This window comes from Syzygium oleosum, unplaced genomic scaffold (assembly GCF_021117445.2).
Source record: "Syzygium oleosum isolate NSW1041296 unplaced genomic scaffold, Sole_v2.1 Sole_v2.24, whole genome shotgun sequence".
NCBI lineage: Eukaryota > Viridiplantae > Streptophyta > Magnoliopsida > Myrtales > Myrtaceae > Syzygium > Syzygium oleosum.
Window position 1 is genome coordinate 2,532,895 of NW_026607508.1, and position 70,696 is coordinate 2,603,590.

At 39.7% G+C, this 70,696-nt stretch overlaps 4 protein-coding genes, 1 long non-coding RNA gene, 5 other non-coding genes and 1 pseudogene across 30 annotated transcripts; 3 read left to right on the forward strand and 8 right to left on the reverse strand.

Annotated features, from left to right (window-relative positions):
- Positions 1-15,195: 15,195 nt before the first annotated feature.
- On the reverse strand, positions 15,196-18,540 carry LOC115661777 (probable LRR receptor-like serine/threonine-protein kinase At3g47570). The gene is made up of 2 exons (XM_030583985.2): positions 15,855-18,540; positions 15,196-15,617 (listed from the first exon to the last, which is right to left on the reverse strand). Exons 1-2 carry the CDS (start codon positions 18,538-18,540, stop codon positions 15,196-15,198), a joined length of 3,108 nt encoding a protein of 1,035 aa, XP_030439845.2.
- Positions 18,541-22,880: 4,340 nt separating this feature from the next.
- LOC115661773 (uncharacterized) lies at positions 22,881-23,172 on the forward strand. The gene is made up of 2 exons (XR_004003141.2): positions 22,881-22,986; positions 23,028-23,172. It is a non-coding gene; the product is annotated as an uncharacterized LOC115661773 (long non-coding RNA).
- Positions 23,173-23,661: 489 nt separating this feature from the next.
- LOC115661770 (60S ribosomal protein L32-1-like) lies at positions 23,662-26,851 on the reverse strand. Its single transcript, XM_030583981.2, has 4 exons — positions 26,720-26,851; positions 26,389-26,495; positions 24,180-24,361; positions 23,662-24,084 (listed from the first exon to the last, which is right to left on the reverse strand). The coding sequence occupies exons 2-4, from the start codon at positions 26,476-26,478 to the stop codon at positions 23,955-23,957; spliced, it is 402 nt and encodes a 133-aa protein (XP_030439841.1). The 5' UTR covers positions 26,479-26,495; positions 26,720-26,851; the 3' UTR covers positions 23,662-23,954.
- On the reverse strand, positions 24,763-24,847 carry LOC115661779 (small nucleolar RNA Z196/R39/R59 family). Its single transcript, XR_004003144.1, has one exon. It is a non-coding gene; the product is annotated as a small nucleolar RNA Z196/R39/R59 family (small nucleolar RNA).
- LOC115661778 (small nucleolar RNA Z195/SNORD33/SNORD32 family) lies at positions 25,131-25,207 on the reverse strand. The gene has a single exon (XR_004003143.1). It is a non-coding gene; the product is annotated as a small nucleolar RNA Z195/SNORD33/SNORD32 family (small nucleolar RNA).
- On the reverse strand, positions 25,500-25,581 carry LOC115661782 (small nucleolar RNA U31b). Its single transcript, XR_004003147.1, has one exon. It is a non-coding gene; the product is annotated as a small nucleolar RNA U31b (small nucleolar RNA).
- LOC115661781 (small nucleolar RNA U31b) lies at positions 25,825-25,908 on the reverse strand. Its single transcript, XR_004003146.2, has one exon. It is a non-coding gene; the product is annotated as a small nucleolar RNA U31b (small nucleolar RNA).
- On the reverse strand, positions 26,054-26,135 carry LOC115661780 (small nucleolar RNA U31b). The gene has a single exon (XR_004003145.1). It is a non-coding gene; the product is annotated as a small nucleolar RNA U31b (small nucleolar RNA).
- Positions 26,852-34,669: 7,818 nt separating the features above from the next.
- LOC115661769 (uncharacterized) lies at positions 34,670-46,737 on the forward strand. Of its 18 annotated transcripts, none has more exons than XR_008814401.1 (9): positions 37,892-38,060; positions 38,470-38,720; positions 39,558-39,651; positions 40,241-40,786; positions 42,840-43,177; positions 43,706-43,822; positions 45,103-45,286; positions 45,429-45,541; positions 46,495-46,737. XR_008814401.1 is itself a non-coding variant. In XM_056302661.1 (8 exons), exons 2-8 carry the CDS (start codon positions 37,892-37,894, stop codon positions 45,181-45,183), a joined length of 1,596 nt encoding a protein of 531 aa, XP_056158636.1. In that variant the 5' UTR covers positions 34,670-34,884; positions 37,812-37,891; the 3' UTR covers positions 45,184-46,737. The 18 variants fall into 18 exon arrangements, 8 of the variants coding, with proteins under 8 accessions (XP_056158636.1, XP_056158643.1, XP_056158644.1 ...); XR_008814400.1 differs by having other exon boundaries at positions 46,501-46,737; XM_056302661.1 differs by adding an exon at positions 34,670-34,884 and having other exon boundaries at positions 37,812-38,060; positions 45,103-46,737.
- A 1,010-nt stretch (positions 46,738-47,747) lies between these two features.
- On the reverse strand, positions 47,748-55,882 carry LOC115661775 (pentatricopeptide repeat-containing protein At1g11710, mitochondrial). Of its 4 annotated transcripts, XM_056302659.1 has the most exons (6): positions 55,722-55,882; positions 52,395-54,650; positions 52,092-52,266; positions 50,416-51,585; positions 48,498-48,644; positions 47,748-48,152 (listed from the first exon to the last, which is right to left on the reverse strand). In XM_056302659.1, exon 2 carries the CDS (start codon positions 54,624-54,626, stop codon positions 52,656-52,658), a length of 1,971 nt encoding a protein of 656 aa, XP_056158634.1. In that variant the 5' UTR covers positions 54,627-54,650; positions 55,722-55,882; the 3' UTR covers positions 47,748-48,152; positions 48,498-48,644; positions 50,416-51,585; positions 52,092-52,266; positions 52,395-52,655. The 4 variants fall into 4 exon arrangements, with proteins under 4 accessions (XP_056158634.1, XP_056158635.1, XP_056158633.1 ...); XM_056302660.1 differs by lacking the exon at positions 50,416-51,585 and having other exon boundaries at positions 52,153-52,266; XM_056302658.1 differs by lacking the exon at positions 50,416-51,585.
- A 7,555-nt stretch (positions 55,883-63,437) lies between these two features.
- Positions 63,438-70,696, forward strand: part of LOC130134824 (disease resistance protein RPV1-like) — a 13,175-nt pseudogene continuing 5,916 nt past the window's right edge.

The window sequence follows — 70,696 nt, forward strand, 5'->3', positions numbered from 1 at the left end:
TACCCGCATGCAAGTGTGCTATTATTAGGTGCACTTTGCGCGTTCGCGGATCATAATTGGTACTAATGCTCATTTATTTTTTATTTATTTGTTAAATTTCGAATTTATTATCATAAAATAAATTTTTTATTCTATTAAAACAGTGTGACTATTCGTAATAGAGTTGTGGTTATTTTTTATTAATAAATTTCAAATTTTATTAATTTTGCCTAATGGTTATTAGGCACTCTTACAACCTTTGGAAGAATTGTGTCTTTTCGGACATAACTACTTGGATTAATATCATGAAAAATCTCAAACCGGTATATCTGTGACAAAGTGACCCCAAACTATTTTTTTGACCATAAAAAACTCCAAACTGGTACATCTGTGACAATTTTATCCCGAACTATTTTTTTTTTACCACCAAAGTCTCCACACTGGTGCACCTATGATAATTTTACCCACTAATTAATTTTTTGACCACCAAAAACTCCAAACTAGTACACCTGTGACAAATTTACCCTCCTTTAGTTTCCTTTAAATTTTACTGTCAAATTGCTAAGTTTAATGACACGTGATAATTGACAGGTGTACCGGTTTTGTGTTTTACCCCTCTGTTTATCACAAGTTTACCAATTTGTGATTTTTCATGATATTAATTTGATTTAACGGACACTAAGAAAGGGTAAATTTATCACAAATGTACCAATTTGAGGTTTTTAGTGGTCAAAAAATTAGTTCGGGGTAAGATTGTTTGGGTGTACTAGTTTGTGATTTTTTATGGTCAAAAAATTAGTTCGGGATAAAATTGTCATAAGTGTACTAATTTGAGGTTTTTTGTGGTCAAAAAAATAGCTTGGGGTAAAATTATCACAGGTGTACTAGTTTGGGATTTTTCGTGGTATTAACCCTAACTACTTCACCTTTGGAAGGTTATGTCTTTTCGAACATAACTCCTTCAACCTTGAAGGATTGTATTTGTTCAAAGATTATTTTTCAGAATTTATAAAATTCGGATTAAAACAATAATAATTTTTTAAAAAAATTTATTATTGTTTTAATCCGAATTTTTATTTTTTAATATGTCTTTTGAGAAGGCATCTTTTCGCAATGCAACTTCTCCCGAAAGGTTGCATCCGGTTCAAAAAGACTGAACTATATATTCATATTTTTTCAGACTCTTTTCACTTGCTTTTTTATACTTCTTTCTTAAAACCATACAACCATTTTTTCTAATTATTTCCCTTGAGAGATCCTGGAGAAGTAATAGAATTTCTATTTGGTATTCTAATTCGAGATTTTGTTGTATCCTGAAGGATTTTTGCCGATAACTATTAACAATGCCGTAGGGCAAATAATTCCTTAAATGGAGTGTTATCACGCCTCAAAGTTTGATTCCATTTTCAACCCGTTCCGATTCACGTAGATTTTTTTCCAAAAATGTTAAGAAATTATTCATTGAACAATAGAGTCAGAGTCAATCAAAGTCATGAATCAAGACATATTGGACTGGTTCGATGGGAATAACTTTGCTCGTTGGAGGGACCAAATGATGTTCCTTCTCACTGCTTTGAAGATATCCTTCACTCTAGATCCCACCTTAATGCCAATAGAGGATCCAAAAGCTACTATTGAAGGAGGACAGCCAAGTGTAAAAGCCATTGAAAGGGTCAAAAAAGAGAGAGAAACGTGAAGTGGATGAATAGCTATGTTGTGGGCATATTTTGAACACACTGTCCGATCAATTGTACAACTTAATCACTGAGATGAAGTCTGCTAGAGATATTTTGAATGCACTTGAATTCAAGTACAAAGAGAAGGAGCAAGGTACCAATAAGTATATGATAATCCAGACCCTTCTCGGAGCAAGTCCATGAATTCCAAGTACTAGCAATAAAATCCGTGCCCTCAAAATTGATATTCCAGAATCTTTTCAAGTTGGAGTAACCATTGCAAAATTGCCTCCAAGTTGGAAAGATAATGGAAAAAGGTTGATACACAACTCAAAGGACATCACCTTAGAGCAAATACAAAAACATCTTCGAATTGAGGAAGAGTCATGTGTACGTGACAATTTTGTTTTGTATGATATTAAGGTGACTATCGTGGAGGATAATGGATTTCAATCCAAAAATCTCCAGAATTTGAAACGCAAGAGAGGACAAAATTTCAAGAAGAAACAACACAAGAAGAAAAACGGTCGTTGTTTTGTTTGTGGCAAACAAGGTCATTATGCAAAGGAATGCAAGCACCACAAGAATTCATCAAGGGACAAGAACATACCAACGATGAAGGCAGGTGCAAACTTGGTTGAAGAAAACTATGTGACAATGATTTCAACTATTATTTCAAATATAAAAATTTTTGAAACGGTGGAAGAAATAATAATTTTCTATTATTGATAGTCATTGTAGGATAACAAATATATATGTGCTTAACCCTACTCAGAAATAGGTTACTATTCTACCCTTATTACTCACATTATCTTCCAACACTCCTTTTCAAGTTTGGATATAGATATCAAATAATCCCAACTTGTTACATAAAAAGTTCACTCTATTCCCCCATAGAGATTTAGTAAAGATATCTGTGTGCGATTTCCTCTTGACTCCATCCATTTGTTAGAATGGAGAGGGGAAGAGGAGACTATTACCTTCTTTTGGATTTCGAATGATTTCTAAAAAAAGTCGCCCTATTGCTTTCTCAAATGTTCACTAATTTACATGAGTAAGTTCAAGTTTTATTTTTCCATGTAATTTCTGCTTTAAGTGCAACAATTTTATTTTGATATGATGCTATCAATAGTCGTACTTATCAGTAATTCGTTTATATAGTATTGCCCCGTGTATATAGACTTTAACCCTTTTTGTCATTTTATAAGAATTGGCTTAGGCTAATGATGTTGTGTGGTTGTTTTGAGTTAATATATATTTGTTTTCTTCCTCTTATTATATAATTATAACACAATGCAAAACACATTTTTTTAAGTGGGTTTGATTCTCCTTCTAGGTGCCTCTGTTGGTGAGCTACTCTAGCCCATTGATGAGGTAGGAGAAATAAGTAAAGAATATTGAGATGCTTAGTTCTCTAAATTTGAACTAAAAATGTGGTAATGTTCTTGTTATTTCAAGCCATTTGATCTTTGTGTTGGGACTAACTTTGCAACCTAAAGGGAGGTGAATAAGTTGCTTTAAAGGTTTTAAAAACTTTCATGGAAAACAGCTTGTAATAAGTAAATATCGAGTTCCACTAGATGTATGAGAAGTAATGATTCACTTGCATACTAGAAATGATATACAGAAGAATAAGCAGCTGCACACAAGAATATATAGTGGTTCGGCTTTGATTCTAAGTCGACATCCACTCTCCCCACTAACAGCCACAAGTTGGGCTGGATTGCACTAGTTAATTGCTAAACAAGTTACGCTCAGCATACATCATTCTTATCAATTGATAAATCATATTATCAGGAGTTGGGTACAACTATTGCTTGGTACACCTGATCTTTCAACACAATTACAATACAGCAAGTGCTATGGACAGACGGTAGCTTTTTGCTAAGAGTACAACAAGTAGCAGATTTCTAAAATTTTTTTAGCACTACTTCTATTGGCTTCAAAGACCTTCTTTTTTATAGGCATCTTCAATATGGTCGTTGATGATGTCCTGGAAAGGTGAGATAGCCATTAGAGTCCGTTGGTGTTGCTATCCTAAGAACTGACTGCCCATAGAGCCTTTTTCAAAACTTTTGTAGGCTTTCCTGAAATAGCTTCTACTACTGTTCTGTAGCTGCGGCTCTAACATACTGTCAGACGACCTGTTCTTCTGTCTTCTGAATCTTCTGCTATGCAAGTTCAGTCAACAACGGTTACAATAGTGAGATAATGGTCATATTAATGATCCGTTACTTAAACATTACCATTTACTTGATCTCTTCAACTTTAATGGAATATCGTCATTTAGCTGATCTTTGTGATCGATGGTGTTGTTTATATAAACTTCCAAGGACAGTCTTGTGATCTTTTCTTCAACGAATTACACCATGAGTATCATTGAGTCCTTTGGCTACATCTGCACTTAGACAATGTAGATATTATATTAAGGATAGTTTTGGTATCATCAAAATTCATTTAAAAATGTTTCTCCAACACTTTGTATTTGCTTTTACTCATTAGAGACGGACCACTTCTTACCTATCCATTGAGAAGCTTTTCTTTGGAATATTGGATATGGCTGCATCTTCTTCTCGGCCCATTCTTCATGATGGTCCTTGTGCTAACTAAACCATGTCCAAGTGGAAAAGGTTAATTGATCTCCTTTCCTTTAAATATCCTTACGTCATCTCCCACCTAGATTTTGAGGAGGAAATAAGGGTGTTGCTAGCAGACTTGGACCCTGTTGGTAACATTGAAAACCCCAAGTTTCAAGATAAATATGAAGAGTTCACATTTCTCTTCGTCTATAGTTTACGAGCCTTCAAGTCCAACATTGAGCAAATTGACTCTGTCCAATCTTTTGAAGATGAATATTGAGACAAGGAGAAACAAGCCCATCTTGCAAGGAGGGTTCTCATGGGTCGGCATAAGGACTGCAAACAGGCCGAAGAAGAACATTCCAGACTTATGCAAGAGGTAGAGGCTTGTGACCATGCTAAACATTCTCGATACTCAAATGGAGACAAAGAGTGAGACTGCCAAACCAACGGTAGAGAAGGACGGGATCTCGAAGGGATTGAACAACCTTGATCACAAGATTCAAGTTCATCATGGCCTTGTGGCGCGCCTTAGTCAACTTCTGGAAGAGCACCAATCCTTGTCTAGTGAACTCAATGAAGAATATGACTGTCAATCCCCAAGATTTAAAGACATGGCGTCATAAAGAACTGATGCACTGAGGAAAATGAATGGTTGTAAGAACGTTTGTCTGCCTTTTTTAGCACTATGAATCAACATGTTAACCCTATGTAGTCTATTGAAACTTTAATGAAGTAATCCTTTTTTTAAATCAATGCATAACATTGACTTGGAGTTCTTTAAACTACGCAAAATTCAATTGCAAGAAGAGGATTGTGTCATCAATAACCGCCCCGTTACTAGATTTTACTTTATTCTAAGTACATCATACTACAAAACTAAAAATCAATTAAACCCTACAATACTGTTGGATTTATTTTTGGTTTTCCTTTAACTACCTTTGCAAAACAGGTCAATAAAAGGAATCCAAGTTTGTTTCAGTTTGGTTTAGTTCAATTCAATGGCTTGAATTGGTTTTTTTATTTGTTAGTATTTCCGTGTAAATACTGGCCCTTCATCTCCAAATGTGGCAATTAATGACATCGCAATGACTCTCTGTTAAGGATTTGTTGGGGCATAGAACAAATTCACTGTCTATCTAGTTCTTCCCCTATGCCTTTCATTACGAGTCCCGATCACTTGGATCTTCTTATCGCATCCCCACTTTCTTTCTAGGTCTTCCTCTATATTGTCTCTGCTCTCGCTCAGCCAAGCTTTCGTCTTTTCCTTTCCCTCTTCCCTTTGTTACGCCTTATATAGTTCTTTTTTAGAATTCTTGATAATGCAAGTGAGAAGGGGAAAAAAGAAAAGAAAAAAAACGAAACCGACCCAACCCAGAGATGTCATGCCCCGAACTCTCACGGGCACGTGACATCCCTCGATGGTCGATCATTGAATGCGACGTCCCAAGCATGTCGCCGACCCAACCCAAACATCAGAGATTAGGCACACGCGGAAACAAAATGAAACAACCCAGACAATTAATAATGACGAAGGGGTAGCAATAGCACAAATCAATACTTGCAATTCATACACTTGGCAGATACACACAACGTTCACAAAAGACAACTGCCAGCTAGGCCACAAACGACAGAACCACTTTCATCAAAAGAGACCGTGGTTCGTAAACTTAACTACTCTACAAAAAGGGGCACTCAAAATACACGGTACTTGACCCGTCCTCGATCCCCGAGATTATCCTTGCAACGTCTCCAATCAATCACGGTCGCGGATCTAAAATGGTTTGGTTAAACAACCATGAGAACACTTCTCAATAAGCAAACACCCTAAACCCCACATAGGCCAATGCGTACCCAGACAAGTCTAAACATGCAATCTAACCATTGACGTACTAGAAATCACATAAACATACTTACCTCGCTTCTAATTATGCACCAACTCTGCATATTAGTCAAATCATGGTAATTAACTAATATCCCGAGAATATAACACAATCACTCGAGCACCATACACACGTGCGTTCACCCAATTCAATCAAGCACATTCCACATGCATGTCCATCCAACTATCCACGACCCGCGTAAACACGCCTCAGGTCCTTTCCCACAGCCCGCGTCAACACGCCTCAGGCCCATTCTCACAGCCCGCGTAAACATGCCTCAGGCTCATTCTCACAGCCCGCGTCAACACGCCTCAGGCTCATTCTCACAGCCCACGTAAATACGCCTCAGGCCCTTTCTCATAGCCCGTGTCAACACGCCTCAGACCCATTCTCACTGCCCGCGTAAACACGCCTCAGGCCCAACTTTCTTTCCAATGACCCGCGTAAACACGCCTCAGGTCCAACTTTCCTTCCACAGCCTACATAAACACACCTCAGGCTCAACATCCTCCAATGACCCGCGTAAACACGCCTCAGGTCTAACTTTTCTTCCACAGCCCACGTAAACACGTCTCAGGCCATTCAGACAAGCGCATACGCCACATTTCATTGAGCACATACAATCACCACTAGGCAAATCACAATCATCCGCCAACTCAACTCATATAATACTCAATCGCACGCCAAAGCCAATCCACGAAATTCACATTCAAGCAGTAAGTCACATATGGACCATCACAAGTTAACCCGCCATTCAAACACTCTCGGCTCCTCATTCAATCACACCAAGCCGGTCCTCAGACTGCCACAACTCAGACTACATTTTCTCATTAGCTCGGCCCAAACAAACCAACACGAACAATCGCCAATCGAACATTGAATCACAAGCGAACAACTAATACTCATAACATAATTTCTCGCCTCAGACAAACCACAAATTCAGCCACGTGATCAGCCACCTAGCACACGATTCCGACATAACATAACCCACATGTCACTCCATAGGTTACCTAGTACCGGCCCATCAATTCGACCACTAATCAAGCATGAATCAAGCAAGAATCTCTCAACGACCAGCCACTAAATAGCCACAATTCAGCCCGCACGTCACTCCACTCGACTCACGAAGCAACACACCATGATTGCCACTCGAAGGTTACCGAACCAGCCATCAACCTCCCCAAATCAGCCACAATTTCTCCACGATTCCACACCAAACAACCCATAATCAAGTCTAGCAATACCCAATGTCCTAAGAGAGGTTTAGGGAGTCGCTTACCTCGACTTGAGCAAGAAACGGGCAAGGGCAGCGGGGACTCGCCGGAACAGTAGCGACAACGGCGATCGACGAGGCTCTCGGCCACGGCCGGGCGATAGGGGCGGCAAGGGAGCTCCGGCTGAGGCGGCAGCAGCTCGACGGCAGCAGGGGCGAGCAGGGGCCTCGCCGGAACAACTGCAGCTCCGGCGGCGGCTGGGCAGTGACGGCGACGCCGCGACGGTGAGCGGCTGGGGGGAAAAACAGAAGCAGCCGCGTCGGAGGCGGGACGGGCAACGAGCGGCGATTTGGACAGAACGAAAGCAGCCACGTCGCCGGGACAGCAGCAGCTCCGGCGTTCGAGCGACGGCTCACGGCAGCGATGGTTGGAGCAGGGACAGAGAGAGAGAACAGAGGAAGGGAAGGGCGGAACAGCGGATGGGGGGAAGAGGGAGGTCTCGCCGGAACAGCAGCGGCTTTGGTGACTGAGGGGGAAGCTAGGGCGGCGGCGGCAAGCTGGCGAGGGCGGTGGTGGCCAGCAGCGACGGCGGCGACCGGTCGGTCGAGCGCAGCGGTGGCTGGCGGGCGAAACAGGGGAAGGGATGGCAGAACAGGGGAAGGGAGGTGGTGGCGGCCAAGGGGGGGCAGCAGGGTGGCGGAGGTGGCTGAGGGGAGAGGCTGAGTGGCGGAGGTGGAGCGGCAGCGGCCGGAACGGCGGCACGAAGCGGCGGCGAAGTTGGGGGCCCGAAACAGGGGAAGGCACCGGGGAAAGAAAAACAGGGGGAAAGGGGAGGTCGCGCGGCGGCCGGAGGCGACACGGCTGCATCGCGGGTGGCTGGGCGACGGAGGATGGCCGGCGGGCGGCTGGGCAGCGCCGGGCCGCGGCGAACGCAGCGGCGAGCTGCTGCTCGCGTGCAGCGCGAGCAGGCCAGCGACAGGTGGTCGCGGGCGACGAGCGGCGGCGCGGCTCGGTCGGGCGACGGCAGCGTAAGGCGGACGGCGAGCGGTGGCTGGGCTAGTCCCGACGAGCGGCGGTCGGCGTCGGGCAGCAAGGAGGAGGAAGCAGAAGCCGCGGCCAAAGAAGAAGAAGGAGAGAGGAAAGAGGAGAGAGAGAGAGAGAGAGAGAGGAAAGGGAACAGATCTGCATGCAGAGAGAGAAGGGACATGACCGGGGGGAAGCGTGTGGCAGAGAGGAGAGAGAGAAGAAAAAGTCAAACGTATTCGATCGCGATCCAACGGTCACGATTCGAATCCAAAAATCAATCTAACGATCCACGAAAAATTCCTAATTAATAATTAGGAAAAAGGGCCAAAAGAAAATAACTAAAACACACTACGAGAAATGTCTACTAGTCCAAATCTGCACCCGATCAAAATTTCACTTTTCGCATATCCCGGGCAATATCGAGGCTGGCCATAATAATATCGACAACGTCCAATTAAATTCGTCTCGGAACTCCGAGAAATTCGACACCAAAGTTTGGGTTTTAAATAACGGTCAAATTCGATCGAGTGGAATTCTAGCGAAATCTCTAATTTAAAAATAATAACCCAAGAGTGATCAGTTCCGGGCGAGATTTTATTATAAGCGCACTGATGAAATACCCATTTTATAAATCCCAAAAATGGATCGAAATTCGGAATGTCACAGGAGAACTACCCGAAGTTCTTTACTTAATACCCGAACCAAATGAGACCGGAACTGAAAATACTTGAAAATTTCGATTCGGGTTGGTTCGAGCCAGGTCAAAAAGTGGCTTGATGTAATAAAGCCAAACTTGTGTCCATGGTCTAGACCGGTAAAGTCCGATTTTAGTCCATGGCTTGATGTAATATTCGGATCGGACCCGAGTCTCCATTTTCTAGAAATTAAAAATTAAAAATTAAAAAATCGAAAAATTGGTTAGTGAAATAGCCCTTGATTAGGTTATTAGATTTTGGGATAAGAACGCCGCAAGTATCATAACTTTCGTATGATGTTCACTTGAGGGTCATAACTTTTTTTTCAATCACCTGAGTGCCATAACTAATATACGACGCTCATTTAAGTGTCATAACTATTTATCCAATCACTTGATTACCATTTAACTTTTCAATCGATCACTTGAGTGACATAACTTTTTAAAACATTCATCACAAGTGCCATGCCACGTCGGATTACTAGTACTTGGGTGAACAGTGATCGATTGAAAGTTATGTCACTCAAGTGAACGTTTTTTAAAAGGTTATAGCACTTAAAAGGTTGAAAAAAAATTTATGGCGCTCAAGTAAGTACCGTACGAAAGTTGTAGCATTTGTAGGCTCTATTCGGTAACTGGCCAAATAGTGCCTGATTCTATCCTTCATTCTCGGGAACAAAAAAAGGAATAGAAATCCGTTTGGTAAATTTTTTATTCCCAGGAACATATTTGTTCTCGGGAATAGATTTAGAATAGAATTAAGAAGTAGAAAAAAGTTGCCTCTTGTTCTAGGAACAAAAAAAAAAGAATTAAAACAGAAACAATTTTTTTTCGTCTTCTCCTTCCTTGGCTTGTGGCTGGTCTCCAGCCATAGGCGAGGGCTGGACCCTCGCGACCCGGGTGAGGGCCCCCTCGCCAATTCAGCCCTCACCAACAAAGGCCGCGAGACCCTTGCTCGCCCTGGCCTGTGGCCGATCGCCGGCCATGGCCGAAGACCAGCCAAATGTCAAGGAAGGAGAAAAAGAAAAAGGAAAAAAATTTGGGCAATTACCAAACGCATTTCTATTCTTTTTCTATTTTAGGAATAGAAATTTTGGGCAATTACCAAATGCCTTCAAATGCTCATAAATTATTCTCAGAAACAGAATAAAAAACAATCATTTCTGAGTAGAAATTATTTTCAAGAACAAAATGGTTACCAAACACACCCGTAGTGTCCTTGTCCCTTAGATTTTAGTATTAGAATTAGTTTAGGATGTGTTTGTTTTGCGGAAAATTAACCATTTCAGGAAAATACTTTCCATGAAATCATTTTCCAGGAAAATGAGTTCATTTTTCGGTGTTTGGCTAAAACTTAAAAAGGACTTGGAAAATATTTTCAGTTGTTTGGTGAGGAAAATCTGACTGTGAAAATTATCAAAAAAAATTGTATTTTTTAAATTATTTCAAATTATTTGCTATTTTTAAATTACTTTTATTAAGAAAAGAAAATACATGAATGTTTTCCTTCTTAGAAAGAAAAGAAAAAGAAAAGAAAAAATATTAATAAATTCAAGATGAGCAATTCCAAAAAGTATTTTTACCTTTTTAGATTAGGAAATTCACTTTCATAAAATTAAACATGATATTTATGTTGACCGGAAAGAATTTTCCGTTGACCAAATCATTTTTAGAATATCAAATGGATGAAAGTCCAGAAACACTTTCCGAGAAAACACTTTCACCAAAACAAACACATTCTAAGCTCATAGGGGTTGCCGTCATAGGAATTAATGACAAGGCCATGTAATATTCTTTGCCCAAATCATAACGGGTTACTTATTGCACTATATCTTTTGCTCATTCTTCATTACTTTCTTAGATCAATTGATTGTGTGATTCTTTTATATTGTTTTCCTATGATGTGATATGCTTTCTTTAGCTTAATGGTTAGGTTACCTTTTTGGATTAAAATAAACACCAATAAAAACATCGCATGGACACCTAGCGGGCAGGAACTTTAGGACTCATAATTGGCAAAAAGATTGCATGAATTCTACAAATAATCAAGTTTAGGTGTTGAAATCGCACTAGTTAGAATTATCGTAGATAAGTCACCGAACCTAAATCTCTATTTGCATAGGAAGTGAGGTATACTTCCATACATCATTTGATTTTTAGCTGCCCTCAATAGACTAGTGACGACTCCTCGTATTGAATTTTCACAAGGTTAATTGAAACTAAAATTGAATATTTCACCGTCGTGCTAGGTAAGGGGTTTGGGAAAACCCGCACCGAACAGGGACTGTTGGTTCACCTCTAGCATTACATCTAAACGTCGTAAGGGAAAAGAGGGCCACGATAGCTTGGTGACTTCACTAGAACACAAACGAGGTTAGAGGTAATGTCAAGTTGGGTACCAACGATCCTAAATAAGCACGAGTTCTCCCAAACCCTTACCTCGCTCGATGTTGGAAATGAATTTCGATTAACTCTATCAAAATTTTAAATGAGGAGTTGTCACTAGCCTACTGGAGTTGGCTAGAAGCCAAGTAAGGTATGGGAGTATACTTCACTTCCTATGAAACCAGAGATCTAGGGTTGGAGACTTAATTACACTATTTTTTTTTGGTCAACAATTATACTAATTATATAAATAGTGCCTTTTTTGTACATAAAATTGAATGTTTGTTAACTAAAGTGTCAATGAAGTCATCTTATCTAATTATGAGTCCTAAAGGTCATTCAAGCCGCTAAGTGTCCATGCAATGGTTTTGTATTTCTTATGGTCATAGGATGTAACCTAACCATTCAACTAAGAAAATGAATCAAAGCACACAAACGATATAAAAACAATCACAACAAACAAATCAAGAATAGTAATGAAAGTGAATAAAATGGTGAAGTTAGTAAATAACTCAATACGAGTTGGGCAAAGAATATAACATTGCCATATTATTAAGCCCTTAGACCGCAATACCATGAGCTACAATCGAATCGAATCCAATTCCTTGTTTAAAAGATCAATCTACCAAGACTAAATTATAGCAAAGGTTACTAAAATCTCTAAACTGTATGAATATCAAATAAATGAAATTATGCTAATACTAATACTAAAATCTAACAACCTAAACAAGGTCTATTTATCTAACCAATTTTCTAATTTTTTTATTCATTCTTTTTTTATTAATTTTTTATTCTCAGTCCATCTTCTCCCATGAATACGCAAGCTTCTCCTTTTCCTGTCTCTACCCAGGACACTAATTCAAATTTTCCACCTCAAATCCTCGGCCAAATATTTATCCACCTCTATTCAAGTAACAAACATACAAAGTTACTTATCCAGAATCTATCAAACCATTCAAATCAGAATTCTCTCGACTACAAAACATCGTCCTTGAAAACTCACTATAGCTGAACATTTCAAGATAGGACAAACAGCATATAAACTCGATACACAGAATCACCCACCCAAATCTTAAGCAGAGAACAATGTACATACGCTTGACCCCGCCATTGATCATCACTTACCATCACCAGACTTACAGCCTTTCAACATTTACTACTGTATTTTTGCCAAAAAGCACAGGGATACGGATATCGAAAATGGAACCACAACAGAGAAACTGACTCAAATATCACCAGAGATCAAAGAGCGTATCAGTGATTCCAGTTCATGTTCTCACCACAATCGCCATCAACCAACACCGAGACATACAGACAAGAAAACAGACAGAGCAAATATACAGAGTGCGGGGAGAGCCTCGACAACGGGTTCCAATAATTCCCAACAAACACCATTGCCCTTTTGCAGGTGCGCGGCATATCCAGTAAAGATAATCATTTAAGCATGACCAGAAGAGGATGACAGGTTTGATCCATTAACAAGTATGTGAACATCAGAATCTATATCATTCTATTCCAATTGAGCGAACGGCACTGATTTAGTTTAAGCTCCGGCTCGAATACACTAGCACTCGACAGATAGAACACCAGAAACGAAAAATGGAACACGATCAGAAAGGCCACATATATAATAGAAGTCCAGTGCCGCTGAAGATGGATCAAGAAGCTTTGAGTGATTCAAGCATCTTGATCGGATAACAGAGTAGAAAAGAGGAAGTACAGTCCAACGAGATCAATGACAATTCAGAAATTCTGAAGGAATCGACAAGAAAATATAGATTCCGAGCGGATAGCATCGCTAGAGTTGAATTCCTGAGCTGACATCGTCCATGGAACTAGAGCTGGCTGAGCAGACGATGGCGACACGAGCAAGATTATCGAGAAATCAATATGGAAACCAGAGAAGGAGAGAGAACTTAGCTTTAATTTCATAGCAACAGTAGTTGTGGTCGTCAGAACAGAGACCTATAGGAGTCGCAACTGAACATCTCCGGAAAAGTGGCTAAGTCGCGGTCAAGGAAGAAGAACTGCGACGATCGGAATGAGTCGGAGGCAACAGTCATTGGAGGTAACGCGATTCTAAAACGGCGGAGAAGAGCGAACAAGAGAGAGAGAGAGTATTTCTCGTGCGTCCGTGGTTTTTCAGTGTAAAATTTGTTAGAGGAAAGAGAGAAAACCTAAATATTTCTAGAGGCTCTAAAAGAAATTCTAGGAATTCATTGAGATTATTCAGGAATACACATTGAATGCTAAGATTACGCGTTGAATTTCTGGTAGTAGATCCATAATAAAAAAAGTGTTTGTGATTGTTCCAGAAGAACTTAAACAAAAGATACAGTAGAGCTAGAATAGTTATTGTACGATGCTTCAATGATCGGGCCTAAGGTATCAATATGCTAGCAAAGCCCATATTTTAATGTGAGAAGTGACTCTGTAAGAGGAAAATCAACTTTCCGTCTATTAATAGATTATCATTTCTCCACATGAAAAAAACTTCCACATGAAAATTAGGTAAGTGATTATATTAAGTGGTGAACTCAAAGTGTTGCTCTGGCAAAAACGAATTATACTAAGTCAGTTTTTTAACATTGTTAGTAACTTTTCACCATGGAAAGCAGGCATGTGCATGTCATCACTACTGATTTTGTCATGATGAAAAGTTACTCTGCTTTCAAACTGTTTAAATTTAGTAACTTGTCCACGCTAATGGTCACTTTTATTTGGAGACGTAAGTATGAGCATATCAGTGGCTAGTAATTTCTTGATGTAGTTAGTAATTCTACCTTTGAAAGTTGCTATCCATGTGATTTACGAATGCCCATAGAAAAAAAAAAGTGACTATCGATATATTTATAATCATTTCTATGCAGATTGGGTGCTTTTCCACAAAAAAAAGAAAAAAAAAAAAGAAAAGGTGATATAGTAACTGTACCAAAATGTGAAAATAAAAGAAATGATAGTAGTAAACTTCAGAAATAGCAACGCTGAAGAATTTGCACTTGCACCTCGGAAACATCAAATACACACAAGTTACATTATTCTACTGAAGCTTTCCAAAAAAAGATCAATACGCCAAGGACTAGGCTTCAATTTATTAGATTTGTTGCTAAGATATCGGTATTAAATCCGAAACTCCCGGCCGATGGCTAGTGACCCAAGGAAACAAAAGAATCGGTTACATTTTTCATACAATCTCCTCTTATAGATAAAATAAAAAAATCGAAAATTCTCGGATAAGTCCTGCTCCTCGCGTCAAGCGTCGATACGTATCCTCCAATTACCACATGCTAGAGTGTTGAATCCGAGAGCTATACATCCTTCTTCACCCACCAGAGCAACAATATTGCCTGCACCGATTGAACATAGCTTTATGAACATAGACCAATTCCTTAAATTGGATTATTTCGAAACAAAGTGGCAAGCCATTCCAAGTCAATATGTAGAAACCAAGCTCTACTTTTAATAAGATGACCAATAGCTAATTGAGTGCAATTCGTCTTAATGCGCATCATGCAAATGAAAAGAACAAAAAATGCAAAGCAATTAACTTTGTCATTTTTAAAAACTAGGGCACCAAACTAGAGTTTTGAGTAAATTGACAGTACCCAAGAATATGTGTACATTTGAATATGTGCAAATACAGATGGGGAATAATGATCAACTATTATCTTAAGGAAAAGAGAATGATTAATTCTCTCTTCAATTATAGATTTTACCTGTCCGATTCCATTTGCATAAACAACACTGAATGTATAACTGCTAAAGAGAAGCTCTTAAGACATCATCTTCTCCACGTAAACCCAGTGCAAAGAGTTTCTCCCTAATCTGAGACAACTGATTTACAACTCCGCCGATGCTCATCCGTCTTCTAGGCACATCGTATGAACAAGCAACTCCAATATTATATACCATGATCAAACATTCTTGAAATATGCCATCATTTTTGGAAGACCAATGATGAGGATTATAGATGCCTAGATGGCTCTTTCTTTCCTGAAGTAATATGTTGTCCGTAATTTCAAGCACTCGTTCAGGCAAAGCTTCTGTTACAAAATTATGAAGAGTAAAATTGTCTCTGAATGTGTTATCAATGGGACTCAACCCTGTGAACATCTCCAATAAAAGAATGCCGTAACTATGGACGTCGCCTTCTCTTGAAACCTCGCATCCCATTGCATATTCTGCCACACATTTAGATCATAGTGCAGGTCAAATTGGAGCGCGGATCATCAAATCAGAATGTAATGTGCATAAGACTATAAGAGTTATCATTAGCTACCAAACTTCGCCAGGAAGACCCGTCGATAACTTTTAGGTAAATAAAAAATATATATATATATATAGAGAGAGAGAGAGAGAGAGAGAGAGAGAGAGAGAGAGAGAGAGAGAGAGAGAGAGAGAGAGAGAGAGAGAGAGACTTGGAGGAGCATAACCAATTGTCCCTCTAAGACCCACTGAAGTCATCTGATTAGCTACAATATCAAGGGATGATCCAAGAAGGAATTTCGCCAATCCAAAATCGCCAACATGTGCGACCATCTCAGCGTCTAAGAGGATATTGCTTGGCTTTATATCACAATGAATGATGGGGATGTGGCATTGGTGATGAAGATAATCCAATGCAGAAGCAACACCAATAGCAATATTTATCCTTTGAATGAAATTCAACTTTTTTGGAAGCTCATTTCCATGAGATGGTGTTGCGTTTGGGTGTAGCCACCGTTCTAGGCTTCCATTGCACATGAATTGATAGACTAAGGCCTTAAAATCATTTCCTTGATAATCACTACTTGAGCAAACCGTCAGTATCTTCAAAAGATTTCGATGTTTGATGTTCTTTAATGCCTCACACTCGACTATGAAGCTCTTTAGAGCACCGTGACGAACTAAATGAAGCACCTTCACAGCAACAGCGATTCCATCATCCTCGAGTATCCCCCTATAAACAGAACCAAAGCTTCCAACGCCGATTAAATTCATTGAAGAAAAACCATCGGTTGCTTTTAGGAGTGTTTGATAAGATACGTTCGGACGTGAATTATCCATAGAACTTGAAACTGGTTCATTTACATTCTTCTTCGACCAACCAAGACATATAAAAACTAGAATAAGAGATATTCCAAGAACTCCAAAAATAACAGAAGTAGACAATATCACTATGTTGATCTTTTTTCTCTTGCTTTTGGAGATGCAGTTAGGGAGGTGAAATTCCGGTGGTCCGCCGCAAAGCCCATTGTTTCCAATAATAGAAGTACTTGTAGCATTTTTAAAGACTCCTTCACGTGGTAGCATGCCTTCAAACTTATTGTATGATAAATTCAGAAGTTTCAAGGAACGAAATACAGCTAAGAATTCTGGAATCTGGCCTGACAAATTGTTGCATGAAAGATCTAGTTCTTCAATGCCTCCTAACGATCTAATTGATCGAGGAATCGACCCGTGGAAGAAGTTGCGACCCATCCTTAGTGATGTCAATGATGTGCAATCACCTAAACTACTTGGGATCTCACCTACCAAAAAATTGTCCGAGATGTCCAACATAGTCAAAGTTCTCAAGTTGCCAACTTCTGTGGGTAGAGCTCCAATCAGGTGGTTACGAGACAAGTCAAGAATGATAGCTAATGATGAGAGACCAATAAGCTGCCGGGGTATGGCACCACTGAGATTGTTATTAGACAGATCAAGCATATTAAGAGACCGGCACTTTGATATATGGGAAGGAATTTGCCCATGAAAGTTGTTCCCACTAAGATATAGTTGAATCAACTTGGTTAGATTTCCCAAAGAAGATGGGATGGTCCCTCTGAGGTTGCTATAGCCTAACTCCAACATCTCTAGATTTGGTAGATTCCCAAAATTTGAGGGGATAACACTTGAAAACTGGTTCATACTCATACGCAATGCTTCCAAATTGACTAAATTCCCGATTTCTTTTGGAATCTCACCGGATATTGGATTCTGGCTTGCAACAAAAATTTTTAGAGTGGTGGATAAATTACCTATGCATTTAGGTATCACCCCACCAAAATTGTTCTGGCTAATTAACATGAACCTTAATTTGGTGTTGTTAGTTAATGAGCAAATGAAGCTCAAGTCTTCAGGTTTTCCACTTCCAAGCTGATTAGTAGAGATTTGAAGCGCACTAAGCTCATACAAATTTTCCAAAGAAGGTACTTTTCCGGAAAATCTGTTAGATCCAAGTTGAAGCCTGCCCAGCTTTGTGCAATTCGATATCGAGAGAGGAATTGGGCCCTCAAGTTGGTTCATTGAAATGGAAAAAAATTTAAGATTTGGGAGTTTGAGGCCTAGGCGTGCAGGAAGAGTCCCCTGTATCCGGTTCAATCTAGTAGCAAACAAAACTAGCGAAGAGAGATTAAATAATGAAGATGGAATTGTACCCGACAATATGTTTGTTTCAAGGGAAATCTGTTGCAAGTTTGTCAGGTGGCCTAGAACTTGAGGAATGCGCCCACCCAAGTTGTTCCTGGATAAATAAAGGACCTTCAATGAAGATAAGTTCCCAATGGAGGAAGGCACACTCCCGATAAGATTATTAACAGACAAAACGAACTCCTGTAGCTTTGGCAATGAACCGAGCTCTGCAGGAATTTCTCCGGTTAGTTGGTTGCCTTGAAGGATGAGACTGACAAGGTTAAGGCAACCCGATATGTTTTTGGGAATTTCACCAACCAATGAATTGTTGTCTAGTCGTAAGACACGAAGGCGGCGCAGCTGGCCGACTTGTGGAGGGATTTCATGATCAAGACTGTTGTTATGGAGCCACAATTGCCTTAGGAAGCTGAGATTCCCAATATGAGGAGAGATTGATCCGGACAATCCTTGTGATTGCAAGTCCAGGAACGTGACCCTTGGGTGTCTTCGGTTGCACGTAACACCATACCACCGGCAAAACCCAATGCTATTGTTCCATGAGTTGAGCATGCCGAAAGGATCTCCAGATATGCCGGCCTTAAACGCAAGGAGCGCGAGTCTGTCCGTTTCGTTGGTAGTGGAGGAGACTTGGTTAAAGCACAGTGCGAGAGCAATACCAAGAAGCAGGTGGCATGATTGAAACCCTGCAAAACTAATGCCTGCGGGTTTCATGACTCAAAGCCCCAGGAAGCGGGGTAGATATGAAATCAAGGCAACAAGAAACAAGAGGCGAGATCAGTGCTAATTGACAGTGTGAAGAGATTTATAAGAAGGTTGTCGAATTCTCGGATCATATTTATAGAACAGTCGGCGGTCATTTCAGGGCCACTCCATTCGTCCGTTCGTCCTCTCCTCACGTCTGTTCCTTTGATGTCGCCATCGTATCCACCAGAGTGTCCACCAAGTTGAAGGGCAATCATCATGACATTGGACGATTTGATTTGAGATTTCTCGTCAACTAAGCACGCTGTAAACCCCAAAACTCTTAAGAAAACCCCTTCATGACTTCAATTGGACAATTTTCCAACACCAATTTAACAATGGATGACAGAGATCTCTCTTGCATTAGCTTTGACAGAGCCAAATGGAGTCGTTCTAATATCCACCGACGAAGTGGGTGACTGCGACTCACACCCTCAAATGGCTCCACAAGGAGTCCCACATGCAATCTAGTCAATGAAAATTAAGGAGGAAAAAAGAGTTCTTAACATGGCGTAATTGGTGGCCACAAAAAGTCCATGTAATCAAGTAGCAATATTACTCTCTTGTTCGTCATTCCTAATACTCCGTTCGTTTCACGGAAAACAACTTCCAGAAAAGCATTTTTCGGATTTTCCGGCATTCGTTTCGCGGAAAATAAACTAGTAATAGAAAACATTTTCCACCAATGGAAAAAAAAACATCTTCAAAAGTGAGGAAAATGTTTTCCGCTTTGTAGAAAGCGGAAAACATTTTTTATATCTTCTTTCACCTCATTTTCTTTCAAATAAAACACATTTTCCTTTTTTTAAAAAAAATTGAGTTTTTTATTCTTTATTTTTTATTTTTTATTCTTTTCTTTTCTTTTTTTTATTTTCTTTCTTTTTTCTTTTTTGTCTTCTTCCTTGGCCGGTTGCCGACCACCGTCCGCCTCGCTTGATATGGCAAGCTCGAGCTCTCCCGAGGTCGCCAGAGCCTCGTCGACTTCTGGTCACCTCAGGCGAGGCTCAGCCTCACTCAACACGTCGAATCTAGCAAGGCCTAAGCTCGACCTCGCCACCGGCTGATCGACAGCTATTGCCGTGGCAGGCGACCGGCCAAGGAAGAAGACAAACAAAAAAGAAAAGGAAAATAAAGAAAAATAATTGAAAATCCAATACCAAATGGCGGAAAATATTTTTCCAGTTCATTTTCAAGTCTCAACCGAATACCAGAAAATATTACCGACTTTTCGGGAAACATTTTCCATCAACATCACATTTTCCGCGAAACGAACGGAGCCTAAATTCGATTAGCCTTTGGGGACACAAGATGTGTTTAATAGTTTGGACTCGATTAATTTAATGGCTGTACTAAAAAACTGCATCATTCATGTATACCGAATTCGAGACCATCATGTATCTCTGGTAGAGCTATCACAGCGTTGATATATTTCTTTGGGAAATTAGGTCATATATATCCATAAAAGCAGGTTATATAGATGTACAAATCTCACCTTGAAAGTTCCGATTACAATGTTTAACTCCCACTCTCTGTTCCGTGGAAGAAGCAGAGGCAAAATCCATGGAGTAAAAGTGGTTCCTTGTGGTTAATTTATGCTATTATCTCCACTACCTATCCAGACTACCTCACATTCAGCAAATAGAACCGCTCATAGTCCCAAGATGCATGACACAACCACGAGCCACCTGGACGAACCGTCAACATTGTGCATCAATTCTTCCTTTGGTTATACAAACTTAGTCGGAGAACGAGCTGAACGCTTTCCATCATCGATAGGGAATCTCTCTAGTAGTCTGGAGTGGCTTCACATGGAGAATTCCAAGCTCATTGGTGGCATTCCTAGCGAGGTTGGCAATTTACGTGGCTTGACATTTTTCAATGTCGGAGATAACGAGTTGACCAGGCCTATTCCCACGATGATCGCGAGGATACGGAAGCTTCAAGGATTGTATCTTCAGGACAAGAAGCTGTGAGGGCCGGTTCCTGAAGACATCTGTGACCTCCCAAGCTTGGCTTTCTTATCTTTGAGCAGCAACAAGCTCGATGGATCAATACTTTTGTGCATTGACAACCTTACTTCTTTAGGAGAGCTCTACTTGGGCTCTAACCGGTTAACAGGCACTATACCCAATTCATTATGGAGTCTAAGGGCACGCATGGAATCCATTCTGGAGCAAAATTTCTGCTCCAGAATGCATTCCGAAACAGAAATGCGTTTGTTAAAAAATTTTCGGAATGCATTCTGGAGCGATTTTTGCATTCTGGAGCAAAAATGCGTTTGGTAAAAATACATTCTTTTTTTGGTTTCAGAATGAGTTTTTGCTTCCAGAATGTGTTTTGGGCCAAAAAAAAGAAGCTACTTTTTGTAGCTTCTTGATTCCGGAATGCATTCTCCCTATTTTCTCACAAACTTTTTTTTTCAAAAAATGCATAAAAATTGAAAAATTCTAGAAAAATTCATAAAAATTTCCAGAAAATAAAAAAAAGTCAGATTTCTGGAAAATATGAAATTTGGTGAATTTTTTTTAAAAAAATAAAATAAAATTTCAAAAATTTCAAAACTTCACAGAATAGCTTAAAATACATGTGGCCACCCACTTTGAGTGAAATTTAAATTTTTTGAGGTGCCCAAAAAAAATCAAAAATTTCAAAACTTCACAAAATGGCTTAAAATACATGTGGCCACCTACTTTGAGTGAAATTTAAATTTTTTGAGGTGCCCAAAAAAAAGAAAAATAATAAAAAAATTTCAAAACTTCACAGAATGGCTTAGAATATCTATAGCAACCCACTTTGAGTGAAATTTAAATTTTTTGAGGTACCCAAAAAAATAAAAAACTTCAAAAAATGGCTTAGAATACCTGTGGCTATCCACTTTGAGTGAAATTTAAATTTTTTTAGGTGCCAAAAAAAATTTAAAAAAAATCAAAAATTTCAAAACTTTACAGAATGGCTTATAATACATGTGGCCACCCACTTTGAGTAAAATTTAAATTTTTTAAGGTGCAAAAAAAATCAACAAATCAAAACAGATTTCTGTTCCAGAAATCAATTTCTGGAGCAGAATTAGTCATGTTTTACCAAACAGATTTCTCCTCCAGAAATCAATTTCTGGAGCAGAATGGTTACCATTCGCACCCTAAATAACATGATGATGTTAAGTATGTCCACAAATTTTCTGAGAGGCAATCTTTCTCTCGGAGTCGAGAATATGATGGCAGTGACCGCTGTAGATCTATCAGGAAACCAACTGTCAGGCGAAAGACCTAACTTCATTGAAATCCTTCAAAACATGTTGGACTTCTCTCAAGCGCATAACACGTTTCGAGGTGATATTGCTAAATCATTTGGAAAGCTGGTGAGCTTGGAGTCTCTGGATTTATCAAGGAATATCCTGACCGGGCCGAGCCCCAAGTCGTTGGAGTCGCTATCATACCTCAAATACTTGAACCTTTCTTTCAATCACTTATCTGGGAGATTCCTTCAGGAGGCCCTTTTGCAAACTTTCCGGCTCAATCATTTGTAGGAAATTAAGCGCTTTGTGGCGATCCTCATCTAAAACTTCCTCCATGCCCTTCCACTGCCAATCATCAATCACAGGCTACAAAATCGCGCCTGCTAAGGATTCTTCTACTGTCTGGTAGTAATACTTGCTTTAGGCCTTTTGTTTGTTCTGGCAAGGTATTTGAGGAGATAGAGAGCTTTCAACAGGGGAAGTTTCGATTACCTTCGCATCGAGAAGAAGGATAAGCTACTAGGAAGTTCCACAGGTGACCGATGCTCTAAGTCCAAGCAACTTGTTAGGAGCGAGGAGTTTCAGCTCGGTTTACAAAGGAACACTGTTGGATGGCCTAAGCATCGCAGTGAAGGTCTTCCATTTGGAACTAGGAGCTCTTAAGAGTTTCAAAGCGGAATGTGAGGTACTGAGAAACATTTGCCACCGTAATCTCGTGAAGATCATCAGCAGCTGTTGTAACCTCAATTTCAGAGCATTGATTCTGGAGTATATTGCAAATAGAAGCCTAGAGAACTAATTTACACTGATGGGTAATATTTAGATAGCCTACAGAGACTCGATATCATGATAGATGTCGCGTCTGGACTCGAGTATCTGCATGAAGGGTATTCCATTACCATTGTTCACTGCGTTTGAAACCGAGCAACGTCCTACTTGGCAAAGATTCGGTTGCTTGCCTTGGTGACTTTGGCATCGCCAAACTTCTAGGTGAAGAGAAGTCGATGACTTGAACGGAGACCCTCGCCACCAACTGGGTACATGGCACCAGGTGATGATCATTTCCTTCCACTTTCGCCATATAGTGCACCAACATGTTGCATGAACTGAAAATCTGTCGTATAAAGAGTTACGAAAACCGGTTCACGTGTTATGTGTCTTCATTTGTAGAGTACGGTTAGGTCAGATTTGTTTCCACAAGGGGCAATGTGTACGGGGTTAGGTCAGATTTGTTTCCACAAGGGGCGATGTGTACGGCTATGGAATCTTGCTCGTAGAAACTTTCACAGGAAAGAGGCCGATGGATGAGACATTTTCCAGGGAAGAAAGCTTGAAGCGCTGGATCGAGTAGTCTTCCTAGTGCACTTGGAGACATCCTAGATGCGAATCTATTGAGCAGCAAAGAGCCGACTGCTGCGAAACTGGACTGCCTGTCTTCAATCCTGGAGTTGGCTGTGCATTGTTGTGCTGAGTTGAAGGAGGAATGCGCATGAATAATGTGCTTGCAAAACTCATGAAGATCAAAACGGTTCTTGAGCAAATGTCACGATCATTCGCTCCTCCTGTTCTATGCTGTCAAAATAAAAGTTCCTGCGTTTCTTGATATTTGAAACTGCTGCTTCCGGATGATCAATGAGAATCAAGCAAGCAAACCGAAGCCCGTTATCCAACAGCAATTGGTTAAGTACACTACTCGTGTCAAAAAGACCGGCAATCCCCAAAAATCAAGACTTCCTAGGATAACAAGGTCACAGTAAGAAGCCGATACTGTTGAGTTCCTCGATAAGCAAAGCACAACAGCAAACTCCTTTCAACAAAGAATAAGGGCACTTCTCAAGAACGACCAAATGACTGCGTTTTCCTACTTGTGTTGAATTCATCTTCTTTGCATTAGAGCCATACCCACAACCGAAGCCGAAATCAATTATCAGTTTCACACATTCATGCCTAACTACAACTCCTGCGACTTGATTTTCAAGAAAGCCATACTTATAGCAATGGCAGTCGATTAGGAATCCGCTATCCAGATACATTGTTACATGTAAAAAGAAATAAGAAAACTTTGCAGTCTGGCGGACCAAGGAAAAAGCCGCAAACAAAATGAATATTCTCCTTCTGGATTAATTCCAACACAGTCAAAACTCTAAATTTACTCGTCCTCTTGGCTGCGCAACCTAGCCAACTTGTTCGTAACAACGACATCAAGCTGTGCAGCTCGTTCGACGATCTCCTTCCTCTTTCTTGTGGAGACATTGTGAGCAATCTCCGCACAATACGTCCTAAACAATTGGGGCAAACAGATTGGCATTATTAATGTGGCAAAGTAAAGTAGCAGCTTCACAAGCTAATTATGCACCTGGAAGTCAACTAGTACCTGTTATGCATCATTAATAATTCAAGCTCCTTTGCATTGTGCACAACAAATTTCTTGAAACCATTAGGAAGATAATGGCGAGTCTTCTTGTCCGATCCATAACCAATATTTGGCATCAAAGTACATCCCTTAAACTTTCTTCTTACTCGGGAATCAATACCTTTGGGCCGACGCCAGTTTGTCTGTTAACAATGAACCACACGGTGAGAACCAATACAACCATCCCCACAAATCTCACATGTTTAACAATCAGCCCCACAAATCTTAAATGGTTAACGTGAGAGCCGAGAAAATCTTCTATTTCGAATCACAAAAAGAATGAAAAAACTAGGCACGGCCATGAGAAAAAGCCATGTCAGATGGATACAAAATGTGATCAGGGATAAAGTAACTGTTAGCCAGTAGATATGAAGCTAACGGTGTCGCAAGACCTGTTCAGGTGTTTTCTTTTTGCCCAGAAAAACGAAATGTCCAGCTACATAATTAAAATCTGGACATCAGATACCATGGGCAGAAACTCTTTCAAGAAAGATAAGAAAATCGACACCAAAAACATAAAAAGAAAGGAGAAAATAACGAGATTTGCAATCTCAGCCGAAAGATGGTGATAATTCTAGTTATAATCACTGGAGAATCATGATAATGGGACGTTTGCATCACAGATTGCAAAAAAGAAACGAACGCAGAATGTCTAGACAGGTCAACTGAAACAAAAAATGATTAAAACACTTCCAAGCCAAGTTCTAAGACTAACTCGGTCAGCTGGTGGTGCAGGTTAAAAAATCATCATCTAACAGTAGAATCATTGGATGGAAATCATCATATCCACACAATCATGATAAAGGGTAGTTTGCATCATACATTGCAGAAATATGAAGGAACCCAGGACATCAAGACAGTTTCATGGAAAAAAAATGATTAAACCAATTCCAAGACAAGTTCTAGAATTGAATGGGATCAGATGGTAGTGCATGTTAATATTCATCATCCAACAGCAGAAATATTGGGTACAAATCATCATATCCCATTGCAGAATCTTAGACAAAAACTTGTCCAGAAAAAAGAAAGAATACAGATACTTAAGTGTCAAAAACCAAAAAAATGTAACGGCTACTAATTTTTCAATAGTAATGTGCAATGCATTTGCATGTCCTCATTTGATCGGATGAGACCCATGAATTTCCAATGCAGAGGCCCCCCCAAGGGGTTTATTAAATTGGGTGTACTTAGCTAACGTAGTGTGAAATAGTCCATGAAGAAAATGATTACTATTTCCGCAGTGAGCACTCCATTAACCAGTTTCTCGCGACTATAAGCTAGGGATCAGATAGTCGATCGCTTATCACCATCATGCGTCAAGAGAAGCATGTAAGACTGGGTGTCATGATCTATCATCAAATCCTTTTGACGTTTCTTCTACAAAAACAAAGTAACTTAAAATAGACCCAAGATTACAGTTGAGCCATGATTCAAAATAAAATCTGCTCAGAAGTCGAACACAGAACAAAAAAAAAAAAAACAAATTTCGGCAACTCTCGTCTATAAAAACCGGAATAGCAACCAATACTTCTCACAAGGAAGAGCAGGACAGAAGACTTTCAGGTGACTCGAAAAAGTGATGAGAAAATGGATAAAGAGTACTCAAGAATCAGATACAGTGTTAATCACCACCAATGCATCTGCTGATGCAAGTAAGACTGGGTGTCAAAACATCTCTATCATCATGTTCTTAAAACAAAACCAGATTCAATCAAAATTAATCTTAACAGCAAGAAAAACACCTCAAGGAGGAAGACTAGAAAATCAGTTGCGAAAAATGTAAAGCACAAATGAAAAGAACTGAACCATACAATTTCAAGCAAACAGATGTTTTGATATCAGATAAAAATGTCAATCACCACCGTGCATCGACAGATGCAAGTAAGACTGGGGCGACAAAACACTATCATCATCTATCTCTGCGAAACAACGTCGGACCAAACCGACAACATGGAACCCTTAAGCCCATGAAAGGCGGGCAAAAGCATCGACTGAACAGAAAACAATAACCCCAAAAAAAAGCAATTTTCGAAGAAAGAAAACAACCAACATGAATTACAACAACTGATTCAGCTACAACAACATATGACAACATCAAGAACAAGCGAAAACAGGGGAACGAAAAATCAGAACGTACGCTAAAATCAACAAACACGAGAAAAGCCTATACCTTGACAGAGATCTTGCGGTCGCTCTGGGGCCTCTTGAACTGCTTGACCCGCTTCTTCACGATCCTCTTCGACAACAGGGGCACCGCCATTTTCGCCTCCCCACCTCCTTCATTCGCCCATGACAAGCAAAACCCACGTCAGAATCATCATTTACACACAGACCCAGAACAAACCCATCTTCACAAACGCAAATTATTGACTACAGTGACTCCATTCAAGCGACAGAGCGTTCCAAAAGGCCTAGAACAATGACACTACCAAGCAAACCATCACACGCAAACTAGCTAAGAGCTCCACACAGAGAGAGAGAGAGAGAGAGAGAGAGATTACGGCGAGAGAACTAGGGTTTGAGGGGCCGACGAGGTGAGGAGCGAACGAGGAAGATGGAGGATTATATAGAGGCGCTCGCGGTCGCTGCTAGGGTTTCGTTTTTCGGCGAGCTCTTGCTTGCGGGTCTGTTTGGCTGGTCGTATACGGATAGCCCTAGGACCAGGAGCACGAGGATCCTAACTTAAGGTGAATCCGAACATTCAAGTGTGTGAATTCAAGATGCGTGTTATTCCTCTTGGCAAAATCTTTTCGTTTAAGATAAATCCATGAACATCAAATGACATGTTTGTTAACTTTTCGAATCACGGTCATTATTGAGAGTTTCCCGTTATTCTTTTATAAATATTGATAAACAAAACAATTTGTATTCACTGAAAGCAAGCTATATAAAAGAAGAATCACTCTTTATGCGAAGAGCTTTACTTGTATTTATAAAGGACAACTTATATCTATTACAAATTATTTAGTTTGCCAAGAATGACCGGCTTTTATAAAACATAATTATCCATCTCATTCATAAAGATATGGGCAAAAGGACACTATAAGTAAGGGTGTCAAAAAAGCCCGCGCCGGTCCGGCCCGGCCCGCGCCGACCCAGCCCGACCCTAAAATTTGGGGTATTTTGGGATTGGGTCTTAGTCTTCTTCTAATAGGGCTTTTAGATGTGGGTATTATTAGGGTTGGGCTAGGGTCAGGCCCGACCCATTGACACTATAGACCCACCCACAAATCTCTCTCTTTCCCCTTCTCTCTCCTCTCTCACGATGAAACCCTACATCTAAGCCAACAGAAGGACTGTTCTTAATCGCCTGAGCAAAGAGGCGCCATGGCTTCGAAGCTCAGAGAAGTCACGACAGCGCTAGCAATCGCGGCCACCAGGCGCCCCCTCACCATGCCGCTCCAATCTCGGTCGTTTGTCTCTGCCGCCGCCTCGTGACCCGGCGACGATGGGACATCCGCGTCCCCTAGCTCCGGCAGCTCTGGCGAGCTGTACCGAGAGCTGTGGGCACTGCGTGATTGGACGAAGTCCCCGCTAGCCGTGAACCCGAGCCCAAAGACCCGAAACGGCTGACCGTGCGCGGCTGGGCTGGGCTAATGGACGGCCGGGCTTCACGGGCAATGGGGGCTTCTGGCCTCCGGGGAGCGACGGCCTCGTATGTGCACCTCACCGGCAGAGGAGGCAGTGGCGGTGGCGTAGGCGGCTGAGCTGGAGATTTCGCCGCTGGTGGAGGCGGAGGAGACGTTGGAGACGGAGGCGTGCGGAGAAAGAACGTGTCCACCGGGATCACTTTGACATCATCCTCATCGATGGCACTTCGCCATCTCCGAAGGGGGTTTACTTGCTGCTGACCTCAAAATCGTCTAAGAATAAGTTAAAACCCGACCCGACCCTCTCTTGGGTGTGCACGATGAACAGGGTCTCGGGTGGGTCTGGGCGGGTCAAGCACGACCCTGTAAGTTTCGGGTCGGGTCGGGTATCAAGAAAGCCTGACCCGACCCATTGACACTCCTAACTATAAGTACCATAACCTGTGTACGGAGATCACTTTGGTGCTATAACTTTTTTTCGAATCACTTTGGTGCCAAGTCGGAGGAAAAACGATCACTTAAGTGTCATAAATTTTTTTGGATCACTTCGTGCTAAAATTTTTGAAAACGATCACTTAAGTGCTAAAATTTTTTAAAACGATCATTTAAGTGCTAAAATTTTTGAAAAACGATCACTTAAGTGTCAATCTCCCTGAGCCACGTCGCCTTCGTAAATTAATAAAAAAATGCCACGTCGGATTTCCGGCAAAAAATTGTGTACGGCACCGGAGTTGACACTTAAGTGATCGTTTTTCAAAAATTTTAACACTAAAGTGATCCAAAAAAAACTTATAACACCAAAGTGAGCGCCGTACATAAGTTATGGCACTTGTAGTGTTCTTTTGCCTAAAGATATGTATATTTCTCATAAGGAGCAAGGCACTGCCACCCTATAAGGTTACGACCCATTTAAGGTGATTTTTTTAGCAACACACAGTAGGGGTGTGCAAAAAACCCAGGACCGCCCAGGACCGCCCGAGACCGAACCGAAACCGGTGGTTCCCAAGGGGACCAGTTCGATTCGCAGTTCCAATTTTTTGGAACCGGTGGGTATCAGTCCGGTTCCCGGTTCCCGGTGTGGAACCACCCACCCGCCCATCCGGACCGGACCGGTAATATAATAATAATATATTTATTTTTTAAAATTTTAATTAAAAAAATCTGACAAAAAAAAAAAAAAAAAAAAAAAAGAAAAACGTAACTAGACACTCATAACTCTCTGCTCTCTTATCTCTGGACACTCATTTGATGGGTACCCACTTGATTTATGAATGATGTGGTTAATAGAACCGATCATAGTATAGGAATTGTATGGAAAGTTATATTCTTTTCTTTTTGTTCCGTTGATCCGATGTTGGTCCACATTTTTTTATATTTGTCCAGGAAAACTTGGTGGGACCGGTTCCATGGACCCGCTCGGGAACCGAACCGGACCGGCGGTCCGGTTCCCGGGCGGGTCCATGGAACCGACGGGCGGTCCTCGGTCTCAAAATTGAGGACCAACACTGTGCGAGTTGGTCCTAGGGTTAGGGGGTGGACCGGCCCAACCCGGACCATGCTCACCCCTAACACACAGATGACGGGGGAAATGGCAAGGCATAGGGCGGGGATTTCACTGGGGCAGGGTAGTCATAAACCTGCCCCAACCCCGTTGCCCCTGCCTAAATAAATATTTTTTTGTTTAGGTAACATAATATGGATGGTAACGCAAATATAGAATATCACATACATATTTTGTATATTCCATTAAAATAATACACATGGTAATAACAGATAATTTATTAACATATAAACTGTCGAAATAACTCATGAAAAAGCTATCCACTTATAATTATAATTTTCATGATTTAAGTATGAACTGTCGAAATAACTCGTGAAAAAGTTTCCGCTTGAAATTACAATTTTCATGATTTAATTATATATAGTCATATTACTTTAATAAATTTCAATATAACTTCACATTATTTCATAAAAGAAAGGATAAACTACCCAAGGATTAAATGATCTATCCTGCTATTAACTTGAAAGAAAAATTAACATATCTTAGCAAAGTAACGTGAAAAATTATTTAAACAATCTTACCAAGAGGATGTGCACCTACTTCATAATCACCTGTATCTATAATTAATAATAGCACGAAAAAAAATATGTTAAAAGTAAATCCTAAGTCAATCTATTAAAATGGACTTATAAAATGCTAAATCATCAGTCAACTTGACAACTAACGATAGTTATACTATTCTTCATAATCACCTCTATCTATAATCAACCAAGTTACTATTTGAAAATCCATTCATTTTAGATCGTTTTACCTATTTAAAATTTGATTTTAATACTACACGTATTTGACATGCAAATGTAATGTAATTGAAGTTGATTAAAACAAATCTTTCCTATGTGATGGTTAACATCATAAAGCCGGAGTACACAATTAATTTTGCGAGACAGAGTTATTTTTTAGATACCCAATTTATCCTTAGTTCTTCTCTTGAGTTTCGCTTTCAAACATGACTCGAAAAATTGATAAAACTTGATTAAGATGTCTAAATAAAAATTCTTCATCTTACAAGAAATATGCGAAAAAGAGAAATGTGGAATTTCTGTTATATTCCTGTATTAAACAATGAAGAGTACATAAGCCTATTTATAGGCTTTATTTGATTATTATATAAGGTAATGCATCAATCAATGATATGTACAATTAAATGGAGCTATGTACGTAATCCTGAAAGATACGGAGAATTAAGAGAAATATTCTTCTTATGTTTAACAGTAAGAAAATGTCCTAGAGATGTATCTCTAACAATTTTCATAGTATCATTTGAACTTTTTATTGGACGAATTATTCCTGCACTAGATTGACTCGTTGTATTTTTCTTATGAGAATATTGTGTTTCGTAAGTGAACTACTTTATTTTTAACGATGAGTCGAGAAAAAAGTTTGGGGCTCTTCGCTAGCTTTGTATATGTTGGGAACGTGCTCAATTGAAGGAATTTTATTTAGGGCTAATGCTACAAAAAAAAAATCCTAGACTAATTAGTACGCACGTGTCACATTTACCCTAAATTAATTTTTATGTCACAAAAACTCCTAGACCGATACACCCGCGATACATTATCAAACTAATTTTTGTGTCACAAAAAATCCCAAACAAGTACAACTATACCATTTTCATCTCACATTTACACCAAATTATGGTAAATCTTGGATTTTTTTTTAGGGTAATTGTGCCGCAACGACCCGGTCCGACAATCATCTCATGTTAACTCGCGAATGCGCCTTTTGACGTAACGGCAATACTTAGCTTAGGAATAAGACGTGCCAGAACGAACGATACTCGGTGATTTAATCCAGAGGCGTCACGAGTTCGTTACTTACTTAACAATGAGATAGTAAGTCGATTTGACTTACAAAGCAGGAAGACCAAACAGTAGTCCTTCCCATGATTGGCATTGTATGTATATTCTCAGTGAAATCTGGTTTTAATACTTCGATATGCGAATCCTCCCTCATCCATGAGTGTTTCCTTTGAAGGGATGTATTGAGAACCGAAACAGAACGATCGCGTAGAAATTAGAGAAAATAGACGATGCATGAATTTACCCAGGTTCACCCTCGAATAGGGCTACGTCCTGCAGAGAGATTTCACTATATTTTCGGTTTACAGCCACTCAACTCGTTACAATGATCAGAAAAATGAGCAAAATATATATGTGCCCCAAACGGGCCCAAAACCTAAATCTATACGAAATCTCTTAATCTCGCACCATACGGGTCAACTTAAATAAAAGCTCAAACCCGTTGAGGTTTCGGGGGCGCTGCCCTCGAGCATCCGCCCGCTCACTGTGGCCAGCTGGGGCAATGGCCGTCCACGACCGGCTTGTGGAGACTTCCGTCCGGGGCGCCGCCCGAACCCCGCCCGCCGACCGTGCAAAGCAGGGACACCCGTGTCGGGGGCGCCGCCCCCGAACCCCCGCATTCCACACGCAGGGATCATATGTCGTCGGATAACACTTCAGTTTTTCTAAGCTCACGTGGACATACCCGGTGTGAGAAACAAGGGTTCCCGAAATATTCGTCAACTCCAACATCCTTTGCCACAAAACACTTCGTGATTCTCAAAAGCTCTTATCAGCAATTGTAACATTTGGGCCAAATTATAAATATAGAAGGCCCGAAGCCCCGAGCCCACAATACTCTCAGCCCAAATAAATCTGAAAAGCCTTCTTCTTCCCTCTCTCTTGCTGCGCTCGTGAACTAAGTGGGAGATTGAGAGAGATAGAGAGAGAGAGGGGTCAGTCATCCAACACACAGGAGAAACCGAGGAGGAATGCCGGAGCGCGGGAACTCTGCATTTTGCGCTCCCATGCTCAGGATTTCTCGACGAGTCAAATTAACTCTGTTTCGTAGAGCCCTGTGAATACTCCAAACTTTTACTCGTCTAAGTGAAAGAATTTTTTAAGTTAGGGCATTAATTTGAATCTATGTCAACTTCGAGCTGCTGCGCTTCATTTAGGAGTCGTTAAACTATAGAATCACGGGGAAATGAAAGTTTAGGGTAATGTGGAGCCGTGAGAGTTGACGGAAATCGTTTTGGGGTTACAATTCAATCGGAGCGAATTTTCAAAGTTCTGCGTACGCTGCCGGACTTAATTACGGATTTTTCTGTTTTCGGTAATGGTTTTTGCCCATCTCCGGCCGTCTTTTGAGTTGGCAAAGCTTAGGACGTTTTCATACTTTAAAAGGGCTCTCTTTCGCTAGTAAGCTTAGTTGAAGAGAGTTGTTGCTCGATCAAATTCAGTGTGCGAGCTGTGTGTAGCGAACAACAACACATGTCTATCATGGGTGAGCCTTTCATTGGCGTATAGGAGTTGGTTGATCGTTGAATAAGCATAGTTTAGTCGAGTCGTTAATTTAGTTACAGTTTCGTTCTACTTGATTTTGACATGATTTATCGCTTAATCAATGGAATTACGAGTTCGTCGACTCGGGTAGCTTACATTGTGCAATGCTTATGTCTTTTTTCGGTTTTGTAAACTAATGTTTTAAAAATAATAGGAATTAGATATAATATGATTTAAAGAGGCATTACATAGTTTGATATTCCTTTGAATAGAAAAGGCCGTGCATATAAAATATTGGATGCATAAAACCGAATCGGATATTTACTACCCTTTTTTGTCTATTTGAAATGGCATAGTATATTTTGAGTATACTTTGAGCATATTGCCTGCAAATAGTTTGCAAAAAAATTATTAAAAGAATTACAAAAGGTTATTGATTTACGAATTCGGTTTATAAGAGGTACTCTATTTGATGAATTGAATTGTGAAAAGTTATATGTTTGGTTAGTGAACTTGAGTTTTGAGATGGATTCTTGATTTGATTTGTTGGTCATTGGACAATGATGTTAGTGATTATGCTCATGAACCCAATAAGTGGTTAATATGCATACTTGATGTTTGTTTGGGCCAAATTACCGGCTGGTATAGGTGGAGACCTAATCTTAAGCGTGACCATAGTTAGATATTGAACATCAGATTGATTAATAGAACAGACCATTGATATTTGATTTATTATGAATTGATCAATAGAATAGACCATTGATCGTTGATTTGTTATCGTTGATTTGACAAGTAATTTTGATACGTAAAAGGTTTGTTAAAATGATATAACTAATTATTTTTTGATAATTTACATATATTATATACTATATTTGGGATAGGTGAGTTATGATATTATTTTATAAAGATCCACACCGAATATTAGATTTACTTAGAAGTGATCTATACTACTCACTAAATTGTGAGTTATTTATACAATTATTTCCACTTATTTTTTAAAGTTCTTTAGCTAGCGGCAGCTAGGACGAGAGAGTTATCGACGGGAGCATTTGGTAGTGGCGTTTTGGATATGATAAGTTTGACAATATTTATTAGATTTAATTGAGTTTTGAGATGTATATATATTATATGAGGTAGATTTTAGAGGTTGAGCCCGACCTAAAAAATCTTACTTAAATTAAATGCGATGGGCGAGTTTGGGCAACACAATAGCCGGCCCTGAATCTGCCTAATGATCTCACCTCTAATCGTGTCATATTCAAAATCTGCTATATGATTCGTATTTTAAGTCGTGCCGTGTTCCTTGTCATGTAAAAGGAAAATGACAACAATGGTCTATAAATTTTTGCTTAATGTGTAATGTGGCTCTTGAACTTTTAATTTGTTCAATGAGGTCCCTTAACTTTTGGTACATATTCAATTTAGTTACCGCACTTTCTGGCAATGTTCAATGTTGTTCCCGAACTTGAATTGACGCAAGTGCAATATTAAATATTTTCATATAATTCGGTAACTAAATTGAACATGTCCAAAAAGTCTAGGGACCGCATCGAACAAATCACAAGCTCAGGGATCATATCGCACGTTGGGATAAAATTCATGAATCACATGACACGTTAAGTCAAAATTCAAGAATTATTCATGTCATTAGCCCTCGAGTCGCCTGCCATTTCTCGTGCTTTTTTGGCATCAAACTCCCACGCCATTACAAAAGAAAGCGCGGGGGGGAAAAGCCGAGAACCCATGTGGGGAAGCAATGGAGGAGGAGCGCGGTCCTCCCTCCTCCGGACCACACGCGCGCCGCCGTCTTCCTCCGCTCGTGCCGGACGCGTCGCGCTGAGCCGGCCCCCCCCCGCCGCGGCCCACGTGGCGCCGCTCCACCGGTCGCTCGCGCCCCGCCCCGCCCCGCCCGCGGGAGGGGGAAGGATCCGATCCGGGCCGTCCACGTGTCCACTCGCGGGAGCAGCACCATTTCTTCCGCTGACCGTTCGTGGAAGTTAAGAGAGAGGAGAGAAGAGAGAGAAAAACAACAACAACAACAAAAGTCTCATCTTCATCTTCTCTCTCTCCTCTCTCTCTCTCTCTAAGATCGAGCTCCCGCTGGGCATGTCCTCCGGCTCCGCCGCTCGCCGGAATCCTCCCTCCCGACCCCGCTTCCCGCTCCGCCGCGTGATCGCGCCTTCCTCGCCGGGGGAGGACTCGCGGCTTCTTGTCGTGACTGTGCAGCCGTCGTATGAACTCCTCTCTCTCTCTCTCTCTCTATCTCTCTCTTGGACGAGCGAGCGTGAGCTGCGTAATTTGTGCTCCCCGCGACGTCCTCCTCTCGCCTCTGCGGCTTCTCGGAGCTGCGTGTCGTTTTGGTCGTCTTCGGTTGCGTTCGCGTTCGCTGAAAAGCGGCGACGACTTCGGTTTGACTTCCCGTGGCTCTGGCCGTTGACGCTCAGATTCGAGGATTTTTGCGCTTTGTGCGGTCTTTCGCTTCTGGGTTTCTACCGGGGGCCATGTCTGTGTCTGTTTCGTTTCTTTTCTTCCTTAGCTCGTGGTTGATTGTCTGCAAGTTCGACTCTTTTTTGTGATTGTTAAACGTGACAGCTGCAGCGAGGCTCGGTGGGTTCTTTTGCTGCTGCTTTTCTCTTCTTTTTGGCGAATTTTGTTGATGAGGATGAGTTTGCCGTGTGCCGGTTGACTAAGTTGACTTGGTCTCTGGGGGGGGAGGAATTCTCGTGAGCTCGTCAACTTCTCTTCTAATTGGGTGGATCATAATCGCACGCTCCGCTTAATTTGAACGTCTATCGTTTCCTTTGCTCTTTCTATGTTCGTGAGCCCTTGAAGTTGCAGTGATGCATTCGGCAACTCTGCCTTCTCCGAAATTTTTCTGATATTGTGGCTGTTCTTCTTTTGGATGTCATGTAGTCCTGTTTTTTGGCTAGGTGGATAGTGAAGAACAGAATGTCAAATGGATGCCGTGTATGTATTTGTTGAATTGACTGGGGAAGGTTCATTTCTCAGGTAGTTTGAGGTTTCTGAGGTTATGGTTTATCTTGAGGTTATCATTTACAGGAACCAAATAAAGGGTGGGTTTTTTTTGTAATTTCTTTTTCAATTTAACCATTCTTAAACCAGGCAATTGCATTACTCAGTGTTCCAAGTAGTGGATCTTTGTTTGTGATTTGGTTGCAAAGAGATAAATTGTTTGTCTTATCACCAATTGCGTAAATATGTCATGTTTGGGCATATATATACGTGGTATAAGCCTCTATCCCTGGTGCTGAGAGATATATAATATGATCAAACCATGAATAAATTTAGATCTTTGCTTGATATTGAGAAAACTTATTTTAGCCTTGGGTACTGGCACTGTGTTTTGGTGTGACATGAACAGAGGTCGTACTTTCTGTGTCAATGGTTTATTTATGAGGATTATTGACTTTGACTACTCTTGCTACTTGTATGGCTGAGATTTGGCAAATGCCTTCCAAGGAGGAGGAGGAGGAGGAGGAGATTACAAGAGCAACCATGGACAGCAGAGGTGATAAGGCACCTGATCTGGTTGCTTTCACGTTGAATCTTCCATGATAATTGGGAGTTTGTTGGTGGAGATCTATTGAAAGTTTTCAATGAGTTCCCTAGTTGCAGAGAGATTGTGGGTAGCCTCAATCGTACATTCTTAGTCTTGATTGTTAAGACGACCAGTGCAATACTCTCAAGGATTTTCCTCCCATAGTCTGGTGAGCATTGTCCTATAAGATTAGTGCGAATTTCATTGCTGGTTGTTTCAGGAAGGATTTACCTCATCTAGTAGGACCGTACTAAAACACTCTTTCAGAAGGTAGACATATTTTGGATGTTGCTCCGATTGCCAATGAGACTTTAGATGATTGCCTTAGAAAAGGTATTTGCAAGTTGGATTTGGAGAAAGGCCTATGATCTTGTCTCGTGGGAGTTCTGGATGTATAATGCTGAGATGAGTGGGCTTTGGCAACCGATGGTATTAGTGGATTCCAAATGCATTTCATCACCAATTTTCTCAGTTTTGTGCAATGGGGTTGAGGAGGTTTTCGAATCTTTTAGAGGATGTGAAGCAGGGGGATCCATTGTCAAGTTCTTATTTGTGTTGGTTATGGAGGGATTTGAAGCTGTTGGTGAAGGTTTGATTAGTTTGTTCAGGGTTGGCAATGCTTGTAATGATGTTTCCATTTCTCATCTTTTATCTATAGATGACCCCGTCAATGTCATTGACAATGATATGCAGCCATTCTACACTTGAGGTGCATTGAGTTATCCTTGAAGCGGTATCAGGACCGAGAGTGCACTTCCGAAAGAGTGAAATCATTCCAATGGGCAAAAATTTAAATGTGCATGTGCTTACTTGAATTCTGGGTTGTAAGGAAGCCAAGTTGCCTATAAGATATCTAGGACTGTTGTTGGGATCCACATACTAAGAAAAGAGTGCTTGGAACCCGATCATCCAGAAATTAAGAAGAGATTAAGTCCGTGAAACGATTATTTGTTCAAGAGAAGAAACACTTGTTTTCCATTGAAATTGGATTGATAGATTTGGAATACTTTTTTAGCTATTTTAGTAGTAAAGTGGGTTATTTGAAGTAGTTCCCATCATGAACTTTGGGCTTGCAGAGGGGCCATTGATTTGTGTGTTGGAAAGAAGAAATACTGATAGATGATTCCTCTGCTCGTATTTTGACTCACTTGGGAAGAAAGAAACAAGAGGGCATTTCAATGAGATGAATCCTCTTGGGATTCTTTTAGCAATAATTAGTTTTTACACACTTCACTTCTAGTATTGTGGGTATATTGGATTGGGTAGTTCTAGTTTGTTGGAAATGTTAGAAACTATCTTTCGTGCATAATTTAGTGTATGGGTGGCTTCCCTTCTGAAGCCATTTTGTAGAAGGGCAATAACCCTTGGTATTTTCTTAATTGCATTCTCTTTATTATTAAAAAAATTGCGTATGAGAAATTTCTACCAGTTTTTTAAAGGATTGCCTTGGGTGAATGGTTCATTGTGGATTTGATGTTTTTCCTTTAGCGTATTGCACGACTTAGAGATGCTTCATGCCATTCTTCCCTATTGTTTTCCAGCATGTGCGTTTCATTGTTTATGCAGGCTTTCATAATCGTCATACTTCTTCTGCTGCAGTTGATTGATTGAAGGGCGCTTGCTTCCTAAGCTGATGTTTCTGGGTCAAGATTGTCATTTATACCAGAACCGTCAATCAAATGCCAGCATTAAGAATGAAAAGCAAACCAGGCAAAGCCTCTTTAAGAGAAGCGAATGGTCTTTGTGTATGTCCTAAATCATGTAAAGTTTCAAAAAAATCATGTTCTGATTTTTCAACTACTCAACAAACTGCAGAATCTGACTTTTCTTCTCTGGGTTTCTCCACTGGTACGCAATCACAATCTTTCGTCTTTTATTCTTTAGCTGTCCTTTTACTAACTGCATGAAGTTTATCCCTGTTTCTGTTGTTTCCTGTGATGTGTCCTCAAGTTAAAATATCAGGTGAATCGCTAATAACCTTTCTCATAACTGCATTTTGTTCATTCAGTTTCCTTTCCCAGTTAAATAGTAATCTAGTGGAAATCGTTTTGTATTTGTTTTATGGACTTCATTGTGTTTATAGCATTGATGAAAAATAAAACAGTTTCAATGCGATAGATTTCCCATGATGTAACAGTTGATGGAAAATTCAGTTACCCACTTGTTGTTGATTATTGTATATGTTGAACTTTTGAACTTTCCTCCTACTGAATATATTAAATATGAACATAATTGAATGTGTCACATCTTGCATTAGTGACACTGGATACAATGAGGTGCAACCAATATATTTTCACAAAGGCAGCAAATATAGTGATCATTTGCATCATCAGCTTCTCTCCATTGAGCATTCTGTATTCTGTGCCTACTATTTCAGACAGAGAAGTGGCCACTCAAGACAGTGACTGCAATGGAGCCATTGCCAAACCGGGACAACTCGATGAGGAAAAGGGTTATGTAGAGAAGCAGGTGTCATTTCTAGCTGATTCATCTTCTTCAGGAAAAATGGTATTTTATTCTTTAGATTTCACCACTCTCTGTTTTTCTGATGAGCAAAACTATTTAAAATTTAATTTAATGTTTAATTTTATATGGGCCAAATTGTGTTTGAATAAGCCTTTCAATTTGCCAAAGACTTCATAAGTAGTCATGCCAAAAGTGTGAAGGAATTTACTCATCCCTCAAACCTGCAGGCTTCTTCATCACTAACTAGCATTAATAAACTGGCAGGATGATGCTACAGATAATCAGGATAGATCTGACAAATCTATGTACTTGGGAAGTGTGAGAGAGCATCAGTCAGGATTTGGCACTTTTCTCTTATCGTTTTTAGCTAGATATTAACTCAGTTATGCATTCATATTCTGATTTTTGTTCTCTCATTAATTGTTTGTCTGAAATGAATCTCTAAGGCTAGCTTTTCCTTTTGGTTACTTGTGTGATGCATCTATTTTTATATTCATTTGTGATTAAATATATGTTGAAGTGTGAAAACACAGGGAGGACTAGAATGATTAGTTAGGTGGGCACAAACAACATGACATATTATCAAGTGTTAAGTGAAACTGAAAAGGATCATAATTGGAAACTGTATTATCAAGTTGAAACATGCAGATATTTAACCAAGGAAATTAGCTCAGCAATAGAGAAAGTTATTTTTTTTTAAAAGCAGTCTTTTTTTTAATCGAATTTCATAAATTTTGTCTTCAGTGGGGCAACTTCTCAGTAATTTCTAGCTGTATATCCAATCTGCAGAATCTAGCTTGCTTCTTCAATATGCTCTGAAATAGTCATTACTGTCATGTATCCTGTGCCAATGTAACAGTTGGAGTTTGCTAATTACAGGAACATGCCCATTCCAGTCCAACTAATCTGGAGACTATTTTTTCTCCCATTTTGGAGCCTGATGAACTCCTCAGCATAGAAAGTGTTTCCATTGGTACTGTTTTGACTCTCATCCATTAAAGACGTTCCTGCTTCTAGATAGTATCTTTTGCGCTCTCTCTTGTCAGGTCATCTGTTTACATTCCTTTTGTTACTCTGCTGCAACTACCATAAGGGAGAGAACGAGTTCTTGTTGGAGAGATCATGTAACTGTTGTTTATCTAAATTGATGTGACTAATATCCTGTTTTTCCCCTACCTTTCTTTTAAGCACCATTTTTCCTTGTTGGATACGGCATTGGGTAAGCATCCTTTGCTGCCAAGGATGCCATAATTTTACCTGATAGTGTATTCAATCTCCACAGGGTGTTTCTTTTCATTAATGCACAATTATACTCCACAAATTTAATCCCATGTCTCAATCCTTAAAATTCTTGCTTCTTAAATGGAAGCAGGTTTCGTTATCCTTTACTTGTGAGATCATTCGGTCACTTCAATATTATTGTGTATGAACATTACTTGTTTAACGAGGAACTGCTGATCCCGCTTGTCGAGTTGAGGCTATTTTATTTTCCTGGTGTGCATGCCTTCATAGAGTTATTAGTTTTTGACGAGCTTAATTTGAATGCCTGATTTCATTAGCAGATTTGGTAGGGAGCACTTGTGATTTTGGTGTGGCATTGTTGGAGGCAGATGAAAGCTTTGAATACAAGGGGTCATGTGACTACCAAAGTTGCAGTATATCAGATTTCTATGTCTCTGACATGTTTATAGCGGGTTTACGACCTGATGATGTTACAATGGATGATGAGGATGTGACTGATTTAACGCCTTTAACTGGGTACAAGGGTGATGAGTCAAGTATGTTGTTTGATGTTTCTGACAAATACATGATGGTACCACTTCTAGGGAGTACACTTATTGCTAGTGCAATTGAAGATACCAAGTCGCATGAAGAAGGAACAGTTAATCCAAATGGATCCAGCTTTTATATGTCAATTGATCAGATGAGATGCTACAACTCTGAATCAGAATGCCATTCTGATATGGACGAAGCAGAGTGCTTCGACCCACGGTTGTTCATCAGAACATTACCTGACTTGTCCGATGAAGTGTCGAGTTTTCAACCCACAGCATCGCACAAGGAAATTCAGAAAAGGAAGTCTGTGACACTGGTGCTTGATCTTGATGGTAAGAAGCCTAGTTTATAATTTGCCCCTCTCTCTCTCTCTCTCTCTCTCTCTCTCTCTATCTCTCTCTGGTTGAAGTATATAAACGATTATAATTATCTATGCGTATGGATAGGTAGACTGAAAGAAAAATCTGTCGAGAACAATTTTCATAGCCTAGGGAGAAACTTTTGATCCTGCACGCTCTTCTCTCCTCTTTGTTTCTTATCCCTTAAAAGGAAAATATTGTTGTTCCATTTTCTCCTTTATACAGAAAAGCGTCAGAATCCAAAGTCAATGTCTTGTGAAGATACTATGACACCTGCTAAGGTTCTGTCACTTTTAATGTCAATTTCGGAAATGATTAGTCACTCTTCTTCTAAAAGAATGCAGTATTCATCTGGGGCTGCCTTTCCTCTACTAATCATCACCGTTCATAGTCATGTATCAATATTTGTTGTTAGTTTCGTTGTCTTATGAAAGCCCATGACAGAGTCTTATCTATGATTTTTCCATCAGGAAAAAAATGAATATTGTAAATAAGCTTATGTTTGCTGTCTATTCTAGAAGCAGAGAGCCGGATATGTTATACAATTTTGAGTGATAAGGACAATTTTGTATGAAACTTGGGCATTCTTGCAAGTTGTGCAAAAATTTAAAGTATAATATAAGGATCGTATAAGTTTAATTGGTAAAGATGAGTTTGTAGCTGTCTTGTTCTTTTTTGTTGCCACTGTAACTGTATTATGTGAGGCAAGAGAAGTTTCTGAACTCTAATGACTGGCATCTATGAATGTGAATGGTGCCTGTTAGTCAAACTATTCTTCTGCAAAAGAATTTGGATTTTTCCCCTTCAAAATAAACAGTTAAACCTTTTTTTCTCAAACACTTAAGGATGCTTTCCACTATTTCACTTTTAGCTTCCATTATATTCTGGGAAAGAAGTTCAAGAATACAAAGTGTAAGTTATTCTCTAAATTATTCACATTCATACGATGCTAAAGATCCCATTGAGATAAGGGGTTATGTCAGCTAACTTATAGGAGTTCTACTTTTTTTTTTTGTCTTTTTTGAGTAATGACATCTTCTTGGTCTCTTGGGTTCGAGCAGTCACGTCCATCATCACTAACGATTACTGACATCAGTGTCTGATTACAAAGGAGGTAGGAGTGTTGCCATATCCTCTGAGAGAGAGAGAGAGAGAGAGAGAGAGAGAGAGAGTGGCAGGACCCTGGTAAGTGGCTGGCCAGGGTTGCTTGACACTGCCAGGCACTGGCGATGCATTGTCAAGGGTTGCTGTTGAGAGAAAAGCTGAACTGAATGCCTGGTTAGGTCTACGTGACCCCAAGCTATCTATTTGTAATAAAGCCAAAAGGCCAAAATTACAATATTATCCTTATTGCCGCAATACATAAAATAATAAAGGAAATAGACAAACATGCCCCTATCGGCCAAATACTCTCAACAGTTCCACACCCTCACCTACCCTTGCCCATGTTTGCATGGGCAACTACAAACCCCCTCTCGACGTCTGTGTGTGTGTGTGTGTGTGTGTGGAACTGCATTTGCATAAAATGTCAATTTTCGAAAAAGTCAGCCATTTGACAGTGTTCAATGTCAGTAACAGCCAGTGAAAAAAAGACTCATATCAAGTGAGGTAGATGACCTGATTGCCCCCAAAAAAGAAAAGAGAGCTAGAAGATGAAAGCGCACCAATGACACAAGTTTGCTGACTAGGTCTCAACCCTTTTTAAGCAAATTAGTGTCTGTTTGATAGAATTAACCAAAAATCCAAGAAGCTCTGTAGAATTGACAGAAATATTTGCGGTTGGCTTGCAAGTAATTTACAGGCATAAAAGCTGGTGTTTTCCAATAATTTTGCGTCCATACTTGGCTGTGGATATTATTTCTGTTTTTGTCTGTTCCATGTTTAATCTTTCGAGAAGATGCTTTAAAGTGCATCTGCCAGTGAAATCGATTGCCTTAATTAGATTCTCTTATTTACTTAGCCCATGATACATACATGAATAATATCTAATATGAAGTGCCATTGCACTCGGTTGTAATTGTTGCAGAGACACTCGTCCATTCTACATTGGAGCACTGTGATGATGCTGATTTTACCTTTACTGTCTTTTTCAATATGAAAGAGCACACTGTATATGTCAAAAAAAGGCCTTATCTGCAAACCTTCTTGGAGAGAGTTGCAGACATGTTCAATGTCGTAATCTTTACAGCCAGCCAAAGCATCTATGCAGAGCAACTGCTTGACATACTGGATCCATACCAAAAGCTAATATCACATCGACTTTATCGTGAATCATGTACTTTTTGTGATGGCACTTACACGAAAGATTTGACCGTCTTAGGTGTTGACTTGGCTAAAGTTGCTATTATTGATAATTCTCCACAGGTACTCTCTTGTCCACTTCCTATTAATTTACAATTTTTGCCTCTTGCTGACTTCCACTTTCATTTTCCTTATTGTGCTTACCGCAAGTACTCATATTTTTTGCGGTGTCAGTTGTGCTTTACCCATGTACTTTTAATTTGATTACCTTATCCACTCTCTAGTTTAAAAGCTTCTGGTTTTCGCCCTGAAAATTGAAGTTCGACTGCAATATCAATAATCCTCTATGAAACTGTCGGTTAAATCTGTCTGAATTTTTTGACTATAAGAAAGTTAAGAAACTCAGTTATGATTTGTGGTACAAATCAATTAAAAAGGTGTTGATTGGGGAATCCAATTAGTTATTTGCTGAGGACGCACACAATAGGTTTAAATCTATAGAAGAAAAGTGCAAATTCAGAGTGTTTTGTGCAAATTCATCCTAATGATACATACTATATTTGCAAAGAAGTGTTGTGAAGAAAAATAGAAATTCTTTTGCCTTACATAGAATTCTCACTTTTGGGGGTTGCTTCACTTTGATTATTTCAGGTCTTCCGGTTGCAAGTGAATAATGGAATTCCAATTAAGAGTTGGTTTGATGATCCATCAGATTGTGCATTAGTATCACTCCTTCCCTTTTTAGAGACTCTGGTTGAGGCTGATGATGTACGTCCTATAATTGCTAGAAGATTTGGTAACAAGGATTAAGAACCCTCGTCATCTACATGTCTTAAATAGTAGTCCATTGTCCCTATCGTTTGCCCTCTTACTGTTGTTTTCTTTTACTTGGTGTTTAGATAATTGTTATAGGTCAAAGCATAAATTGTCATATTTCTGAGTCTCCTTCAATTGCTTCGATGTTTTTCCATTTATCCCTTCCTATTGACAGTTCCACGGAGTGTATTGGCTAATTTTGTAAAAAGATGGTTCCAGAAAGAGCTTGGCTATTTGTGCTGCGGTTAAAAAATGAGCTATCGATTCTTCATGGGGGCGTGTGAGGAAACTTTATATTATTGATTTGAGCATTTCTGATCCTGGCTTCTTATGTTAGGCTAGGAAGCTAAATTTTCTTGATCTCTCGAGACCTTTTTCCCCTACATAAAGGAATTGAAATTAATGCCTGATGTACGCTTTTTTATACCTCTTCAGCAATTAGTATAACAGTCTGATTGACAGAAACATCAGCTGAAGATAATATTTGGGGGAATTAAGCAGAAAAGAAACTTTAATATATATTTGTATAAGCAAAAATAACTAAGAAGCTAGATCACAGATCATCTTCAATTAAAACTGGATTCAGATGCGTAAATGTGTTAATTGCTAACATATTACCTTGGCAATATTGTTATTGGTTACGGGGATCTAAACTTAGTTCAAACTTGCTTATAGCTCCATAAAATGTTGTTTTGTAATTTGCTACTGCTAGGAGATATTGACATTGCAATAAAAGTGAGAACTTGCTTCTTGAAGCAGAGTTTATTAAGTTGAAATGGTGCTGTCTAGCCTTTTCAGACAAGGATTATGACTTTCTTAACTGTATTATGATTCAAATATGTGAACAAGTGTAAGTGCAGGAACTTAATAGAAATTTAGTTACAGTAGTTATGGAAATACTGGACCGTCATGATGGGAAGAGGGTTTTACTGAGCTATAACATTCTATATTTGATATGAAGATAAACCAGTGAATATTCCGAATTTTCTGTTCTTGGGTCTGATCTTCTGTTGCACTATGACCTGCAGATATCTCTCTTAACTCTATATAGTTGAAGAATTTCAAGACTCGATTTATCCTTTGAAAAAAACATTCCTGTGTATTTATCTGGCGTAATTCTTGTCTTAGTGTACTTTTGAAGAACATTTATTTTTGAGAGGTCTATAACTTTGTGGAGAAATTGATCTTGCTTTGTTTCCTCACTTTCTTTGGTAATTTGACTGATTATGGAGACAGTAGCACCAGATCTGCTTCTGTTTAGTTTTGGACCAGCAAGAACAATCATCATTTGTGCCAGAGTTGTAAATTTGTAGAAAGATGGAGTTGCAGCTCCATATTGACTGAGACAGGTTGCTACAATGAGTGGCAACTGGCGCTAGACATGGTTGCTTCTTTGATCGATATTCGCAAAAGCAGGTAAAAGTTGCAACCTTCATGATGTTAACTTGAAAGTAACTTCATGTGAGAACATCCATTCATCAGAATATTTGCTTTGGTGAATAACGAAATGTCATATGAAAAAAAAAATGATCAATCAAGTGTTATTTTGGAATAATAGATCGCTCTTAGGCTTCGATTAAGGATGACTTCTGTTAGGACTTGGTATTCTGGCTCTGTCTCAGGTTCCATTTGGGTTCTTGGTCTTACTTTAGTTGAATGGGGTCAGCTCAGGTAAAGTTCTTTGTTTTTGCTTCTCAGAATTGTCATTTGCCAGCTACATAAGTCCACCCCCTTGCTTTCGTCACTCCAAGTGAATTGATTTTCTTATGCATTGTACTCTCTTATAGCTACTAAGCATTTGTAACATTTTCGGGCATCCTCTACCTTTAACCTTTCATTGGAGCAATTATAGAACACATGCAAATAATTCTCCATGTTCATCATACTTTCCTTGTTTTTATTATGTTGGCATAGTTGATGAGTTTATAACCTTTGTTTGTAACTTGGTCTTAGGGGAAGAGAAGTAAGTGGCTGTCTAAGAGAAATGATTGTAGATCTTTTGGCTGTGTAGAAAAAGATGTTTCTTTCCACTGACCGTTTGGCCAGCTCTCCCCGCTGTCTTGATTGAGGAATAGGGTATTAATATTCTTAGAGCATTTAACTTCGGCAGGTCATTTCTTCCAAAATTGGCATGGATGCCAATGTAGATTACTGAAAGTATTAGGCTATGCTCTTCTGAAGCTTATAATGTTCAGCATTTTATTTTTTCCTCTCTTGAAGAGAGTTTTGATCCACGGATGTGACCAGGATCACTATATAGAAGCTGAATTTAGCTTAAAATACTCGAGTTGAATATTTGGGATATACAAGGGACTTTATGGGTGAGCATCAGGAGTTGGGTAGATGCATCTAAGATTAAGAATTTTGCAGTGTGCATGGAATTGTTGAGAATTGTTTGATATCAGAGCAAACTCTTCATCGTCTGAGTGTGAAAAATTCCTGTTAAAACCTACTGGGCAAAATTGAGATGGGTCAATGATAGTGTCAACAGCCAATTATTCTACAGTAGAGACATGTTAACATCAGAGGGTATAAAACGGTTTGCTGAATCTAATCATTGGTCTGACATATTCTTAATTACGATTGCATTAATTTCTTTTTCCTCAAATGTTTGTATGCCTAAGTTGCAGGTCCCCAGGAATCAAGAATAAAGTTGCTGTAGTGTAGCCTTAGGTATGCTGACTTGCTTCTTTTACTGAATCTTTATGTGTACACTTGACCGAGTATCGAACTCTTGATAGTGGCATTGCTGGGAGCTTGAGAACATATCAATTGCTGTACCCATTTAACGTGGAGTGAAATTGTGTAATTGCAACTTAGTACTCTGTTTGCTAATGTTTGCTTATCACGCAACGCTAATTTGCTAATTGCGATTTAGTATTGTCTTTCTATGCACTTCTGTTCCTTTTTCTGCTTGTATTTGACGGTTTGCCTCCATGTATGTTCAGAGTGTCCTAACACTAGCTTTATGAAACAAGATTCAGTCTTCTTGGTAAAATCATCAGAAGTTGTATGGGAGCTGGGAACTTTCTATAATTTAAACTCTAACGAACGCCTATCGAGATTTTACTATCCTTACTTTTTATTAGCACTACGTATTTTATCTGTGAATTATGTCAAACCATTTAAAAACATCACGTACTTGGGTGCGTTCGATGGACTTATTAGTCTCTTGTTCGTGAAAAAGCTTAGTTCAAGTCCATATAACCTTTGGCCCGTGATACCTCCACAGAATCAATTTAAGGGTTGCGGCGCATTATTGGCCGTCATTCAATTAATCCGGCACTTTCTTTACATAATTGAAAAACGCCCCTCCTTCACCTGAAATGTCTGTTACCCTTACCTGCAAAACATGGTACTTTTCATCCTTTATTCGAGTAGTTTTTTCTAAGCCAAATTGCCTGAAGCATAAGCCTATCCTTATTTTCACCATTGATATACACAAGTTTGCTTTGAGGCGGTCTAACGAAAAATAGCGCTTTGCATTTTCACTTTTTGCATGGTAACGCTAGGAGTTCCTCTAGCTTGAGGGTAACATTTTTCACTCGACCTGTTTCATGGAATGGTTGGAGATGTTCACACGAGAACATAAGAAGCATGAGTGAGAATTGTTTTTACTCCCTAATTAAAGAACATATCCACTCAAGCATAGCACAGAGTAATAAGATGCTATCTTCATTAACGAGGCAGCTCTGTAACTTCACCAGCAAGAGTTTCAATCAACGAAGAATTGATAAATGTTGCAGAGAAAAGAAGAGGGTCTATGAACACCTCCACCATAGGACCAGAATTCCGAGACGGTCCAAGAACAAATGGCACAGAGAGATCACTGATCCAAGATTTTTCGGGTTTATTGCGATCTGTCATCCATCACATATACCAGATAACCATTAAGCTTTCATATGATTTATGTCAACAAAATACGATCTTTTAGTGAAACCAAAAGGAATAAAAAGTCTTGGTGGTTAAATTTCTGAACTCATTACAAACAACTCATCATTTCTTTCACTAAAAAAATTACTCCCATCTTATTGGGGAATCGTGGATTCAATGACCCCTTGAGGTAGACACAGAAAGACCACCAACATCAATACCGCATCGTTAAGAAAGTGATCTCCTTAATGGTTCTACACCAAGTCAGTGTACCGAAATCTGTACAAAGAGGCACCCGTGCTGCATCGGGGGAAGAATGCACGATACTTTTTTTTATCATGGAAGCTCTACACCATGTGATTGATCATCTTGTTGACCTCTTTATCCGCTGACTGTCCCCATTTTTTCCCTGGAGTGGAGGAGGTGAGAACAGAAGCCAACATAAGAAATTAGCAAAGAGACTAAATAACAATATTCTGCTGGATCATCGCAAAACATATTTACAACTTAAACTATTGTCAGTAGCATAGTAGATATTATTCAGAACCATGCAAAATCAGAATAGACGGGGGCAAAAATGGTGTTATGTAAAAGATTGTTCCCTTTTTCTTGCTTGACAAGAAAAGAAAAAGAGATGATTTCAGTTTTCCAATTTACAATCCAATAGAACGATCCAGTTCAGTTTTGGAACAATAACTATATCCACGGTTGCACTAATTCCACATAACCAATCAGTGGTAAAGTTGTATGCCACCTTTGAAGTAGAAGAAACTGAGAAATGTCACTTCTCAGTCCAAACTGAACTCAAGGAAGAGTACATGCTTCTGAAAAAATGTCCAGAGTGATTCTGCAGGGATGATATCTGAAAGCGGCAGCTTTTTACCAGTCAAAGGTGCACAGCCTGTAAATAGCAAAGTTACTCACAAAATCAATCAGTAGGAACTAGAGTCATGAGACGAAGGTTAAAAGTTGAGACTGAAGGACAGAAAAATGAAATCAAGCTAGCATGGAATATCTCCATGACTATATCAAGTTATGGTTTGACCCCATTCTCTGATAAGTCTGGATGACTGTATTATCAAGCATCTATTAAATCTTACTCTCTTGCAGGAAAAACAACAAAATAGAATGTTGTTTCAATTGCACCAGCAAGCAAATGAAGAAGCCATTGGAGCATACATATTCGTCATTTTCCAAGAAGATTCTCTTGCAGATTAAAGACCAAGGTTTTCTTCTCCAGAATTTAATTCTTCCACCTGAAACTTCTATTAAGATCATGTCCAAGAGTGTGAAATTGAGTTCTTTGACAAAGCTTTTAACTGAACAGTCATTCGTCAAGGATGGAAAAAGCAGAAACACAACACTGCCGTGATCAGATATTAAAAGCTGATTACAGCTTCTAAAAGCAGTAAACAAGAGACGAGCATTGAAGCATGGTCGCAGGAAGAGTATAACGGCATATAAATTACTAATCCACCTAGAAAGTCTTTTCGTTGGAGCTATCAGGGTTTCGCTTTACCAAAGAAGATGTGTCCTGGTAGGTGAAAAGAATAACGACATGGCCTATGCAGCTTACTTTCAAACCAAGTCATCAAATAGAGATGCTGCAGCCAATGACCTCACCAGTAATCATTTCGTGGAAGCAAATGATCCAACAGTACTTCAGGATCACCATTAGCAGTTGCATGGGTATTATAATGGGGGCAGGTGTGAAGAGGTCCCTTTTGTGATGAAGAGCTGTCGCGACCTAACCTCGGGTGCACACCACCTAAGGTTCAGTCAATGGATTACTAAGTTTAAACCTAGCTCGGGTTCTCCCAAGCCCATACCAATTCACGCTCTCCAAAGCCCATACCAATTCGCAACTTGGTTCAAGTTCTTAACATGCAAATCATTTTCATTAAGGGGTCGCCACTAATCTATTTTTGGTGGGTAGATTAGAAACCCAAGTAAAGTATTGGGAGATTTACTTTACTCCTACGAATCATAGATTATGAGTTCGGGAACTTGGTTACGCTAGATTACTCTAATGCCCTTTCGGTACCTTAGAAGAATATTTTGCAGGCAGCTTGAATTGATTTTAACTTATCCACTAACATGCAAGAGGTGATCATGTGGGTGCGCAATCAATGAAATTAACACTCAAATAACAAAGCAAGCAAATTGCAAGAAAGTAAATAAATTAGTCACACCAAAATAATCAAATATTTTTGGGATTTTATTTTATCTTGAAATGAAGTCTAATCTACGTGACATGTAATTTCCTAACGTGCAAACTATATGGCATGCATATGATATTTTTGGTATTTTTTTTTATGGAAACAATCGAGCTAAGGATAAGCACTCATCGCAACATAATATTCACCAAATCCGCACACGTAATCCACGAAAATCTCAAATCAAAGATTACGATAATCTAAAAAATAACCCATCATCTCGCGGATTAAATTAGAGATTACCGCAATCTTTGGGCACAACAATTACCCAAATATTAAGTCGAATTAGTTAAAAAAATGATCCGAAATCTTTACGGATCAAATTAGTAATTATATCGACTCAATCAATATCCCTAATTGGATAATGCCTAATATCTCAATCAAATTAATTAGATAACAAAATCTATCCGAATTAAGCAATTAAACAATTTATATCAAATCGGATGGAATAATTACCTAATTTGAACACGTGTAATCTTATTGGAATCAAACCGGATCATGGCTTGCGGATGAGGCTAGAAGGATGACCGGCGTTGGACAGCCGCGGATGAGGTGCTAGGCTGAGTGTCTTCACGGAGTTCAGCGACGGGGGCTGCTGGTCGTTTCAATGGTTGCCTCGATTCACGGAAAAGCTTAGAGAAACCTGCAAAATAGAGAAATTCCAAGCCACAGACTGGCTCGGCGAGGAGCAGCTCGCAGTGGGACTCGGCTTGGCAGCGGGCAGCTTCTCGGTGCAGGCGGATGTCCTGGTGCAGGAAGCCTCGCGATGGGGACAGCAACTCCGGCGTTTGTCAGACAAACCGAGGGACTCGTGGTGATGAATCGTATGAAGGCAGCGAGCGTCAGTGTCGTTGAAGTTGCGTTGCCGAGACTGACGCAGCAGCAGCGTGAGTGCAAGGTCCAATGGCGAGATGGCAACAGCAAGCACGCAGGGAGCGTCCGTTCTTCACCCGTGTCGTGCGAGGGACACGAAAATCCTCCAGGTGGGCATCTTGAATTTGACCGCAAGTGGATGCTTTGACCAAGTCAAACCGCACTCACAAGAAAGACCACACACATCAATGTTGGATCAGCATCTTCAAGGCCACTGCCATGTTTTTCTCTCTATTATGGCCATCTATCACGACTTCTCTTCTCTCTTTTCTGTCGTGTGTCAAATTTTGTGGCCTTGTGTTCTACTATGTGGCCTCCCTCCCTTCAAACGTGAATGGACGTCCCTTTATACAGTACTAGGTTTAGATTAAAATTCCCAATTTTAAATTATAAGAGATACACTTTACTGATATGAAACTTTTATTATCTCTTAGAATCTTGATAATATCAAACCAAATCGAACAATTATCTTTCAAGATTTGAATAATAATCAAGATTAATTGCTCAATTATCCAATGGGAAAATTTCGGCTCTTATAATACTCATGGGCTAGGCTGAATTTTCTCACACCATGGGCTTAATTAACTATCAATGAAATGCTCCGAGTGTCTATATGCAATTTAACTAATATTTTTTGTTTAGAGGTCGGGGTCGATCCCTAATTTTTATATGCAATAAACGACTAACTGGATCGCCAAAATTTAGGCGTCAACAAGAACATAGCTAGATTGACAAGTCATCCAGCTAGTGCGCCTAAGTAGCCGAAGATCAAATCCAAGCGAAGTGAAAAATGATTCTTTATTTAGGCTGCTTTAAACTAGGGTTTAACTTACCAAAAAGCAAAAAAGGCTTTGGAAATTTCAGAGAGATCACAACTACAAACTGAACATCTAATCCAAAAGCAAACACTGCAAGCATATATGTTCTCAAACAAAATGAAAAGAAAAAGGTCAAAAGGCAGTGCAAAATAGTGGTGTTGTCTGATTATCAGAGATTGGACTGGTAAGATCAGCTAAATTGGAGATGACTCTAAAGTAAGGCTGTAGACGGAGTTTTTTAGATCACAGAGTAATTAAAATCTCAACTATCTACAATCAGTTCAATCTCATCAAACTTAGTGTAACAACTAACCAGGTAAAACATTTTTGCAGTGTGTATAATGCAGAGGCTGTAGACGGAGTTTTTTAGATCACAAAGTAATTAAAATCTCAACTATCTACAATCAGTTCAATCTCATCAAACTTAGTGTAGCAACTAACCAGGTAAAACATTTTTGCAGTGTGTATAATGCAGCAACTTTCATATAAGAAATTTTGTAACCTGAACAAACCCGTCTATCTTGCAGTTCAATCCATGTCCCAGTGACGTCATCCCATCTCTGTGCTCTACAAGGAAATGAATTAAAAAGAACAGCAATAGTACGCAGCCTTGGTCCTGGGATGGAGAGAGAAGGCGTGAGTTGAGAATTCAGATAGACAGATCAATGGACAAACATTAAAGAGAAAGTATCAGAGAAATGAAAGGAATAAATGGGACAAAACATGTAGCCCAACTGACATTACCTCAACAGATCAAACAAGAAGAGCATGTCCAATAGAGCAAAAGGATGATCGACAAAAGAAGAGAGATGTTCTTGGTATGGATCACAAGCAAACCATCCCGCTTAGTGAGAAAACTTCAATTTCTCACATGACCCGACCAGCTTGGTCTCCATTGAGGAGAGAGATTTTTTGAGAGAACTAAAGTTCAAAAATTTAAGGTAACTATCTTTCCACAATGGAGTTGTGCACGCAGCTTGCATTGCTAAACTGTGTTCAGCCATGCTAACTTCCAGTATGTTTATCCACCTCTTCAAGCAATGGCTTCACGACTACTTCAAATGTATAGGCATCTGGAATTACTCCATTGAGGACCATGTAGTCATGGAATTCAATCACTTCCTGTGGACTGCAACTTTTCTTGAGACTGTTTATAAGAGTAGTATAAGTTACAGAGTCAGGAAACATTCCTCGTGTACACATAACCTTTAAAAGTTCCTTTGCCTGTGACATGCAACCAAATTTGCAGAGAAAGTTTATCAGTATGTTGTAAGTGACTGTGTTCACCATACTATTTACATCGCCAATTTTTGAAGCCAAATTAAATACCATGTCGACATTCCCACTCATACAGTATCCATGTAACAAAGTATTATAGGTTATGGAATCGAACAATCCCATCCTCTCCAATGAATCCACCAAAGATTCTGCTGCATCGATTAATGCCACATTGCAGAAACTACTTAAAACAGAATTGTATATAACAAGGTTAGGATGTTTTTCCAACTTGGCTATGTTATCATAAACTTCAATTGCCAGTCTTATATCCCCCTCCTTGCAGTACGCATCGATCAAAGTGCCATATGTTACAATGTCAGGAACTAGACCACGGACAAACATGCTGCCCACAAGTTGCCAGGCTCCCAAATCCTGCTTGCTTCTAGAAAGATATTTGATTAGAATATTGTAACAAGAATTATCTTCTGCCAGGTTCTTTTCTAGCATAAGCTTGTGGATTTTGATAGCTTCATTCATATGTCCACTACTGCACAGCCCTTCTAGAAGGATAGAGTAGGTGAAACTATCAGGGCATATACGTTTTTCAATCATGTCGGACAACAATAAAGATGCACCCTTCAAATCTCCTTCTTTGTAAAGCCAATATAATAAAGAATTGTAGACAATAGAATTAGGCATCAATCTCCTCATCACCATTTCACTGCACAATCGGAATGCCTCATTCAAACTCCCCACTCGTGGAGAACCATCAATTAGAGTTGCATATGTTCTAACATTTGGCTCAATACCTAGAGTAATCATTTCATTAAAAACTTCTTCTGCAGCAGCCATCCTCCCTGTTTTGCAGAACCCATTAATGATACAATTGAATGTGACTGAATTAGGCTGAACATGCTCTCTCGACATTATTCCCATTTTCCTGACAAGCTTGAGTGCAAGTTCCATATCATGCATCCGACAAGCTCCATCAATGATCATGTTAAAAGTGACCACATTAGGCCAAATTCCTCTCTTCAGCATTCGATAGAAAACTGATACTGCTTCCAGTAATTTATATTCCTTACAAAGAGCATGTATTACCAAATTGAAAGAGTACACATTCTCAATATACCCATTTGAGACCACTTCCTTATAACTCTTCCAAAAATGGACAATATTATTCTGCTTCAAAAGATGACTAAAAAAGTTATTCCAACCGTGGATGGAAACCATAAAGCCAGCCTGTTTGGACTGCTGAATAATCTCATGAGCACCTTTTGTGTCCCCAATCAGGGTACATGCCCTAACCAATGCGTCAAACACAGCTGGAGTTGAATCATACATTTCACAGTTACTTAGCAGTGCTTGCAAAATCTGCGACGGCAACATGCCTTTTGCACACATTAAATCGTTCATTAGTAATAATGCATCATTAAACCTCTTCCCACGTACCAAGACATGAATCATAGAACAAGAAGAAGCTAATGAATGTACATAGTTCTCCCTGCCTGCCACCCATTTGTAAAATTCCCATGCTAACTGGGGGGAGTTTTGAAGTTCACAAATAACACGACTTACCAACGAACTACTGAGATTCGGCAAAATATGCTCCACATGTTTCCACTTCCTTTGCCTCAACTGAGCACAAACTGTTTTTAAGACAACATCCTCAGAATTGAAGTTGGAGAAATGCTTGCCCACATGAAATCCTCTCACCAAGTTACAACTTCTCTTGCACGCATTAAAGCACGAACGCATAGCAAACTTGACGCTCAAATCATTCTGCAATATAGACAAACAGCTTTCATATAAGTATTGCTTTACCTCTACATATGCTGGGGCAAGACTTCACTTTATGCAATGATTACTTGCATTGAATACATACCCCAATGGAAAATATTCATTAAATAGAGTGGAAAGAAAAATTGTATGAGCGCCAAATATAATTAGTTAACACATGCTTATTGAAACTGGAAAGGTAGATCAGCTCAGCAAGATCTCCTTAGGTGTGCACTACCAAATGTAATTTAAAAAGTAATGGTCACACATATCTAGTAATGATTTTATACTGTTTGTATTAATCTATCAAAGGGAGACTCTTTACTACTTAATATATGAATTATATAAAAAAAAGTGGGTATTGCATTGATGCCGTTGTTCCACAAGCCGCAACCACAATACAGCATTCACTCTTATTGCCACAACTCAATTTCTTCTGCTTCTTATAGACTTGAATGTCGCTCATTTACTGTTCTTGCTTATAAACTTCTCTTTTAACAAACCGAGTACAGGTGAGAAGAAACAGCAAGCCTTCTGCAAAACTAAATTAACAGATATAAACAAAAAAAAAAATTCAAAATCCCGGTGCAAAATAATTCACTCGATTCTTTCCGCGACACACGCATATAAAGTGCACTCGATATGTCTTCGTGTCGCTTGGAGCAGTCACTTCTCTTTTAGACAACTCGCGAACTAGTCAATCCATGTCGAAGCTTAGCAATATATTCAAACCACAGTGCCTACGAAGTCGTGCAGGCACATAGTGGAGCAGCATTTACATCGGCAAAGCAGGAGAATCCACATTGAGTTCTAACGAGACATTCAACAAACACATGCCGAACACAACGCGCAGATCAAGATAGGCACCCGATGGGAACATAAAGAAAAGCACGATGGACGACCCCAGCGCCGTGAAATCTTGCAAGTGGAAGCAAGTTCTGAAGTGGGTAGATACGAACGAAACACGAAATGGGTTTAGCAGCCCGAAAGCAGAACAGCAGCAAAACGGGGGCAAACTGACAAACACCATGCGTGCAAAGAAGAAGAAGAAGAAGAAGAACGGGATGACTGAACCTCTAGCTAAAAAAGTTGGAGCCGAACGAAGTTCACGAACTTGTAGGTGGGTCGCTGCGACGGTCTACAGATGATTAAGGGAGACGAGAAGGATTCGAGAAGAACACGCCGACTCTTGCCCTTGTGTGCGATGCTCTGGAAGTTGCTGACAACAAACAGCACGTCTTAGTGTTCCATAAGGAAAAATATGGGTTAATATGACGAAAAATCAAAATTAATATATATATTGACCTATATATTTTAAATTAATTTTTTAATCACAAAAAATTTTAAATTGGTGTCTATAACAAATTTACCATCCATTTGTTATCGTTAAATTTTACTGTCAAATTACCGAGTTAGGATAATACGTGACGGTTGATGGATGTATCATGGATTTTTACTCACCGTATGTCATCAATGTACTAGTTTGTGCTTTTTTGTGGTATTAGTCTAATTTAATGAAATTAACAGAGGGTAAATTATTAGTACTAGTTTGAGATTTTTGGTATTATGGTAATTTTTGGTGTTAGGGTAAAATATCACAGGTATTTCAGTTTTAGATTTTTGGTAGTCAAAGAATTAATTTAGAGTAAATTTATCGTATACCAGTTTGGAATTTTTCGTGATATTAACACAAAAAACTTTAGGGTTAATACCAAAAAAAACCGGTACACCTGTAATAAATTTACCCTTCATTAAATTGGATTAACAAAAAAAAAAATCACAAACTAGTACACCGCACATATAAGGTCATCAGATGGCTGAATCGGGGGAAATTCTTCACTCATACTTTTTTGGAGTTGTAAAAGGTTTCTTTTTCCTTGCTTAAGCACTTACGTTATTTTAAAAAAGTTTTCCTTGTTAAACATGTTTTGATGGCTCAAGTAATGAGCGAGATGTTGTTTTGTTCTTATAAACACTACTTTGAATAGAGCTTAAATATTTTTTGTTTTTTTTTATTGTTTAGCATGAAATTGCCGATCTTGCATATGTAATGCGTGATTTGAAAAAAGATTTTAATTTCAAGTAGGAATAGTTTTTTTAAGTGAGCTTGAAGCATGTCATAAGTATGTGGCATATATAGGTAAATGTTTTGGAGGGGTGAAGAATTAGATTTATAAAAATTCAAAAGAAGAAATAACCCAATAAACTTTTGTGTAATTGTGAGGGTTTTCTCGCTACTTGATCACAAGAAAAGAAGTATGAGAGATTGAAGCGAGATATGGTTGTTTAGCTTGTGTTAGCTTTAATATTGAAAATGGTGTTTGTGAATTTTTATTCCCAAATCATGCATTTATAACAGAAAATCAAAAGCACTTGATAAGATGTGGAAGAATGATCTTTGATACTTGCAAAGTATTTAAGTTGACATGGCTAAAGCTAGCATTGGGGAATTATGGCATATAAGTTTTTGGAAAACGAAGCAAGAGAAAACCAAAACTTGGATTTCATTTTGCGTGATTGTCAAAAAAAATTTACAGACCGAAAGATGAAATAGTATAGGTGGGAGAGATTGTCAAAGTCTTTTAAATCATTTTAAATGCATGCAAATGCAAAACTTAATATATTTCCATCCTATACATGTAGATCAAGATGGTACATTGACCAATCTATTTTAAATAGATCGTTTGTCCAAATTTGATTATATGATTGTTTTGTGATATAATGGTGTTTGATACCATGTATCGTACGAACAAATATAACATGATACGTGCACCTTTTGTTGGAGTTAATCAACATTAGAAGAAAACTCTGTTTTGATTTGCATTTTTGTTGGACGAGATGCAAATCTATTTATCTGGTTATTTGATACCATGTATCGTATTAACAAATATAACATGATATGTGCACCTTTTGTTGGAGTTAATCAACATTGGAAGAATACTCCGTTTTGATTTGACTTTTTGTTGGACGAGATGCAAATTTATTTATCTGGTTATTTGAGGTGTTTTGAATTTTATGGGAAATATGACTCTAAAAACTATATTCATTAAGTTGTGGAAAAGTCATCTAAATGGTGTTTCCGAATACGTAACTGTTTACATACTTGGTACATTGGGAAAAATGCTAACCAAAGCATTCAATGTCTTTACCACAAGCCAGGTTTGAAGGATAAATATATCTCAAAACTTATGTATAGATGCAAATTAGAGGCTAATAATTGTATCTGCTTGAAAGAAAATGTAAGAGAAGTGGAGCATTGAAAATAACAACTAGCGTAAGAGGTAATATGGCCTGAGACATAAATGAAATTCGGCTTTTGGTTGTGATACTTTTTCATGTGGTATAAGATCAAGTTAAAGGAGCAAGAGTACCAATAATGTCTTCCAACACATATTGATTAAGACATTGACCCTTGTAGAACTTGCACACTTCTCTTAAAACCAACTGAAATGCATGAGAGAAATTGAAAGTCGACACGATTACAGTTCTTATGAGAAACCCTAATTGCAGATTTTGAATAATGGGATATTGACGCATGAGCATACATCGAAGCAGCCGGCGTCAATATCCCATTACTCAAGACTTGCAATTTTGGCTGCGCAACCTAGGCTGCGTATGGCAACCATTCTGTGCCCGGGAATAGTTCTGGTCAGAAATGATTCTTTTTTATTCTGTGCCCGAAAACTGATTCTGAGCATTTGAAGGCGTTTGGTAACGGCCCAAAATTTCTATTCCTGAAATAGTAAAAGAACATAAATGCGTTTGGTAACGGCATAAAATTTCTTTTTATTAATAATATTTTAATAACATTTTAAATATTTTAATATTTCTTTCTTTTCTTTTTTTCTTCTCCTCCTTAGCCATGGCCGGTAAAATATTTTTTAATTAATAATAATTTTATTAAAAATAATTTTTTTATTTTTTTTGGCCATGGCCGGTAAAAAATTTTCTTATAAATTTTTTTTATTAATAATTTTTTTAAAAATATCTTACTTCTTTTTTTTCGCCATGGCCTGGTCGCTGGCCATGGCCGGTAAAATATTTTTTTTTATAAATATTTTATTGAAATTATTTTTTTTATTTTTTTGCCATGGCCGGTAAAATATTTTTTTATAAATATTTTTTTTATTAATAATATTTTATATTGAAAATATATTTTTTATTTTTTTCGCCATGGCCTGGTCGCTGGCCATGGCCGGTAAATTTTTTTTATTAATAATATTTTTTTATTAAAATATTTTAATCTCGCCAGATACGGCGAGGGTGGCCCTCGCGCCGGACATTAGAAGTTATATTAAAAACCAAGAAAAAGAAGAAGAAAAAAAAACTGATTCTCATTTTTGTTCCCAGAATCAAGAAGCTACTTTTTTTTTATTCTTGATTCTGCTCCAAAACTGATTCTGGGCACAAATTTGCAAGAATTTGTGCCCAGAATCAAAAAATTAAACGAACGGATTTCTATTCCCAAACTGATTCTGGGAACAAAAGAACAGAATCAAACATTATTTGGCTAGTTGCCATGCGCAGCCCTAGCCAACTTGTTCGTAACCACTGCATCCACAAATAAACAATTTAAAACTTACAGAGATTGAGGCTCCTACAATTGAGGCGGGCAGCTTTAAGCGAAGACTTTAACAAACTGTTTTCTAAATTAATGGCTTCAATGGGGCATTAAACTCAATCGGTCTTTTTTGCCAACCAATTTACATCTACCGAAATTAGTCGTGCTGCAGTTTTCACTCAACGAGATCACAAAGCATTGGAGAGGATGGAGTTTTTTTTTTTTTTGGTAAGGTAAGAGATATATTGACTTTTCAACACGCAAATTACAAGTGGAATAACCGTACACAAAAACCTCGTACCTGAGGTAACACAAAAGTGTCACGACGGGTGCAAAGGTGTAACGGCTAAACAAGGCATAAATATACAAAGCGCGAAGCACTAACTATAGCCAAAACAGCGGCCAAATAAGATTAGAAACCTAAAAGGTTATCGCCTTTAGAGTTGCTGGAAAATAGAAGCCGGAATACCCCATTTGACTTGGAGTCTTCTATTACGCGGTATGTCAACAACCGGTTGGAGGGAGACAGCCACATCCCTAATAGTCTTGGCCAAGTGGGCACGCATTGCAGGCAAGTAGGGATTACGATCCCTAAATAGGATATTGTTACGTTCAGTCCAAATGCAGTGGCACATCGCTCCAAAGGAGGCTCGAGCAATTCGGTGATGGAAGGACTGTCCACCAATGACTCGGGAAGCCCATCTCACGGTATTCATCCACGAGCCAGCAGTCAAAGATAAATTACAATTACTTGCCCAGAAACGAGCGAGAGAGCCCGTGAAAGTACACCCAAAGAAAAGGTGATCGATTGAGTCGGGTCTTGTATGACAAAAAGCACAAGAGCCTTCAGCAATTCTATGATAAGACAGCAACCTCACCTGAGTTGGGAGCCTGTTGAGGCAAGACAGCCAAAGCAAGAAGCTGTGTCTCGGGGCAATGCCGTTGTCCCAAACAAACTTGCTCCATGGAACAACGAGCCCTTTATACCGAACAAGATCCCATGCCGAAGAGAAAGAAAAAATACCGGAAGGGTGGCCTTGCCACGATAGCCGATCCCTTCGTTCCGAGATCATGACAGACGAGCTGCCCGACCAAGCATTGAGAGATTCTGTTACAAAAGACACTTGCCAGGTGGATGAAGAAAAGTCTCGCACCGTCGCTTTCCTGGGAATGCCCGAAGAGTATATGTCCCTGTCTGTAAATAAATAGCAGAGGGGGCCTCTAGGATGCCAGAAGTCATACCAAAAGGAAGTGGAAGCGCCATTCCCAACTTGCCACTTGAATTGAAGATGGAATTCCGATCGTAATCCGAGGATCTTTTTCCAGGTCCATGAACAGAAGGTTGGGCTGGGAGCAACCCAGAAATTTTTCCGTTTGAGGAAGTTGGAGTGTATCCATCTACACCAAAGGGATTCCCTATCAGTGAATAGAATCCAAATATGCTTCAGCATCGCAGCTTTATTACAATCTGCCAGACGTCGAATGCCTAGGCCCCCTTCTGGTTTCGGAAGACAGACATCGCTCCAGGAAACTTTGGCTCCTCCAGTACCCAGATCCGGGCCTTTCCATAGGAATTGTCTTAGTATCTTCTCAATACTGGCAAAGACAGACATCGGGAGACTGAACACACTTGCCCAGAACACGTGAATAGCGTGCAAGACAGATTTAATGAGTTGTAAACGGCCCGCAAAAGATAGGAAGCGCTGGGACCAGGAAGTCGCTCTAGTTGTGATGGAATTCACCAATGTGCAACAGTCTGCCTTGCTTAGTCTGGATGCTATGACAGGCACACCAAGATAACGAAAGGGAAGTTTACCTTCGGTAAAACCAAAGGACTGCCGGATAGAATCCCTTAAGACTCGCGATCCTCCTGAGAAGAAGATCTCACTCTTGCTTTGATTCGGCTTTAATCCAGACCAGGCGGAGAAGACTTGAAGGCCATCCCTTAATAGATTAGTGGAAGCCATTTTTGCCTCAGAGAACAGCAAGACATCATCCGCAAAGAAGAGATGTGTCAAGTTAGTAGGCTTACACCTCCAGAAGAATTTGAAACCCGGAGATCGGGATCGCTTGTTGAGGATGCCGGTGAAAATTTCCATGGCAAGAGTGAAGAGGTAGGGGGATATCGGATCACCTTGACGGATACCTCTTCCACTCGCAAAGAATCCATGTATTTCTCCATTGATGGCTACAGAAAATTTTGGAGTAGTGACACAAGCCATTGTAAGGTCAATGAACTTTTGAGGGAAGCCAAACGAATGCAAAACCATACGGAGGAAATCCCAGTCCAAAGTATCATAAGCCTTCTGGAAGTCGACTTTAATTGCACATTTCGGCGTATAAGGCTGGTGATGAAAACCGGCGAAAAGCTCCTGTGCAAGCAAAATGTTATCCCCAATTCTTCTCTTCTTGACAAAAGCAGACTGAGGGGGGCTAATCAGAGATGGTAACACCGCTGCAATTCTATTCGCCAAAAGCTTGGTGATGCATTTATAAATCGTATTGCAGCAAGCAATAGGGCGGAAGTCACTCATCACTGAAGCATTTGGGACCTTAGGCACCAAAGTCAGAATGGTGTTGTTTATTTCTTTTAGGATGGATCCCGAATGGAAAAAATCCTTAACAGCCGAGGAGACCGAAGGACCCACTATGTCCCAAGAGGATTTGAAGAAATCGACGTTAAACCCATCAGGACCCGGGGCCTTTCCTTTAGCAAGAGAAAACATCGAGTCTCGGATTTCCAAATCAGTAACATCTCTATCCAAGGCATTAAACTGATTGGAATCGAGAGTTTTTTCCACTACTGATTGAAGTTCATCTACAGTAGGCAGAGAATCGGATGGGTTTGCAGCAAGGATATTCTCAAAATAGGAAATAATGTGCTGACGAACCGGCCCCGGTTCCGAGATAGTAGAGCCCCCAACATCAGTTACCGAGAGAATTCGGTTTTGAAGACAGCGTTTAGAAGCAAAGTGGTGGAAATACCTGGTATTGCGGTCCCCTTCCTTTAACCACTTGATTCTGGATTTCTGGCGGTAGAAAGATTCCTCCTGGATTCTTAAAGATGAGAAAGACAGAAGCTGTTCTTTCTCAATGATCTTCAAGTCCAAATTCGAAGGGTCAGCCGCAATAGCTTCTTGGGTGGACATGAGGGACGATCTTGCAGAATCAGTGCGGGAAGAAATATCAGAGAAAGCACCCCTGTTCAATTGTTTAAGACTCCGTTTAAGGAGCTTGAGTTTCTGACAGAGGATAAACATATGGGAACCAGAAATCCGGGAATCCCAAATCCGAGTGACCATCTCTGTATAGGAGGGATGGGACATCCAGTAATTGAAGAATTTGAACGGCTTCCTTGATGAGTTAGGAGGCACAATCCTGACGATCATAGGAGAATGATCGGATACGCCAGGGGCCAGAAAAATAGCCTCAGAGAATGAGAATTCTGTAGCCCATTGATCGTTGATTAGAACACGATCAATTTTCCTCTGTTTACCGGAGGAAGTCGACCAAGTGAATCTAAATCCGGTGTATCTAAGATCATCCAGGCCAGCTTGATCTAGGCAAATTCTAAACTCATCAAAGGCGGGAATCCACGCATTAGTGCTACCAATCCTGTCCGAGTGAAAGCGGATTGCATTGAAATCACCCGCAACAATCCAAGGATGAGAGGCAAACCGAGAGCTTGAGAGAATAAGATCTGACCATAGGGACCGCCCGGAGACAAATGTGTGTTCACCATAGACAACCGATAAATAACAGTGTTTGTTCAAAGCCAAAATTCGGAGGAGCCCATGAATAACCTGGGATGAGACCGAAACAACTTCCAGCTCCACATCATGAGAATTCCACCAAAACCAAATCCTTCCTCTAGGGGATGAGGAATAATTGGATATCCATTTCCAACCCGGAAGCAGATCATTAGAAACTTTATCAAAAAGAGACGGAACAACTTTCGTCTCAATAATTCCAATACAAGAAAGGAAATTGGATCGCACAAAAGCTCTTATTTCAGCCTGTTTGACGGGGGCCATGAGGCCCCTAATGTTCCAAACGCCAAAAAACATGATACCTGAAGGGGAGGCTACCGCTTTTTCTTCCCCAGCCGCTTATTAGGCTTCGGGGTGGTTGTTGGGGCAGTATTAGAACTGCTAACTGGACTGGGAACAGCCTTCTTAGGGATAGGAGGAGGGGGTTTAGAAGTCACCCGCTCCAATACTCCAGCTAGAATGGATTCAGCCAACAAATTTGAATCTAGAGGGACTTCAGGAGGCATATCAAGAGGCATATCATCTTCAGGATCGCTGCCAATATCACTGCCAATATCGCTGTCAATATCTGGATGGAGTTCAATCATGGTAAGATGGAAAAAAGACATCCTCTATGATTTTTTATTTGTTTTGTTACGTCGAACAAGTCATCTTTTGATAGCATATTCTCCTTTGTATAGGTGGCAAAACGGCTAAAACTTCTTGACCTTGAAAGTTGCAATCGTTTAAGATGTACTCCTGATCTCTCGGCTTTCACAGAATTGAAGATTCTCATCTTGAAAAATTGTCACAGATTAGAGTGAGTCCACCCTTCCATTGCACTGCAAAAAAACATGAATTTTGCGACGGGAAATTTTTCGTTGCTAATTTGCGACAAACTTTGCGACGGAAAATAATCCGCCGCAAATTTGCGGAAAATAATTCCGTCGCAAATTCCGTTGCAAATTTGCGACGGAAAATAATTCCGTCGCTAATTTGCAACGGAAAATAAATCCGTCGCAAAATTCGCGACGGAAAATAAATCCGTCGCAAAATTCATCGCAAATTTGCAACGACTTTTGCGTCGGATTTATTTTCCGTCGCTAATTTGTGCAACGAAATTTACCCTTTTGCGACGAAAGTAGTGACGGATATTTTATCCGTCGCAATTTGCGACGAAAACGGATTCGTCGCTAATTTGTGATGGAATATTACTTTCGTCATATGCACCATACCCGTCAATTTTTCTCTCTCAGTACCGATTCCTCACGTTGCCCGCTTTTCTCCTGCCTTCTCCCTCTTGCGTTTCTCTCAATAATCAGTGCGAGCAGAAATCAATCTCGGTAATGCTTTTCTACCGGTAAGTATCGTAGCTAATTTCGTGACTAAACATGCGACTAATACGGTCCTGTCCTTTCTATTCATCGCAAGATGCGAATTTTTTTTTATTGACTTTTTTTTTCATTTTTTGTTGTAAATTGGTGGCCGGTCGCCGGACCGGTGACCGGCCACCGGCGAGACCGCTCGGCCTCCCCCCGTGGCGATCGACCTCGCCGTCGCCCAGATCTGGGCGGCGGCGAGGTCGACCGGCGGCCATGGCGAGGCCGGTCGGCCTCCCCAGATCGGCGAGGCCGTCATGGCCGGCGAGGTCGACCGGCGGCCTTGTCCGGGTGTGGCGGTCGACCTCGCCGTCGCCCATCGGGCGACGGCGAGGTCGACCGCCACACATGGCAAGGCCGCGCGGCCTCCCCAGAGATCCGGGCGAGGCCGAGCGGCCTCGTCCCATGGCCGGTGAGGCCGCGCCGCCTGGCCATGGCCGCTCGGCCTCCCCCAGATCTGGACGAGGCCAAGCGGCCTCGCCGGCGTCAGCTGGTCGCCGAACCGGCGGCCATGGCCAGGCCACTCGGCCTCACCGGTGTCAGCCGGTCGCCAGACCGGCGGCCATGGCGAGGCCGCTCGGTATCGCCGACGTTAGCCGGTCACCGGACCAAAAACCGAAGAAAAATATAAGAAGAAAAAAAAATTTAAAAAAATTCGGAAAAAATAAAAAATTATTTAAAAATGAATGTTAAGTGATTTTGCTTTTATTTAGGTACGTGTCCAATTGAAGGTCTCGCAATCCAAGTGAACATTGCAATTGTCTTCAAATTGACCACTTTCTTCTGCCAAGATTTCAGTCAAATATCTGGGTAAGTCTTCTTTACATGGTAATTTTTTCAATTTCAAAGTAATTGTTGCGTGAAAAACAAAATTTTAATTTTCATAATTTTATGGTTTTAATTAAGAACAGTAGATATGATATTTTAAATAGTTTACGAGATTTTTTTTATTTTAATACAGACACAATGCAAAGAGACAGGGCTTGGATGTATAATAAGAACTTACCTAGACGTCGATGATTGACCGATGAGTTTCGTACTGGGTTGGAACTATTTTTAGACTTTGCTAATACTAAATATGAGTTCATGGATGGAAATAAGTTAAGGTGTTCGTGTAAAAAGTGCAGTAATGGTAAATTTAATGTGTGTGATAAAGTTAGAGAACATCTTTGTAGATTTGGATTTACTCCGAATTATTATAATTGGACTTGCCATGGTGAATCATTTATATCTGATGAAGGATATCGAAGAAGTGACCAATTTTTAGTTAGGGAAGAATGTAGCTATTATGACCAATTGAACCCATACGAGAGGATGGTGATTGATGCAGCTGGTCAGAATTTTGTTTCAGAATCGAACCATGCAAGTACTAGTTTTACTCCTACACTTGAACAATTGGGTACTAGTCATGCATCACAATTTGAAGAGATATGAGTAACGGGTTTTGATGAGAATGTGTGTAATGGAGCTTTTCCATCTAAACAGTTCTGGGAAGTGATGAAAGCAGCAGATGAACCTTTGTGGGCAGGTTGTGACAACCACACTAAGTTATCAGTAACAGCAAGACCGTTAAATATCAAGGCAGAGCATAATGTGTTTGCGGATTGCTTCAACTCTTTTGTTGAAGTAATGCGGGAAGCAATGCTTCGTGATAACATCATGCCAAGTGATTTTTACGATATGAAAAAGCTAATGGATAACTTAGGTCTTCCGGTTGTAAGGATTGATGTATGTAGTAGGGGTTGTATGTTATATTGGAGAGATGATGAAAATGTAGAATCTTACAAATTCTGTAGCCAACCCAGGTACAAGATTAACAGGAGGCCGGGTCGTAATCAGAAGCGTAGACCATGCAAGCAAATGTTTTATCCGCCCTTAATCCCCGGATTGCAAAGGCTTTATGCGTCTCAAGCCACGCTCGAACACATGACTTGGCATGCAAATCATGAAACAGAAGAGGGTCTAATGTGTCATCCTTCAGATGCAGAGGCATGGAAACATTTTGATAGAACATACCCTGAGTTTGCGATAGAGCCACGAAATATCAGGTTAGGTCTCTGTGCCGATGGATTTGCCCCATATGGGAAATCAGGAAAAAGTTATTCATGTTGGCCAGTTATCTTAACGCCGTACAATCTTCCACCTGGTATGTGCATGAAGACACCTTATATGTTTTTGACATTGATCGTGACTGGCCCGTAAAATCCGAAAAAGTTAATAGATGTTTATATGCAACCATTGATTGAAGAGTTACAACGGCTATGGGAGGAAGGTGTCCTTACATATGATGTTTCTACTGATCAAACATTTGTAATGAAGGCTGCTCTTCTTTGGACGATAAATGACTTTCCAGCTTACGGAATGTTATTTGGATGGAGTACAGCTAGGATCTTAGGATGTCCGATATGTTTGGAGAGATCAAAGTCATTTAGATTAAAATATGGAAAGAAGCCCAGCTATTTTGACTGTCACAGATAATTTTTACCGATAAATCATACATTCAGAAGGAATAAAAAAGAGTTCATCAAGAATAGGACTGAAAGAACATGCCCACCATTGAGGTTGACCGGCGAGCAAATTTGGGAGCGGGTGCAGGACTTTCCAACTGTTGTTCAGAACCCTCACGGTACGACTTTTGCGTACGGAAGTACACATAAGTGGACAAAACGCAGTATATTTTGGGACTACCGTATTGGAAGGCCCATCTTATTCATCATAATCTTGACGTTATGCACATAGAAAAGAATGTTTTCGACAATATCATAAATACTGTGATGGATGTCACCCGAAAAACAAAAGACAACTTGAACGCAAGAAAAGATATGAGAGATATTTGTGATCGGCCAACACTAGATGTGGATGCAAGCAGCAGGGGACCAAAACCAAAAGCAGTTTATATATTGGATAAGGAGCAGAGGCGAGTTGTTTGTCAATGGTTGAAATCTGTGCGGTTTCCTGATGGATATGCTTCGAACCTCGGGAGATGTGTTGATTTGAATGAATGCAAGTTGACAGGTTTGAAGAGTCATGATTGTCACATATTGATGGAAAAGACTAATTTCAATAGCTTTCAAGGAAGTTCTACTAAACTTTGTATGGGGCGCCATTACAGAGTTAAGCAATTTCCTGCATGATATTTGCTCGACAGTGTTAAAAGCATCACACATGGAGAAATTGGAGAGAGATATTCCAATTATTCTTTCCAACTTAGAAAGGATATTTCCTCCATCGTTTTTTGATTCGATGGAGCATCTCTTAGTTCACTTGCCTTATGAGGCCAAAGTTGCAGGTCCCATCCAATTTCGATGGATGTATCCATTTGAGAGGTAATTTTTTTAAAAATAAAAATAAAATTACTTTATTATATATTATGTTCCGATAAGCTTCTTTCTATTGCAACTAGATTATTATATCATTTGAAGAAAAAAGTGAAGAATAAGGCATGTGTTGAAGCTTCAATTTGTAATGCATATATTGTGGAAGAAGTGACAATATTTGCGTCATACTATTTTGAGCCGCACGTGCAGTGCAAGAGGCGGAGAGCAGGCAGAAATGATGAGGGCCTCAGTGATCCCAATTGCAAAGCATTCTCTATTTTCAATTATTTGGGTCGACCAAGCGGCACATATCAGTTTCGTTACTTAACAGGCGAAGAATTGCATGCAGCCCATACATATATTTTACTGAACTGCCCAGAAGTCAAGCCATACTTCGTGTAAGTGTAAATTTGCAAATATATGTATTGTGTGTCAAATATTTGCTAATATATAAATGGTATTTATTATTAGGATTTTCCAAACTTCAATGTATGGACTACCACCAAATGAGTTTGACCGTTTGTGCGATGAACAATTTGCAGCTTGGTTCAAAACATATGTACGTTGCCTATGGACCAAAACCAAGTTATTTAAATTTTATACATCATTTATTAAAATATATGTTATTGACCTTGCGTGTGTAACCTTAGGTTCACAGTAATCATGATGAACTTGAAAAGCAAGGATTGCTATATCATCTGTCATGGGATCCACAGTTAAGAGTACGAAGTTGGCCAGCATATTTCATAAATGGATATAATTTCACACTCAAGAATATGGAATGGGAAAAGCCACAATGAATAATGGTGTGTGTGTTCGGTCATCCAATGGTGACAGTTCAAAAGATGATTTTTATGGCTTGTTGGATGAAATCACAGAGATAGAGTACCCTAGACCTTTAATGATGCGGGTTGTGTTATTTAAGTGCAAGTGGTTCGACCCCGTCAAAGAAATGAAGGTGCATACGAAGTTTAATTTGATTGAAATAAATCACAAGAAAATGTATATGAAATATGAACCATTTGTCTTGGCACAACAAGCAATTCAAGTATGTTATGCATCATATCCTAGTTTGAAACGTGACAAAACTGATTGGTGGACTGTATGTAAAATCAAAGCACGGAGAAAAATCGAGGAACACTGGAAGGATAGAGCCTATCAACTAGAGGAAGTTTATAACACGGTTGAAACTGAGGAATATAACATTCCAACTTTACGAGATCCATGTGGAGCAATGATAGATGTGGATCCAACTGAAATTTGAGAATTAAATGTACAAGATGGTTCAGAATCTGATTTTGAGACAGATGATGAAGATGATGCTCATGAAGAAGATGAAGATGAAGATGAAGATCAAGACAAGGACAAAGATGAAGACGAAGATGAAGATTAAAATTTTTGTGACAAAACACTAATGATGTGTAATTATTATTGCGACAAGTGTTATTTTGGTTGTCATAATTATTATTATTGTTCTTGTTATTATTGTTGTTGTTATTATCATTATTGTTGTTGTTGTTATTGTTGTTGTCGATTATTCTTATTAATTTAATTGATCGTCGGAAAATTTGTCGCTAAATGACGACAACTCAAATATTATTCGTGCGATGACATTTGCGATATTCTATTTTCCATTAGATTTGGATCGTTGCTAATTTCGTCGCTCATTTTACGACAATAACTTATTCGTGGCTACTGTTCATCGAAGATTTATCGACGGAAGTGAAATTCACGGCAATTTTCCGAATCCGTCGCAAATTTGCAACGGATTCGAAAATGTCCTTTATTTTTGGAATCCGAAATAAATCCGTCGGAAATTTGCGACGGAAAAATAATTCCGTAGCAAATTTGCGCTGGACAATAATTCCGTCGCAAATTTGCGACGGATATTTTTTGCGACGGACAAAAAAATGTCCGTCGCAAATTTGCGACGGCCAAATAATGTCCGTCGCAAATTTGGGATGGGAAAATTCTCATCCCAAATTTGCGATGGACAAAAAAATTTGCGACGGAAAAAAAAATCCGTCTCAAATTTGCGACGGACAATTGCGACGGACAAAAAATGTCCGTCGCAAATTTGGGACGGGACGGGAAAAAAATTCAATCCCAAATTTGCGACGGACAAGAATATGTCCGTCGCAAATTTGTGACGGACCAAAAAATGTTCGTCACAAATTTGCGACGGACCAAAAAATCCCTCCCAAATTTGCCATGTCCGTCGCAAAATTTGCAATGGACAAAAAAATGACCGTCGCAAATTTGCGACGGAATGAAAAATCCGTCGCAAATTTGCGACGGACAAAAAATGTCCGTCGCAAATTTGGGACGGGACGGGAAAAAAATTCCCTCCCAAATTTACGACGGACAAGAATATGTCCATCACAAATTTGCGACGGACAAAAAAATGTTCGTCGCAAATTTGCGACGGAATGAAAAATTCGTCGCAAATTTGTGACGGACAAAAAATGGCCGTCGCAAATTTCGGACGGGAAAAAAATTCCCTCCCAAATTTCCGACGGACAAAAAATGTCCGTCGCAAATTTCGGACGGGAAAACAATTCCCTCCCAAATTTGCGACGGATAAAAATTCCTTCGCAAATTTGCGACGGACCAAAAAATGTCCGTCACAAATTTGCGACGGAATTAAAAATTTGTTGCAAATTTGCGACGGACCAAAAAATGTCCGTCGCAAATTTGGGACGGGAAAAAAATTCCCTCACAAATTTGTGACGGACAAAAAAATGTCCGTCGCAAATTTGTGACGGAATGAAAAATCCGTCGCAAATTTGCGACAGACAGAAAAATTCGTCGCAATTTTTGCGACGAATTCGAAAATGCCCTTATTTTTTGGGATCCGTCGCAAATTTGCAACGGATCCTTTTTTTTTTATGTCCATTGCAAAATTCGTCGCAAATTTGCGACGAATTTTTTTTCCGTCGCAACCGCATTCGCGCACGTTTCAAATTTTTTCGCCTCTCCCTCTCTCTCTCTCCCCCCTGCACGCGCACATGCCCTCTGCACTCTTCTTTTCAGACTTTGTCCC

What these genes read in the sequence shown, in the direction of transcription:
- LOC115661777 (XM_030583985.2), bottom strand. Translation starts at nt 18,540, where the DNA reads ATGAAACCCGCAGGCATTAGTTTTGCAGGGTTTCAATCATGCCACCTG. An exon ending in AATTGGTTATGCTCCTCCAA is followed by an intron (nt 15,618 to 15,854) that starts GTCTCTCTCTCT and finishes AATGTGTGGCAG; the next exon opens with AATATGCAATGGGATGCGAG.
- LOC115661770 (XM_030583981.2), bottom strand. Translation starts at nt 26,478, where the DNA reads ATGGCGGTGCCCCTGTTGTCGAAGAGGATCGTGAAGAAGCGGGTCAAG. An exon ending in ACCGCAAGATCTCTGTCAAG is followed by an intron (nt 24,362 to 26,388) that starts GTATAGGCTTTT and finishes CATTGTTAACAG; the next exon opens with ACAAACTGGCGTCGGCCCAA. An exon ending in TTATTAATGATGCATAACAG is followed by an intron (nt 24,085 to 24,179) that starts GTACTAGTTGAC and finishes CCAATTGTTTAG; the next exon opens with GACGTATTGTGCGGAGATTG.
- LOC115661769 (XM_056302661.1), top strand. Translation starts at nt 37,892, where the DNA reads ATGCCAGCATTAAGAATGAAAAGCAAACCAGGCAAAGCCTCTTTAAGA. An exon ending in CATCTTCTTCAGGAAAAATG is followed by an intron (nt 38,721 to 39,557) that starts GTATTTTATTCT and finishes TGCTAATTACAG; the next exon opens with GAACATGCCCATTCCAGTCC. An exon ending in CATAGAAAGTGTTTCCATTG is followed by an intron (nt 39,652 to 40,240) that starts GTACTGTTTTGA and finishes TTTCATTAGCAG; the next exon opens with ATTTGGTAGGGAGCACTTGT.
- LOC115661775 (XM_056302660.1), bottom strand. Translation starts at nt 54,626, where the DNA reads ATGCGTTCGTGCTTTAATGCGTGCAAGAGAAGTTGTAACTTGGTGAGA.